This window comes from Triticum aestivum, chromosome 5D (genome assembly GCF_018294505.1).
Source record: "Triticum aestivum cultivar Chinese Spring chromosome 5D, IWGSC CS RefSeq v2.1, whole genome shotgun sequence".
In the NCBI taxonomy this organism is placed as follows: Eukaryota; Viridiplantae; Streptophyta; class Magnoliopsida; order Poales; family Poaceae; genus Triticum; species Triticum aestivum.
In genome coordinates, this window is record NC_057808.1 from 297422238 (window position 1) to 297487357 (window position 65120).

Below are 65120 nucleotides of genomic sequence, written 5' to 3' on the forward strand. Positions count from 1 at the left end.
CCGGTCATAGTGCTTGAACAGACGAACTGTATTCGGGGAGCTATGTTATATTACTCTTTAACGTAAGAAACATCTTCCAGGGAGAATAGTTCCATTAAGGGTTCCTCTCCCTGGGCCAGCATGCGTTATTTATGCATGCCTAAGCTATGATGCTAAAAAATCACATGAAGCTTTACATTTTGGGAGTTTATATTGCAACGAAGGCAGTTCATCGTTTGTCTGCCGACCGATTATTCTCTTAAGAACGCTAGCTTTCGGCTTCACCCGTCTGAGGTACATGTCCGGACAACCCGGTTGTAACAATCACAGAGGTGCTCCCTTTATGCCCTAGCCGAACAAGCGGGAACGTAGGGCATAAGCACAGGAGCCAGGCAATCCAGCTTGGCAAAAAATTAAGTCATAGAGGTGCATATAATGGCGAAGAAAGGACGTATATGAGCAAACGACACATATATATGGTGAGCTCTATGCTCAAAATAATAATAGGCTTCTATTGAGAGAAGCCCCAGTTATGGTGGGTTGTGTACATTTAAGGATGTATACCCCTCAAGTGTGCGGCTTACCCGAACACACGCTAGAAATTGTAGGAAAATGAGAAAAAGGAAAAAATGAAAGAGGAGAAAAAGGAACGAACAAAGGTATATGTCCGAACTTAGGCGTAGAATCTTCGGAGCCGAGCAGCGTTCCATGGGTTCGGCTCTAAGCGATTATCCGATGCATTGCGAAGGCGATAGGCTCCTCCAGTGAGAACTTCATCTATAATGAAGGGACCTTTCCATTTTGGTTTGAGTTTGTCCTTTTTCTTCTCTGGGAGGCGTAAAACAAGCTCACCGACGTTATAAGTCTTTGCCCTCACTTCTCTGCTTTGGTATCTTCGAGTTTGTTGTTGATAGAATGCGGAACGAGCTTTTGCGACATCGCGCTCCTCCTCCATGCCATTTAAGTAGTCCTGTCGATCGATCTCGGCCTCTCTCTCTTCATACATACGCACTCGAGGTGAGTCATGAATAATGTCGCAGGGCAAGACAGCCTCTGCACCGTACACCATTAAGAATGGTGTGTATCCGGTTGTACGGTTGGGCGTGGTCCGTAGCCCCCAGAGTACGGAGTCGAGCTCTTCGACCCAGTGTTTATCTGACTCTTTTAGGAATCGCACTAGTCTGGGTTTGATGCCACTCATTATCAGGCCATTGGCCCGTTCAACTTGACCGTTTGTTTGCGGGTGATATACGGAGGCGTAATCGAGCTTGATACCCAGATTGGCACACCAATTTTTCACCTCATCGGCTGTGAAGTTAGAGCCGTTGTTAGTAATAATGCTATGTGGGACACCATAATGGTGTACAACACCGGAGATAAAATCTATCACCGGTCCGGCTTCAGCCGTTTTTACTAGTTTGGCCTCTATCCATTTAGTGAATATATCCACCATAACCAGTAAATATTTCTTCTTATGGCTTCCCCCTTTAAGGGGTCCAACCATGTCTAGCCCCCAGACCGTGAAAGGCCAGGTAATGGGGATTGTTCTTAGGGCTGTGGGCGGCATATGGCTTTGATTGGCAAAGAGCCGGCATCCGACACAGCATTGTACAAGGGCATGTGCATCTGCTCGGGCCGTGGGCCAGAAGAAACTTGTACGGAAGGTCTTGCTTACGAGGGCCCGAGATGCGGCATGATGGCCGCTGAGGCTAGCATGTATTTCGGCCAAGAGCTGCTGCCCCTCCTCTTTGGAGATACATCTTTGAAGGACTCCAATAGTGCTCTTCTTGTAGAGCTCTCCTTCGTGAACTTTGTAGACTTTGGAGCGTCAAACTGTGCGATGGGCTTCGTTCTGGTCATCAGGGAGTTCCTGCCTATTAAGGTAGGCTAAGAAGGGTTTGGTCCATGGAGCAATAACCGCCATGATTACATGGGCAGAAGGCGTTGGTTCAGTGCCCGAGCCCCCGATGATATCGGAATCGTGTTCGGCCACCGGGGGTGTGATCGGCGCCGGACTGGTATTTCCGCTCTCGTCCTGCCATACCACGGATGGCTTGAAAAGCCTTTCCACAAAGGTGTTAGGCGGGACGGGGCCGCGTTTAGCGCCCATTCGAGCAAGGATGTCCGCTGTCTGATTACTGTCTCGGGCCACATGGTTAAATTCAAGCCTAGGCCGCCATCTTCGGATCTTTTGCATCGAATTCTCCATTGATTTGAGATATCGCGAGGCTCGAATCCCCGCGCACCTCAAGGCATTGTATGCCCATATAAACGGCCATCCGAAGTCCATGCAGTAGCGCTTCATATTCGGCCGCGTTATTGGAGTCCGTATACATGATTTGTAATACATAATGGACTGTGTCCCCTATAGGGGATGTTAGGATGACACCAGCCCCCAATCCAGCCAACATTTTAGAGTCGTTGAAGTACATCACCCAGTTGGAGTCTGTGATGTACTCTTTAGGGAGTTTGGCTTCTGTCCATTCAGCGACGAAGTCAGCCAACACCTGAGATTTAATAGCTCGGCGTGGCTTGTATGTTATGTCAAATGGTAAGAGTTCGATGGCCCATTTGGCGATGCGGCCGGTGGTGTCTCGATTGTTTATAATGTCGTTGAGTGGAACTTCGGAAGCCATCGTAATTGAGCACTCTTGAAAGTAGTGTCGCAGTTTCTGAGATGCCATGAAGACCGCATAGGCTATCTTTTGATAGTGTGGGTATCGGGATTTGCACGGCGTAAGGTCCGCCGATACATAGTATACTGGTTTTTGGAGTGGGAATTTGTGTCCCTCTTCCTCTCGTTCGACGACGAGCACCGTGCTCACCACCTGGTGAGTTGCAGATATGTAGAGCAACATAGGCTCGCCGACGTTTGGTGCGGCAAGGATTGGGTTGCTTGCTAACAAGGTTTTTATTTCTTCCAATCCGGTTGTTGCCGCGTCCGTCCACTCAAAGTGGTCGGTACGTCGGAGCAGGCGATAAAGTGGCAGTGCCTTTTCTCCTAGTCTGGAGATGAAGCAGCTCAATGCTGCCACACACCCCGCTAGTTTTTGGACTTGCTTTAAGTCTGTCGGCGTTGCCAATTGTGACAAGGCTCGGATTTTTGCTGGGTTTGCTTCAATTCCTCTATTGGACATGATGAACCTGAGTAGTTTTCCGGCTGGGACGCCGAAGACACATTTTTCCGGATTGAGTCGGATATCGTATGTCCGGAGGTTGTCAAATGTGAGTCGTAGATCGTCCACCAATGATTCGACATGTTTAGTCTTGATGACGACATCATCTACGTAGGCCTCCACCGTCTTGCCAATTTACTTTTCTAGGCATGTTTGAATCATGTGTTGGTAAGTGGCACCGGCGTTTTTTATCCCAAAAGGCGTAGTGTTGAAGCAGAAAGGCCCAGGGGGTAATGAATGTTGTCGCATCTTGGTCGGACTCCTTCATCTTGATTTGATGATATCCGGAGTATGCGTCGAGGAAACACAATGAGTCGTGTCATGCGGTTGCGTCAATGATTTGGTCGATGCGAGGTAGTGGGAAGGGGTCCTTACGGCAAGCCTTATTGAGGTCCTTGAAATCGACACAAAGGCACCAGGATTTGTCCTTCTTTGGTACCATGACCAGGTTTGCCAGCCAATCCGGGTGTTTGATTTCTCTAACGAACCCGGCTTCAAGTAGCTTGGCAAGCTCCTCCCCCACGGCTTGCCGTTTGGGTTCAAAGAATCATCGCAACGTTTGCTTGACTGGTTTGAACCCCTTTATTATGTTGAGGCTGTGTTCGGCCAGTCTACACGGGATTCCTGGCATGTCCGAAGGATGCCAAGCAAAGATGTCCCAATTTTCGCGCAAGAATGCTCACAAAGCAACGTCGACCGCCGGATCCAGCTGTGCTCCTATGGAGGCTGTCTTGTTAGGATCCGTCGAGTGCACTTGAATTTTAACTATTTCGTCTGCTGGTTTGAAAGAGGTGGACTTGGATCTCTTATCGAGGATTACATCGTCCTTGTCCATCGTTGTCCGCAGAGTGGTTAACTCCTCGGCCGCGAGGGCCTCGGATAGGCCTCGAGGGCCAGGGATGCGGTTTTATTTTCGGCACGGAGTGCTATATCCGGATCACTTGTGATGGTGATGATTCCGTTGGGCCCTGGCATTTTGAGCTTCATGTACCCATAGTGGGGTATTGCTTGGAAGTGTGTGAAAGCGTCTCGTCCCAACAAGGTGCGATATCCGCTGTTGAAAGGTGCCATGTGGAAGAGTAACTCTTCGGACATGTAGTCCTCTGGCGTGCCGAATACTACATCAAGTTTAATTTTTCCCGAGCATCGTGCTTCTCGTCTAGGGATGATGCCACGGAAAGTGGTGCCGCTTTGCTCAATGCGGCTTTTGTCCATCTGCATTTTTTGGAGCGTATCTTTGTAGATGAGGTTCAATCCGCCGCCGCCGTCCATGAGCACTTTGGTGAGCCGAAAGCCATCCACTATTGGGTTTAAGACCAAGGCGGCTAGTGCTCGGACTGATCTGGCCCTTGGCTTGTCATCGGCGGCGAAAGTTATCGCCATGTAGTTCGAAGGATTTATCGCGGCTACCTGGTTAACTTCGGCAAGGTTGTGTAATGCCCTTTTGCGCCGGTTGTTGGAAAAAAAGGTCTCGAAGATCGTAAAAACGTTGAGATCGGAGACCTCCACAGAGTGCCTCTCTGGGGTAATGTTGGTGAGGATGGCCTCGCCGCTTTTAGCTACCTGCCGGAGTACCCAACATGCCCGAAGGCTATGTGTTGATTCGGTATTCGGTGTCGTATGTATCTGACGGGGTTTGTCGAGCAGGTCGTCAAGGACAGTTCTACGTCCCATGAAGAGCTTGATTTTTTTTGTCCATGAGATGATGATCAGGTGCCCCGTAAGGGTGCAACCTTTTTGTTCGTCCGGTGGGCTGCTTGAAGGCAGGCGGGTCCCACCAAGCTGTCTGGGCCTTCTAGGCGCTTTCCATTGCGCAGTACTTCTGTATGATGTGTGCCAGATCTGCAAAGTGCAGTATGCGGCGGCGGTTGAGGGCGTTAAGGATTCCCTCGTCCATACAGTTGCGACAGAATACTGAAACCGCGTTGTCATCGCAGCAATCTTTGATCTTGTTTTTAACGAGGAATCTGGCCCAAAAGTGATGGACCATTTCCTCAGGTTGGTGCCATATATACATTAGGTCGCATAGGTCTGGAGGACCTGAATTACTTGGGGAATATTGCTTGTGGTGGGTGGGAGGGTGAAAATCCGAACCCTGATCCACTATTGTATTCGGAGTTTGAAGAATTTGCGAGGTCACTGACCCAGGATCCGGAGTGTCCTGGTGGCCTTTGGGCTCAACGCCCGGTTCTGTGTTCGGAGGACATGAGGTCTCTTCCCGAAGACGGGTATCCGGCCTGCACGACTCGGAAATCCAAACATAGCTCGTTCATAACTTAGGGGGAGAAGTATTCTCAGCTTATTCCTCCACGACCGCTACCAGATGGGTGATCGGCGGGGACCTGATTTCCCTCTTATCGGGTTTAAGCCCAATCCGATCGTAGTCTGTTGCAACTCCCAGGGCGGCGATGCGATCTAGCAGCTCGTTTAAGGATGAGACATCTGCCGGATCCATCCTTTCGGGGTGTTCAAAGCCGATGCGAAGACGATGTTTAGCGATCTCGAGGGCTGGCTTTGGCTTAATGGCCGTGCGGGCGCCTATGGTGAAACCGCCGAGCTGGAGGACCTGTCCCGGAGCTAGGGTCCCTCCAGAGGTAATGTTGTATTTAATGACGAGGTGAGCCATCGATCCCGCCGTCGACGACACAGTGAAACTCTCAATGAAAGCACCAATGTCGGTGTCAAACCCCCCCGATCTCGGGTAGGGGGTCCCGAACTGTGCGTCTGAAGATCGATGGTAACAGGAGACAAGGGGACACGATGTTTACCCAGGTTCGGGCCCTCTTAATGGAGGTAATACCCTACTTCCTACTTGATTGACTTTGATGAGTATAGGGGTTGCAAGAGTTGATCTACCTCGAGATCGTAATGGCTAAACCCTAGATGTCCAGCCTATATGATTTATGATAGCCTCTATGGACTAAACCTTTATATAGACACCGGAGGGGTCTAAGGTTATACAAAGTCGGTTTACAGAGGAAGGAAACTACACATCCGAACGTCAAGCTTGTCATCCACGCAAAGGAGAGTCCCATCCGGACACGGGGGAAGGCCTTCTATCTTGTATCTTCGCGGCCCATCAGTCCGGCCCATGCTACACAGCCCGGACGCCCAAGGACCCCATAATCCAGGACTCCCTCAAGGAGAGTTAATTCTGTTAACATGGTCATAATTTGAGGGTTGTGACAGACATAATATCAATATTTGGGATGATGCTTGGATTCCCAATTGCGTTAATAGAAGATTTATCATACCCATAGGCGGCAAATTCTATCTAGGGTTGAAAGTGCATCTAGAACCTAAATGTTTTTTTGGTGTTGATGGCGGTATGATTAGTGGGACCGATGTTGGTTGTCAAGTTTATCTCACGACATTGGTCTATTGGTGATATATCATGGAGATGCTTGACCCCCATTTTAAAAGGAAAAAGGCATCGGTTATCCGAAGACTAACTTATTGTTGTTGTATTTGAGTCATAAGAAAAATGCACTGTTAAGAGGGATTGAGATGATTTGGTAAGTTCGGGGATCATGCAAAAACATATACACTATCCATCCCCATGCCTAACTCAATGTGTTAAAACCATATCCAAAATAGATTGATGATGCCCCCTAGAGGTCTAGGGAAATCTCTTTGGATACCGTAGATCCCTGGCCCTTCGAGCCCACGGGCCCTCAGGGTCCCCCTCCCTTGAGTGGTTATCCCTCTGGATAGGTCAGCTCCCGAGGTCTCTGACCCCGGGTATCCCAGGTTGAGGAATTTCTCTTGGGTGGCCCCGGGTCCCTGAGGCTCTTTAGCCCGGGTCCTCTGGGTCCACTGGGAGGGCAATGATCAATTTGGGGTAGGTGTATAAATACACACTCTTCTTCCACCTCCAACCCTAATCATCCATTTGAGCTTCCTCCACCATTACCAAAACCTAAAAGCTCAATTGATCTTCATCCCTCCACTCATACTCCACCAAATTTTGAGAATTGAAACATAATCACCCGGTCTATGCTTCCACCAAACCAATTTGTGATCCACATATGTGTACATCACCAAAATTGTTACTCTGAGAGACTTGGGACTCCTAGGCGGTAGGAGCATATCCTAGAATATTCCTTGCATGTGGTGTGCTCCAGGATAGTTTGTAAAGGTTATGTGGCTGCCTTCAAGACCAACCTCGAGTGATTTGAGGCTCATTTGTTGGGGTGACTAAAAGGAGACTAGGGTAAGCCACTTAGTGGCGTTTGGGAGATTTGGCTCTCACACATCTCCAACAGAGATTAGCACTCCACCAAGAGCATGAACTGCGGGATACATCCACGTCTCCAATTTCTGTGGTCAATCCATTTCTACACCTTCACTTGTTTTGCTTGGTTGGGTAGGCCTTTGCTTATTAATGATGTAATTATTCTATCAACTTAAGAAAGTGGATTTTTTCTGTCAAAAAAGGGAAACGAAGTTATGCTAGCACATAGCCCCTAATACTCCTCGTCGTACATCATCTTCATCATGAGTCGAAGACGACAATCTTCATTTTCATCTTCCTCAAGTAGATCTAGAAAGTCTTCAAGTTCACTTACTTCTTCCATGGAGTGATAGGGGATGTATTCCCCATTCTTGTGGTTCTCATCGAAGCTCATCTTTGCCTTTTATTTATTTAGCATGATCCTTGTGTTAGCTCACATGGATGGCCTTGCACATGCCAAATAAGCCTTTGAGAGCACTCAAGATTTGTTTCCGCTCATCTTCCTAGTTATAAGCATGTGGGATGTCAACTTGATGAGATTGAAGCTTCTTCTTGGATGAAGTAGCGGTGTCCACAGTTGGTTCCATGGCGATCTGCAACAAGGTGTGCTTGATGGACGGTAAGCACTACCAATGGCGAGTGTGGTTGGTCCAATAAGGAAAGGTTGGGACTAATTACATTTGATTTGGTCTTCATTCTACACCTTATGGAAAAGATTGTGAAGACCATAGATGTCATGTGTGTCAAACTCCAACATAAAACTTTGGGTATTGTAAGTGCATTGGATTGTGTTTCTAACACAAAGGTGTTGCTTAGTAAATCGAGGGAAGATGGGTGGGAATGTTTTATAGAAGAGCTCAAATTCTTTTGTATTAGACATGAGATTCATGTCAAAGGTATGGATCAATAATATGCATCTTTTCCTATCTCCGTACGTTTATATACTAGACCATGATGCCGCGCGTTGTTGCGCCCGTCAATTTTGGCGATAGAACGGTAAGGTTCTAAAAATATATGAAATAGTTGAAATCTATAAAATGTATGGAGGTATATGGGGTGAAAGTTCAGTTTTCAAGATTTTTATTAGCAATTGAGATGGTGAATATTGGCAGGAATGGGAACCACAGCAAGCATTTCAATCGTGTCCCTATGATTTGTCTTTAGAAGAAAAAAGTTTTCATTACGGGAGCTTCAAAAATGAGCAGATAGAAGGGTTTAGAAGAATTGATACATTGATGTTACCAAAAGTCAATCCTAAAAAATTGTGTATTGGTACAGCAGCATAGAACTTATGGGTAGCTTGAATGCAAGACATAGCCAGATATTTATAAGCAAGCCAGAAGAAGCTGCGGTTGTACTAAAAGAGTGTACTTGAGTCTCTTCTCACATAGGTTCTGAAGCAATATCCACATGCATAGAAGGACTTCTCACTGAACAAGACAACGCCCGAAGCAATATCCACATGCATAGAAGGACTTCTTTTCAGCAGGCTTCGAGGGACATAGCCGTCGTAATTGCAAAATACAAGTACACAACGCCCTTTTTTTCTCAAAAGAGAACACAACGCCATTCTAGGCCGATTTTTCTCAAAAGAGAACACACCGCCATTCAGAGGCCAAAGATAGATCAACCGAGGCTACTGCAGGAAATCGACCTATCTCAAACTCCGACACTGAACACTGATTTTGCAGCAACATATCTTTTTGCAGTTCTCCTCCCGGCCAATCATCCATGTGATGGCCCTGTTAAACTGAACATAATTACAAACCCTCAAAAAGAGATCAAGGAACAAAATCGGATCCTCACAGATCGGACCTCGGAATCAAATCTTAGAAGGAGAACAGCGTGGCGGAGGAGCAGAGATTGAATACCTGTGGATTTTGGCTGGATGCCTGGTTGTGACGGGAGCGAGGCCATTACTGACTGAATACATCATAGCCCTGCCTCGCTTCGATTAACCAGCCATGCCTCGCTTCGCCCCACGTGGACCGATCTTGTTGAATGTTTTTCCTCTCCCGATCTGATCGATTGAATCGTATCGAAGGCCATCTGCTTGATGATGACCAGTCTCAAAGATGATCTTGAATCAAATGACCAAACCATGATGAACGCCACCTGTAGAAAATAGATTTCCTAAAATCTTAAAAGTGCACGCGCACTGTTTCGCGACACCGAGCGGCCGCGCTACGCGACAGCGGACAGCGACCTCACACGCTCGGTCCATCTCTCCACTAAAAGAAAAAAGGAAAATCTTATCCACTCCCGAGCAGCACGACCTTCTTCCTCCACTAACCACCGCCGCTGTGCACCCCGCCTCCTCCGGTCCTCCCTCGCGCGCCTCCTGACAACGCCAACTCGCCGTCGCGATTGCCCATCGCCACCCCAGCAGGCCTCGCGTCTTTCCCTCCAGGGCGCCACCATGAGCCGCCGCAGGAAGCAATCCCCAACCTCCGGCGCCGCTGCGACTCATCTTCTGCGATGGGCACACGCCGCTCCGCGGCTGCGCACAGCTGTGAATCCTCGCACTTAGCCGTGAGGGCTCCATCGCCTACTCAAGTGCCCATCACATGCAGGTAGTATTCCCCTTCCTTCTCTCCACTGATTTATCCCCCCCCCCTCCAAGCAACCTCTGATATCTCTCTCTCTCTCTCTCTCTCTCTCTCTCTCTCTCTCTCTCTCTCTCTCTCTCTCTCTTCGAGAGGATTCAGCCGTGAACTTGTTTGGATTTACAGGAATGAATATTGTTGGATCTAAATCTGGTTAATACTCTGTCATTTTCCTACTTCATAAATTTACTTTGGAAAGTTCATATATTTAGTAGTCTGGACACGGGAAATTTAATTGCAATGTTGATTCAACTTGGGTTTTCTATGGCAGCTGGAGTAGAAAATACAAATTTGTAGTGTAACAACTATAGTCTAATCTGCCGGATATTGATGGGAGCAATCAGATTTTTGATGTCTGTGCAGTTCATCTACATGTTATTGACAATTTTTATTCAGACATCTAATTCACCTCCACTTATGCTTGTCTAGTCTGCTACCTTACCCAAATAGTACTAGTACTGAAATATTAACAACATTTTCATTCTCACATATTGTTAACTCAACCTCTTCTAGGTATTTTTTCAGGAAATGCAGTCAAATTCATGTACAGATGCATCACTTTTGTGATCCTACTAGTCAATCTCCGGTATGATGCTTGGAACGTTGATGATTGGAGTGTTGATCTATACAGGAGTTTCGGCATCTTTCTCAAGGAGCTACGTCGACTAGGATGAGTGGTGGGTTTGTACGGCGGTTAGGATTATAGTGGTGGGTTTGAGTTGGATTTTCACGGTGAGCTGTTCAGATTTTGTCACTACTGGTATGGTTCATGATCCTTATTTGATCCATCTATTCTTGCCTAGACTGCAATTGTCTCGTTAAACATGATACTCTCTGTAGAGCTTCATTACATTATTGACCTCTTTTTCTCGTAAATGCAACCGTGTGGTTTCTTTGTTTTCTCATAAGTCGCATGCATATAAGTAACCAGTTGGCTAGTTTGTTGTAATAGTTGCACATGAACGCAAATGTAATTGGATGACACATATACATGTCTCAGTTGGCTAGCCAACTTATGAAGTTGCACAGTGAAGGCTAACCAGTTGCACAGTCGATGGTATTCTTCTGCAGCAGCCGCTGAGGTAACATAAAATTCCACCAGGGATACTTTTTACTCCACATACAGGCAACCAAGTGTATTAATTTTCATACATAGTTGCAGAAGGACTAATTAAGCATTGGCATGCTGAACTTTCTCAGTTGCTCAACGTTGCCATCTTCAAGTTTTTTAGAATTGTCCCAAGAGTATGTAATGATTTGGCATCCTCTGGCTTTCTAGTTGCAGAATAGTATCTAATTAGTTGGCAACCTCAGTAATTCTAGTTGCACAACAATATACAACTGGTTGACATCCTCATCTTCTCTAGTTGCACAAGAACTCAGATTAGTCCCATCTAAAAAAATTGAGGATTGCCCAACAGTATCTAACGACTTGGCACCCTCGGGTTTTCTAGTTGCAGAAGAGTATTTATTTAGTTGGCACCCTCAGCAATTCTAGTTGGACAACAGTATCCAAGTAGTTGACATCCTCAGCCTCTCTAGTTGCACAAGAATTCAGATTAATCCCATCTTAAAAATTTTGAGGGATTGCCCAACAGTATCTAATAACTTGGCACCCTCAGGTTTTCTAGTTGCAGAAGAGTATCTATTTAGTTGGCACCCTCTACAATTCTAGTTGGACAACATTATCCAAGTAGTTGACATCTTCAGCCTCTCTAGTTGCACAAGAATTCAGATTAATCCCATCTTAATGTTAGGATTAATCTTGATTATGTATTTGCATTGTATTTTCGTTTAGCATGTAGTCTAGTGTAGGTTGATGTTTGTCCCGTGAAGCTTCAGCTCAGCATGCAGAGGAGGCGAGATGTTGGGCTGCCGTGCGATACGGCGAGCACGGCGAGATGCCGATGGCAGCGTGAGGCTGCAGTGCTACGCGAGGCAGCATGGCCGTGTGATGCGGCAAGCGCGTGAGAGGCTGGAGCGTGACGGGCTGCATGAAGAGGTTGAACCGGGCGATCCGGCAAGTCATTATCAGCTGTATACATGCTAGTTTGGTTGGGTCTATGGCCGTTCATGAGGCTGCCTAAGTACTGGCTGTGCATGTAGTTCTGCATGTTGAGGGGGTTAGATGCATAGTCGTTAGGATCCTGCAGAGATGCCTGGAGTAGGATAAGGCCAGTTAGTGAGTGTGGTAGTGCATGCATGGATTAGTTTGTTAGTGGCCGAGCGTGGCGGCCTGTTAGTTCGTGCGTGACTTAGTGGCCCGGCCAGGTTGTGCGTGAGGGCCAACAGTCTATGTATATATATGTCACACTGAGCAATGAGAAAATAGAGGCCGTGAGGGCTCAAGAGAAAAGATGTAGCACTTGTGGTTGCCAAGAAAGAGTACCTCTCGGCAAAGTTAGTTGTTTTTCTTCCTTGTTATACATGCGTGTGTGTGTGCAGTTTCACCATGTGTGTGTGTGTTCTTGAGAGAAACCATAGAAGAGAAGAAGAGAGGAACCCAAAGAGAGTTGTGGGAGGCAGCTCGAGGTAGAAGAAAAGCGGCGCTGCCAGAGGCGGCGCCAACACTTAAAAAATCTGAGGATTGCCCAATAGTATCTAATGACTGGCACCCTCAGGCTTTCTAGTTGCAGAAGAGTATCTATTTAGTTGGCACCCTCTGCAATTCTAGTTGGACAACATTATCCAAGTAGTTGACATCCTCAACCTCTCTAGTTGCACAAAAATATCTCATTAGTTGGCATCATCAGCATTTCTAGTCGCACAAGAATATCTCATTAGTTATCATCACTAGTATTTCTAGTTGCAGAACAAACGGGATATCAAGTTGCCATCCTCAACTTTTTAATCTAGTTTTCCAGAGAACAAATATTTGTATGTAATGATAACTAATCACCTCTGCCTTTTTTTGCAAACCCCAAGATATTGTTCAAGGAAATGGGAGTAATGAAGCAGATAATGTTGAACGACAGTCACAAGCTGGCTACCTGATGGAGACTGCCTGGTACGCCTCTCTCCTCCCTCTTCTTTACCACTTCCGTTCTTGCGTTCATTGCTTTGCCATGATAGCTCTGTTTTGGATCCAGGCTAGGACCCTTTCTTTCGTTGAGAAGAAGAAGAAGGAGCCCTGTGGAGAAGGAAGTGTGGGCGAGGGGTGCGTGGAGGCTTCGGGAGTTAGTGGGCTATCATGTGATACCGATTGGCCTTTGTTTTCTGATTCTTCACGGATTTTAGGGGTCGGAACGAAGTTTTCTTTATGGGAACAGTGGGGACAAAAAGTTACCTTTTCCGTCCGGCCGCTCGCGAGCGCTAACAGGCCAACGGCCGCTAGCCAGACGCGTCCAATAGATTTTGGAGTGACATTAGCACCTTAAAACGGACCTACAACCGTAGCAAATTTTTGCTATAGAGTGATAATGCTAGTAGTATGGAGGGGAGCCGCTGAGGAGCAGAGGGGACGGCAGGTGGCCGCAACCAAGTGGAGAACCATGGCCACTGCGAAGCTTTTGCAGAAGGATGAAAGGGCAAAGAGCCGGGAGACGACGCATTTTATATGTAAACTACCAACCTGTAACTGAACTCCACTTTCAGCTGCCGTTTCCAAATTTCATTAATGGCACATAGGAACGGCGATGAACTCCAATCGCCGCCGATACCTCTTCCGACGCTAAACCTCCTGCAAACCACATCGCTACAGGGCTAAACGGGTGCATAGCAAGGAGTCGATCGAGACATATACAAGATACTCAAAGGCCAATAGGCCCAATTTAATAGCATACCGGAGCAGCGGCCAGCCCATGTAGCATTTTCTGTTGTGAAACGAAAGCCCAGGTGGGATTGGAAAGAGATTCAACGGCCAGAAATGCATAAAGCTCCAAATCCAATGGACGAAAACGCTGATGGCTGAGGAGGCTGGAACAGTGCGCGGTTATAATACAACTAAATATCACAATGTAGAGATTTAGTCACCTACTCACTTATAGACTTACTCATTACTTTCGAAATAATGGAACATATTCTTTTTTTACATATACATTGCAAGTTTGGGTGTGTGATAAAAGCTCGCAATAATCATGACAATACCACATTTATCCATCATTACAAAGTAGAGGTATTTAATGTTGCAGTGGATTAATCAGTCATAGAGTTGAATGACCGATTTAGTTCTCTAGTAACCGAACTTCTAATATTTGTTCATTCTTGGATCCGAGACATGGCACCTTAGAAAGTCAAAGATATGCAGGCTAGTGAAACAATTCTCCTGCTGATTTTTCCAGTCAAAAAGGAGATCAGTTGGAGTGTAAGCTACCACATTTCCATCTTGATACACTCAACCATCCAGAGATAAAAATATGTACACCACTTGCTGATTTGACAAAAATGATAGGTAAGGCTGGAAAATCTGCAGATTATCCAATGGTTGATAGGTTATTACGATTAGTGATAACTCTTCCGATGCCAACTGGAACAACGGAGCTGGCCTTCCCTATTATGGAACTTGTCAAGACACATCTTTGAACTAAAACGGGAGACAATTTTCTTCACCATTGCATGGCAGTCTACATTGAGAAGGAACTAGCAACCAAGTTTATGTCTGAAAATTTATCGAGACATTTGATCTTGAGATATGTAATTTTCATTTGTATTGCAGAACAATGAGCGTACTTTGATGATTTAGACCTTGCAATATCTACTATGCAATGTCTACTCCAATCTCTTGCTCAGTCCTTGCGGCTATAATCTGGAAATACAGCAAAAGGATGCACATGTGTTCGTATCATCATTCTCTGCAGCTAGAAGGAAGAATCGGGACGGATCTTTCATTCCTGGTCGATTTATGATAAGATGTCGATCTATGGCAAGATATGAGTGCATTGACAATCGTTTGCGATGATTATTCCGTGACAGAGACACAGTTGAACCACCAAGCAGCTGCCTAATTCGACAGGGCCTACACCATTAAGTAGTAGAGCTTTCTTTGACTGGTGACTTTTCCCATATCCAGTCCAAGGAGCGGATGACGTTAATTAGGTCTTCGACGGCAACAGTGCACTAATAAGCTACTGACATGAAGACATACCAAGTTCATCTGCTCTTGGAGCCTCGTCTGCTCGGTTTGGTCCCTGCACCTGAACCGTCCACTCGTCGATCAGATGCCCATCGACGGTTTTTAGAGACAACTCCAACGCACAACCTCAAACAGACGTCTGTTTTGTCCGCTTTTTGTCCGTTTAAAGGTTAGGGCCGCGTCCGCCCGGATTTGTGAATGCGTCGGCCGTGCCTCCAACGCGCGGTCCCATCTCGTCAGCTCTGCATGCAAATATGAAAACAACAAAAAGATGTAGCTAAATGGCAGCGGCCATAGTTCAAGCCAGCGGTCGGCACATAAGCCAGCCTTCAAAATGAATGGCCATAGTCCACGGCCCAGGTCTCACCTGCCGTCACGGGACGAACATCTCCTTATGCAGGTTCGCGAACCAATCCTTCCTCTCCGGTGACATGTTGTTCTTGTCGACGCTCATGATCGCGAGTGCCACCTCTTTTGCTTTGGTGTCGGCATTGGTGGCCTCGATCTCGAGCTTCTTGAGTTGTGCGGCCTCCTCGATGTCAAGCTTCCTCCTCTTCGCGGGCTCCTCCATGTCAAGCTTCTTCGTTTGGAGCTCTAGGTATATCTTCATTTGCTCCTCCTCTCCTCCCTCACTTTTTTTTGGCTCATCATGCTTTCCAAAGTTCCTTGCAAGGCTATGGAAGACGCACCATGCTTCTCGTTGGCCTTCGAGCTTGTCTTGCCCCTCGGCCTCTTGAGCAAGTCTCCCTCATCAGCCACGGCCACCTTCCCTCCTTTCTTCTTACGGGCGGCATATTGGTCTTTGAACTTGGGGCAATCTTTGATGAGCGACCAACAATGCGTGAGAGTAAACGGCTTGTTCTTGTGCCGAGCCTTGAAGGCTTCCAAAGATTGGAAGGCCTACACAATGAAAGATGTGGCCGCAATTGTAACATGGAAGGACACAAGATGCATGAAACATATAAATGGCATGCTAAGAAGAATGGACACAAGATGAAAAAACGAGAGGTTCATATCAAGTCACTAAGGCCTAGGCCATTCACGGGACGGGCTTCGACGCTCTCAAGCACGGTACAATATTGTTGCATTCTTGTTGAATGAACCCCCATCTCTTTTGAATTGAGTTGATGCCGCGCGTGCTCGCAAATTAGTAGGGGGCAAACTTCCTTCGCTCATGAAAGTTCTTGTGAACTCTTGTCCAAAAGACGGATCCTTTTTGCTCGGCACCTTTCATGGGATCTTGGCTTATCTCCATCCAACTCTCGCAAATCAAAATGTCCTCCTCTTTGGTTGTATGATCCCGTGTGAATGCTTTGCCTCTTCTTTCGTGTTTCGGCCCTTTGGGTGAGCTCATCGATAAACACCAATGGCTCTGTGGAAATGTCGACGTCTTCTTCTTCATCTTCATAATACAAGTCATCATCTTCATGCCACGAGTTGCCATGGTCGTCCTCTTCTTCATCATGGCCGGCGAATTGAGTGTCACCGTAGTGGCCGCAGCCGTCCTGGCTTTGGGTCGCGTCGGGATCGAAAGCTTGGCCTTGGCCGTCGATGTGGAAGGCCTCACCACGGCCCTCGAAGATGACATTCTCCATGAACGCTGCGTAGTCAGGGTCGTCGACTATCGGCGTTGGCAGTGGCATTTCATCGAACAGCCAGCAGGCACCGGCCATGTTAGCTGAAGGGATCGACCGGGGCTGCTTTCTTTGCGTCCCATCGGACGGCTGGCCAGCGTCGATGTAGCCCGGTGTGACGTTGAGGTCGATGATGCCCGCGCATGTGGTCGGAGCGACCAAGCTGCAGTCTGGCGACGTGGAGAACCGTGCCTGCCCATGGCCATGCAGCGACAGCACACGATCCCCTTGTTGGAAATATGCCCTAGAGGCAATAATAAATGGTTATTATTATATTTCTTTGTTCATGATAATTGTCTATTGTTCATGCTATAATTGTGTTATCCGGAAATCGTAATACATGTGTGAATACATAGACCACAACGTGTCCCTAGTAAGCCTCTAGTTGACTAGCTCGTTGATCAACAGATAGTCATGGTTTCCTGACTATGAACATTGGATGTCATTGATAACAGGATCACATCATTAGGAGAATGATGTGATGGAAAAGACCCAATCCTAAGCATAGCTCAAAGATCGTGTAGTTCGTTTGCTAGAGCTTTTCCAATGTCAAGTATCTTTTCCTTAGACCATGAGATCGTGCAACTCCCGGATACCGTAGGAGTGCTTTGGGTGTGCCAAACGTTACAACGTAACTGGGTGACTATAAAGGTACACTACGGGTATCTCCGAAAGTGTCTGTTGAGTTGGCACGGATCGAGACTGGGATTTGTCACTCCGTATGACGGAGAGGTATCTCTGGGCCCACTCGGTAATGCATCATCATAATGAGCTCAATGTGACTAAGGAGTTAGTCACGGGATCATGCATTGCGGTACGAGTAAAGAGACTTGCCGGTAACGAGATTGAACAAGGTATTGGGATACCGACGATCGAATCTCGGGCAAGTAACATACCGATTGACAAAGGGAATTGTATACGGGATTGATTGAATCCTCGACATCGTGGTTCATCCGATGAGATCATTGTGGAACATGTGGGAGCCAACATGGGTATCCAGATCCCGCTGTTGGTTATTGACCGAAGAGGCGTCTCGGTCATGTCTGCATGTCTCCCGAACCCGTAGGGTCTACACACTTAAGGTTCGGTGACGCTAGGGTTGTAGAGATATGAGTATGCGGAAACCCGAAAGTTGTTCGAAGTCCCCGATGAGATCCCGGACGTCACGAGGAGTTCCGGAATGGTCCGTAGGTGAAGAATTATATATGGGAAGTCCAGTTTCGGCCACCGGGAAAGTTTCGGGGGTTATCGGTATTGTACCGGGACCACCGGAAGGGTCCCAGGGGTCCACCGGGTGGGGCCACCTATCCCGGAGGGCCCCATGGGCTGAAGTGGGAAGGGAACCAGCCCTTAGTGGGCTGGGGTGCCCCCCCATGGGCCTCCCCCCTGCGCCTAGGGTTGGAAACCCTAGGGTGGGGGGCGCCCCACTTGACTTGGGGGGGGGGGAAGTTTCCCCCCCTTGGCCGCCCCCCCCATAGATGGGTTCTTGGCCGGCGCCCCCCCCCCCTCCCAGGGGGCCTATATAAAGGGGGGAAGGGAGGGCAGCAATACTACAGCCTTTGGCGCCTCCCTCCTCACCTGCAACACCTCTCCCTCTCGCAGAAGCTTGGCGAAGCCCTGCCGAGATCCCGCTAGATCCACCACCACGCCGTCGTGCTGCTGGATCTCCATCAACCTCTCCTTCCCCCTTGCTGGATCAAGAAGGAGGAGACGTCGCTGCTCCGTACGTGTGTTGAACGCGGAGGTGCCGTCCATCCGGCACTCGGTCATCGGTGATTTGGATCACGGCGAGTACGACTCCATCAACCCCGTTCATTGGAACGCTTCCGCTCGCGATCTACAAGGGTATGTAGATGCACTCCTTTCCCCTCGTTGCTAGTATACTCCATAGATAGATCTTGGTGATGCGTAGGAAATCTTAAAATTCTGCTACGATCACCAACAGTGGCATCATGAGCCAGGCCTATGCGTAGTTACTATGCAAGAGTAGAACACAAAGCAGTTGTGGGCGTAGATGTTGCAAATTCTTCTTGCCGCTACTAGTCTTATCTTGTTTCGGCGGTATTGGGGGATGAAGCGGCCCGGACCGACCTTACACGTACGCTTACGCGAGACAGGTTCCACCGACTGACATGCACTAGTTGCATAAGGTGGCTAGCGGGTGTCTGTCTCTCACACTTTAGTCGGAACGGATTCGATGAAAAGGGTCCTTATGAAGGGTAAATAGAAATTGGCATATCACGTTGTGGTTTTACGTAGGTAAGAAACGTTCTTGCTAGAAACCTATACAAGCCACGTAAAAACTTGCAACAACAATTAGAGGACGTCTAACTTGTTTTTGCAGCATGTGCTATGTGATGTGATATGGCCAGAAGATGTGATGAATGATATATGTGATGTATGAGATTGATCATATTCTTGTAATAGGAATCACGACTTGCATGTCGATGAGTATGACAACCGGCAGGAGCCATAGGAGTTGTCTTTATTTTTTGTATGACCTGCGTGTCATTGAATAACACCATGTGAATTACTTTACTTTGTTGCTAAACGCGTTAGCCATAGAAGTAGAAGTAATCGTTGGCGTGACAACTTCATGAAGACACAATGATGGAGATCATGGTGTCATGCCGGTGACGAAGATGATCATGGTGCCCCGAAGATGGAGATCAAAGGAGCAAAATGATATTGGCCATATCATGTCACTATTTGATTGCATGTGATGTTTATCATGTTTTGCATCTTATTTGCTTAGAACGACGGTAGTAAGTAAGATGATCCCTTATAATAATTTCAAGAAAGTGTTCCCCCTAACTGTGCACCGTTGCGAAGGTTCGTTGTTTCGAAGCACCACGTGATGATCGGGTGTGATAGATTCTAACGTTCGCATACAACGGGTGTTGACGAGCCTAGCATGTACAGACATGGCCTCGGAACACACGCAATACACTTAGGTTGACTTGACGAGCCTAGCATGTACAGACATGGCCTCGGAACACGGAGGACCGAAAGGTCGAGCATGAGTCGTATAGAAGATACGATCAACATGGAGATGCTCACCGATCTTGACTAGTCCGTCTCACGTGATGATCGGACAGGGCCTAGTTAACTCGGATCATGTTTCACTTAGATGACTAGAGGGATGTCTATCTGAGTGGGAGTTCATTGAATAATTTGATTAGATGAACTTAATTATCATGAACTTAGTCTAAAATCTTTACAACATGTCTTGTAGATCAAATGTCCCACGTTGTCCTCAACTTCAACGCGTTCCTAGAGAAAACCAAGCTGAAAGATGATGGCGGCAACTATACGGACTGGGTCCGGAACCTGAGGATCATCATCATAGCTGCCAAGAAAGATTATGTCCTAGAAGCACCGCTAGGTGAAGCACCAATCCCAGAGAACCAAGACGTTATGAACGCTTGGCAATCACGTGCTGATGATTACTCCCTCGTTCAGTGCGGCATGCTTTACAGCTTAGAACCGGGTCTCCAAAAGCATTTTGAGAAACATGGAGCATATGAGATGTTCGAAGAGCTGAAAATGGTTTTCCAAGCTCATGCCCGGGTCGAGAGATATGAAGTCTCCGACAAGTTCTTCAGCTGTAAAATGGAGGAAAATAGTTCTGTTAGTGAGCACATACTCAGAATGTCTGGGTTGCATAACCGCTTGTCTCAGCTGGGAGTTAATCTCCCGGATGACGCGGTCATTGATAGAATCCTTCAGTCGCTTCCACCGAGCTACAAGAGCTTCGTGATGAACTTCAATATGCAAGGGATGGAAAAGACCATTCCTGAGGTATATTCAATGCTGAAATCAGCGGAGGGGGAGATCAGAAAAGAACATCAAGTGTTGATGGTGAATAAAACCACTAAGTTCAAGAAGGGCAAGGGTAAGAACTTCAAGAAAGACGGCAAGGGAGTTGCTGCGCCCGGTAAGCCAATTGCCGGGAAGAAGTCAAAGAATGGACCCAAGCCTGAGACTGAGTGCTTTTATTGCAAGGGAAGTGGTCACTGGAAGCGGAACTGCCCCAAATACTTAGCGGACAAGAAGGCCGGCAACACCAAAGGTATATGTGATATACATGTAATTGATGTGTACCTTACCAGTACTCGTAGTAGCTCCTGGGTATTTGATACCGGTGCGGTTGCTCATATTTGTAACTCAAAACAGGAACTGCGGAATAAACGGAGACTGGCAAAGGACGAGGTGACGATGCGCGTCGGGAATGGTTCCAAGGTCGATGTGATCGCCGTCGGCACGCTACCTCTGCATCTACCTACGGGATTAGTTTTAAACCTCAATAATTGTTATTTAGTGCCAGCTTTGAGCATGAACATTGTATCTGGATCTCGTTTAATTCGAGATGGCTACTCATTTAAATCCGAGAATAATGGTTGTTCTATTTATTTGAGAGATATGTTTTATGGTCATGCCCCGCTGGTCAATGGTTTATTCTTGATGAATCTCGAACGTGATGTTACACATATTCATAGTGTGAATATCAAAAGATGTAAAGTTGATAACGATAGTCGCACATACTTGTGGCACTGCCGCCTTGGTCACATTAGTGTCAAGCACATGAAGAAGCTCCATGCAGATGGACTTTCGGAGTCTCTTGATTATGAATCATTTGACACATGCGAACCATGCCTCATGGGTAAGATGACCAAGACTCCGTTCTCCGGAACAATGGAGCGAGCAACCAACTTGTTGGAAATCATACATACCGATGTGTGCGGTCCAATGAGTGTTGAGGCTCGCGGAGGATATCGTTATGTTCTCACTCTCACTGATGACTTAAGTAGATATGGGTATGTCTACCTAATGAAACACAAGTCTGAAACCTTTGAAAAGTTCAAGGAATTTCAGAGTGAGGTTGAGAATCAACATGACAGGAAAATAAAATTCTTACGATCAGATCGTGGTGGAGAATATTTAAGTCACGAATTTGGTACACACTTAAGGAAATGTGAAATCGTTTCACAACTCACGCCGCCTGGAACACCTCAGCGAAATGGTGTGTCCGAACGTCGTAATCGCACTCTATTGGATATGGTGCGATCTATGATGTCTCTTACCGATCTACCACTCTCATTTTGGGGCTATGCTTTAGAGACTGCCGCATTCACTTTAAATAGGGCTCCGTTGAAATCCGTTGAGACGACACCGTATGAATTATGGTTTGGAAAGAAATCAAAGCTGTTGTTTCTAAAAGTTTGGGGATGCGATGCTTATGTCAAGAAACTTCAACCTGAAAAGCTCGAACCCAAGTCGGAAAAATGCGTCTTCATAGGATACCCCAAGGGTATACCTTCTACCTCAGATCCGAAGGCAAGATCTTTGTTGCCAAGAACAGGTCCTTTCTAGAGAAAGAGTTTCTCTCGAAAGAATTAAGTGGGAGGAAAGTGGAACTTGATGAGGTGATAGTCACCCCTTCCGAACCGGAAAGTAGCGCAGCGCGGGAAGATGTTCCTGTGGTGCCTACACCGACTGGGGAGGAAGTTAATGATGATGATCATGAAGCTTCGGATCAAGTTACTGCTGAACTTCGTAGGTCCGCAAGGACACGTTCCGCACGAGAGTGGTACGGCAACCCTGTCCTGGAAATCATGTTGTTAGACAACGGTGAACCTTCGAACTATGAAGAAGCGATGGCGGGCCCGGATTCCGACAAATGGCTAGAAGCCATGAAATCCGAGATAGGATCCATGTATGAAAACGAAGTATGGACTTTGACTGACTTGCCCGATGATCGGCGAGCCATAGAAAATAAATGGATCTTTAAGAAGAAGATAGACACGGATGGTAATGTGACCATCTATAAGGCTCGACTTGTCGCTAAGGGTTATCGACAAGTTCAAGGGGTTGACTACGATGAGACCTTCTCACCCGTAGCGAAGCTGAAGTCCGTCCGAATCATGTTAGCAATTGCCGCATACTATGATTATGAGATATGGCAGATGGACGTCAAAGCGGCATTCCTTAATGGCTTCCTTAAGGAAGAATTGTATATGATGCAGCCGGAAGGTTTTATCGATCCTAAGAATGCTGACAAAGTATGCAAGCTCCAGCGCTCAATCTATGGGCTGGTGCAAGCATCCCGGAGTTGGAACATTCGCTTTGATGAGATGATCAAAGCGTTTGGATTTACACAGACTTATGGAGAAGCCTGTGTTTACAAGAAAGTGAGTGGGAGCTCTGTAACATTTCTCTTATTATATGTGGATGACATACTATTGATGGGAAACGATATAGAATTCTTGAAAAGTATAAAGGCCTATTTGAATAAGTGTTTTTCAATGAAGGACCTTGGAGAAGCTGCTTATATATTAGGCATCAAGATCTATAGAGATAGATCAAGACGCCTCATTAGTCTTTCACAGAGTACGTACCTTGACAAGATATTGAAGAAGTTCAATATGGATCAGTCCAAGAAGGGGTACTTGCCTGTATTGCAAGGTGTGCAATTGAGCACGGCTCAATGCCCGACCACGACAGAAGATAGAGAAAAGATGAGTGTCATCCCCTATGCCTCGGCCATAGGGTCTATTATGTATGCCATGCTGTGTACCAGACCTGATGTAAACCTTGCCGTAAGTTTGGTAGGAAGGTACCAAAGTAATCCCGGCGTGGAACACTGGACAGCGGTCAAGAATATCCTGAAGTACCTGAAGAGGACTAAGGATATGTTTCTCGTTTATGGAGGTGACGAAGAGCTCGTCGTAAAGGGTTACGTCGACGCTAGCTTCGACACAGATCTGGATGACTCGAAGTCACAAACCGGATACGTGTATATTTTGAATGGAGGAGCAGTAAGCTGGTGCAGTTGCAAGCAAAGCGTCGTGGCGGGATCTACATGTGAAGCGGAGTACATGGCAGCCTCGGAGGCAGCACAGGAAGCAATCTGGATGAAGGAGTTCATTACCGACCTAGGGGTGATTCCCAATGCGTCGGGCTCGATGACTCTCTTCTGTGACAACACTGGAGCTATTGCCCTTGCGAAGGAGCCCAGATTTCACAGGAAGACCAGGCATATCAAGCGTCGCTTCAACTCCATTCGTGAAAGTGTTCAAAATGGAGACATAGATATTTGTAAAGTACATACGGACCTGAATGTAGCAGATCCGTTGACTAAACCTCTCCCTAGAGCAAAACATGATCAACACCAGGACGCAATGGGTGTTCGATTCATCACAATGTAACTAGATTATTGACTCTAGTGAAAGTGGGAGACTGTTGGAAATATGCCCTAGAGGCAATAATAAATGGTTATTATTATATTTCTTTGTTCATGATAATTGTCTATTGTTCATGCTATAATTGTGTTATCCGGAAATTGTAATACATGTGTGAATACATAGACCACAACGTGTCCCTAGTAAGCCTCTAGTTGACTAGCTCGTTGATCAACAGATAGTCATGGTTTCCTGACTATGGACACTGGATGTCATTGATAACGGGATCACATCATTAGGAGAATGATGTGATGGACAAGACCCAATCCTAAGCATAGCTCAAAGATCGTGTAGTTCGTTTGCTAGAGCTTTTCCAATGTCAAGTATCTTTTCCTTAGACCATGAGATCATGCAACTCCCGGATACCGTAGGAGTGCTTTGGGTGTGCCAAACGTCACAACGTAACTGGGTGACTATAAAGGTACAGTACGGGTATCTCCGAAAGTGTCTGTTGAGTTGGCACGGATCGAGACTGGGATTTGTCACTCCGTATGACGGAGAGGTATCTCTGGGCCCACTCGGTAATGCATCATCATAATGAGCTCAATGTGACTAAGGAGTTAGTCACGGGATCATGCATTGCGGTACGAGTAAAGAGACTTGCCGGTAACGAGATTGAACAAGGTATTGGGATACCGACGATCGAATCTCGGGCAAGTAACATACCGATTGACAAAGGGAATTGTATACGGGATTGATTGAATCCTCGACATCGTGGTTCATCCGATGAGATCATCGTGGAACATGTGGGAGCCAACATGGGTATCCAGATCCCGCTGTTGGTTATTGACCGGAGAGGCGTCTCGGTCATGTCTGCATGTCTCCCGAACCCGTAGGGTCTACACACTTAAGGTTCGGTGACGCTAGGGTTGTAGAGATATGAGTATGCGGAAACCCAAAAGTTGTTCGGAGTCCCGTATGAGATCCCGGACGTCACGAGGAGTTCCGGAATGGTCCGTAGGTGAAGAATTATATATGGGAAGTCCAGTTTCGGCCACCGGGAAAGTTTCGGGGGTTATCGGTATTGTATCGGGACCACCGGAAGGGTCCCGGGGGTCCATCGGGTGGGGCCACCTATCCCGGAGGGCCCCATGGGCTGAAGTGGGAAGGGAACCAGCCCTTAGTGGGCTGGGGCGCCCCTCCATGGGCCTCCCCCCTGCGCCTAGGGTTGGAAACCCTAGGGTGGGGGGGCGCCCCACTTGACTTGGGGGGGAAGTTTCCCCCCCTTGGCCGCCGCCCCCCCCCCCCATAGATGGGTTCTTGGCCGGCACCCCCCCCCCTCCCAGGGGGGCTATATAAAGGGGGGAGGGAGGGCAGCAATACTACAGCCTTTGGCGCCTCCCTCCTCCCCTGCAACACCTCTCCCTCTCGCAGAAGCTTGGCGAAGCCCTGCCGAGATCCCGCTACATCCACCACCACGCCGTCGTGCTGCTGGATCTCCATCAACCTCTCCTTCCCCCTTGCTGGATCAAGAAGGAGGAGACGTCGCTGCTCCGTACGTGTGTTGAACGCGGAGGTGCCGTCCGTCCGGCACTCGGTCATCGGTGATTTGGATCACGGCGAGTACGACTCCATCAACCCCGTTCATTGGAACGCTTCCGCTCGCGATCTACAAGGGTGTGTAGATGCACTCATTTCCCCTCGTTGCTAGTATACTCCATAGATGGATCTTGGTGATGCGTAGGAAATCTTAAAATTCTGCTACGATCACCAACACCCCTGGCGTCTCGGGTGTGACGGACGAGCTCGGGGACCGGTGCTGCGGAGGACGAACGGCCGACGGGTCTGTGTTGTCTGCGGTTATGGCAGTGACCGGGAGAATGGCCGGCGGGGGTCGGCACAACCCTAACAAGAGGAGGGCGTGCGCCTTGGCGAAGATGGACTCCTTGTCCTTGACATCGGCCTGGTGCTACGCGGCCGCCTCGACGGCGTAGTCGGCAGCGGCCTTCTTTTCCGTCATCTTTGTCCGCACGTTCCTCCTCTTGGCCGATTCAGCGTCGAGCTTGGCAAGCTCTGCCGGCGTGAGCTCCGACCGCGGCTTCCTGGTAGCCTTCTTCGCCGCGGGGCGTGCGGCCACGGCCGGGTCGCCGAGATTCGTCGAGCCGCCGACCATGGTGGAAGGAGGGGGGAAGGGCGCGGGAGGGTTTTAGGCCAAACGGAGGGAAAGAGGACGGGCGTGTCCCCGACGGGCGGGCCAGGGAAAGACAAGGGCACGCGTCTCGCCCGTCCACGCGTTATCTGTTTTGATGCAAGAGCGGCCAAAATTTAGGGCCGAAAATGGGTCAAAAAGGACCGAAAACATACGTTGATCGGTTTGCTACCACGCGTTGGGCCGCCTGTTCTGTCCGTTTTATCCTCAAACGGACGCAGCCGGACCATTTGGGGTCGCGCGTTGGAATTGCCCTAAGGATCGTGCGCAGAGTCCGGCCATCAATTTAAGTTACCATCGTGGCAAGTTTGTGAGGTGATTTTACCATCGTGGATGGTGAGGTGATTCGTGATTGTGTTGATGGTGGTCATGGGCTTGTCTTGCACATGCGGGACCCAGTATTGACCAAGATGGTCAGAGGCTGACTTGGACCAGGGCGAGCCGCCAGGCTGGAGAAGAGGTACGTATTACATACAGTACACGGGCGATGGAGACGGCAGCAACGGCGACGGCCCTTGTCGACCTCGATGCTGAATGCGTTTTTTATTTGCAATTGCAGCAGGTGGTTGAGGGGCCCTGATAAATGCTGTGCGAGAAAAACATGCCGGATCTGATGCTCCAGGACAGAGACGCCCATGAGGCCGGGCAGCAGCTCTGGGTAAAATCCATAACTATTTATACACGAGAATCTCTTCCATGTGAAAAAGAAACACTTTTTTTTTTGCGAATGAAACCAGAAACATTTCTCTGAACTTCTTTCCTGAAGGCAGGTAGCAAGTAGCATGATTAAAAAGTTTCAGGGCAATATTAGGGAAAAAAAGAGAGGCCAGAATTATAAACGACCCAAAGAAGACCAAGCAAGAGAATAAGACGCCAGCCCGCCCAACGACGCAGCGTCGTATACGGCAAAAAAACAGTACTGGGACGACGCGGGCCTTCTATTTTTGCGAGTTTTCACTTTCACAGCTCGCGGCTGACCCAGGTCCACGTTCTGCGCAGGGCACGGGACGGCAGTACCAAACAAGTGCAACTGTGCGTACTCGCAACAGGGCGGGCACAGTCTGAGGCCCGAACCATGCCGGAGAAAAGTAAAGACGCACTGCACTGCACTCGCTCGGAAAATTGGAAAGATCCTGGACGGACTTGGACTGCTTCCTTTTTGCATAGAAAGGAGCCAAGTCACTCCACTCATCCTCTCCTGAGAGTCTGAGACGGACCTCGCCACTGCCATTGCGCTCCACTTGGACTAGGAAGATCAGCTGGCTTGGTTGGACCTTGGAGCTGGAGGAGAGAGATGGGGGCGCGGAGGACGCCATGCGGCTGGAGACTGCTCTTCTTCCTTGGGCTGCTTGCCGAGGTCCATGGCTCTTCGTCTCCAGGGGTTAAGGCAGTAGCCGATGCCCTCCCTCCTACCTCTAGGCTCTTCCCCGCTGAAGGTACGTGTGCTCGGCAGCTGCAAATGCATTGCTCCATCTCTGCCATCGGGCGATTCCCCTCCCCTTTCCTCCGCGTTCGGCTCGCTGGGTTAGAAAGAGAGATGGCTGTGATAAGCAGAGCATGCCTTTTGCTTCCCAGGCTTAATTTTCCTGCTCTTTCTCCTCCTCCTTCCCTTTTTCCGTCTCTTTGCTTCTCCCATTTTGGTCTTCTTTGCTTGGGACTGTTAGATGAGTTCTGCAAAAAGAACGAATCACTGCCTCACTTTAGTTCAAGATGCATGCAAGAAAATCTCTAAAGAGCAGATCAAGAGAATCTTGGATATCTTCCCAAGGAATGCAAACCCTGTAGCAACAAGTACTGTACTGTACACTACTGCTTTGCTGTGTGCTTCCCCTTCCTCCGTGTACATGTGGACGTGGATGTAATGGAGAAGAAGGATGTGCTCAAGCCGTGTTCCTGATTCTTTTTTCCCTTTTGCAATTCTCGCAGTGCGCACTCTTCGACGGATCGCGGCGAATTTGGGGATATCGCATTGGAACTTCTCCACCAATCACTGTGGCTCCGGCGGCGGATTGGAGTGTGACTGCTCCTTCAACAACAGTACATTATGCCATGCCACTGAGATGTACTCCCTCCGTTCCTAAATACTTGTCTTTCTAGGCATTTCAACAAGTGACTACATACGGAGTAAAATGAGTGGATCTACACTTTAAAATATGTCTACATACATCCGTATGTGATAGTCATTTGAAATGCCTAGAAAGACAAGTATTTAGGAACGGAGGGAGTATGTATGCATGCATGACTCCTCGGCGCTTCTCACCTTCTTGTAAAACATTAGGGGATACCTGTAAAATTGATCTTACTAGACTAGAACTGAGCAGATATCATGTTGACACATTTCTGTGCTCTAACATACCTTTTGCGCTGTTCCGAACATCTTCGCAGATTCCTCAAGGGCCAGAACTTCACCGGCCGGCTCCCACCAGATTTTGCTGATCTCCCTAATCTCCTCCAGCTGTAAGTACTAAACAGCCAGTCAAACTAATCCAAGCCTTGTTAAAAAAATTCAGTCTAAGCCATTAACTTATTAAGGTGTTTCTCAAGAGAATAATAACACCATGATTCCATATTACAATGTTGCAGAGACCTAAGCAGGAGCTTGTTCCATGGCACGGTGCCTGACCGGTGGGCCCGGATGAAGTTGCAAGGACTGTGAGTGGCCTCGCCCTTCACCTTACCCATTGTTATCTTTGAGTGAGTAGTACAGCAAAATGTAGCATGTGGGGCTATTTTGGACTATCCAAGAAAAATATGCCACCAGAAATGTTCACATTTTGGGTGGAACTGGTGAAGGCACAGTCCCCATCTTATCTATGGAGCGTGACTGGAATGTCGGCATGCAAAGCATCTCAGATGGCAACAAATTAGGCTACTCCCAAGCACGGTTTTCAAAATGCCAGGCATCTTTTGTGCAGTGCTCTACCAACCTTTTTAGAAGTGCAGAATATAGTCTAGGATGAATCCACGAAGAATAAAATCAAGCAATAAGCAGCATTTTCATCGCCGCTGTCTTGTCGATGCGTTAATATTGCTAGTCTTCTAACCAGGCCATAGGGGAGATGAGATCCATGACAATGCCCTTAATTTCATTTACGAGGCATGGTTTAGTATAGCACGGAAATCATTCCCCAAAAGTATATTAAGAAATCATGTTTAGTCATAAACGACAAGTAAATAAGGGAACAGAGAAAAATCATCAATTATATGCATGCCTTGTGTTTGGAAAGAAGATTGATAAACTAGTCCATATTAACAAGATTATGTTTTACATCAACGGAAAAGCTAAACTGGACAAGCATGCAATAATGTGAAATAATTTTTTATAAATCAAATTTCTACTTGTTCCCTATGATTAGAATTTCAATTATTTCCGCGTGTTAAGCCACAAAATTTTGCATAATTATAAGAAATGGAAAGCCGTAAAACAGAATTATGCAGCATGTCATTCATCTGTTCATGCCAAAATCCTGCAGGTCACTAATGGGAAACAGATTGTCAGGGCCTTTTCCCATGGCTCTTACGAGAATCACAACCTTGACTAGCCTGTAAGCAAGAAATTTGGTGAAAACAAATTCGATTTCTACTTTTGAGTTCTCTTTTCTAACTACAATCTGAAAATTATAATCCAAAGGAGCATTGAAGCAAATGAGTTCCGTGGGCAAATCCCAGCTGAAATTGGGCATCTCAAGCAACTGGAGAAGCTGTGAGTATTTTGCTATGTACAACAGGCAAGAGTTGCTGGTATTTGGTGAACATAGTTCCTTACGACCTATATATCTTCGCTCAGGATAATATCAACCAACGAGTTCACTGGACCCCTGCCGGCTGCTCTTTCCTTGCTGACCAATTTGACCGACTTGTAAGGATACTAAGATCTTTGTTTTTCCCTGTTGCCTACCACAGACTCTTTTTGTAATGTTCAGCTATTGAATCTCCTAACAGAAGGATTTCTGGAAACAATTTATCTGGGAGAGTTCCTGATTTCTTGGCTAAACTGACAAAGCTTGGAAAACTGTAAGTTGGACAGATCATGACAGAACAGATTGGAAATCCACAGATACCCAAGTATGTTATTTATTAAAGGGGATTTCTCATGATGCAGGCAAATCGAAGGATCTTTGCTGGAAGGGCCTATTCCCCCGGGCTTATCCAAATTGACAAACCTTTCTGATCTGTACGATGACAAATGTTTGAGATTCTCGTAATTCCAGCTGCACCATGCAATTTATTTATTGGGTAGAAGTGTTAAACTAAAGCGGAAAATTCTGGTTGCATTTTTCTGTTAACCAGGAGAATTAGTGATCTGAGAGGCAGTGGATCAGTTTTCCCGGATCTAAGAGGAATGCAATCGATGAAAGCATTGTAAGTTTAAATCTGCTGAGTTTCCAGGCTTTTTGTACATAGGTTCTCATATACATATGAAATTTTTATATGTAGGGTCCTTAGGAATTGTTCAATCAGCGGGGGAATCCCTTCTTACATATGGAGCATGGAAAATCTCACGCATCTGTAAGTTCATCACGTTGGTTCCATGTATAGACTATAGATCAATGCAGCGTGTTGGGAGTACACATGAAATATGTCAGCACTAAATGTACTCGTTGTTGACATGTTTTTATCATCAATGTTCTCTATGCAGGGATCTGAGCTTTAATGAACTGACCGGAAAAGTAACAGATTCGTTCACTAATAGGGGAACCGTACATTACATGTAAGTTGGTATTTATAATAAATTGAACTGGGCATGCTATTTTATTTGGGCTACTTTCCTGAATGCACCTCAACAAAAACAATCTTGCAGATATCTAACTGGAAATTCACTCACTGGGAACATACCTGATTGGCTATTGCGAAGCAACAGCATTGTGTAAGTTCATGCGTACATGCACACTCTAAATATGCATCGCTCTTAGATGCTAATACTTGCAGATATCCATGAAATTCTATCACATATTTTCCTTTTCCTGAATCTTCTAAAAGCTGTCATAAAAGTTCAGAACATAAGAGTTAACATCTCTAAGATATAAAGTGCTATTAGGTGTTGATGCCCAATTCATTCATGACGGGAAAAAACCTATAAGATGTTTTTCTTGATCACAAGCAACCGCAGTTAGCATTCCCTTAGAAATTATTTAGACGTGCCTCTATCTGCTCCGTCGGCTAAACAGGCATGCCTCTATCTGCTCTGTCTGTTAAATAATTCTGTTGGCTGCATAACAAAATAGCTATGCCCATACATTCATCTTAAAGCTTAAGAGAATGTAATATGACTGCTAGTGCTATGATTGAATCTGTAACAGTCTGAACTCAAAAAATGTATTTCTTACTTGATATAATTAAATTTACCATTAAACTATCAAATGCAGGGACCTCTCTTTTAATAATTTCACGATTGGGAGCTCAGGTCGTCCTACTCAATGTCAAGGGAGCGCGTAAGAAATCTGTATCAGAATTTCTGAGTTTTTTTCCGTCACAACACTTGTGGAGATAATTAAATAGTTTCATGTGACTCTTCAATTTGCAGCAATCTAGTGGAGAGTTATTCACCTGAAATGAACAGTTTGTAAGATTATTTATCATGTTGCTTCAAAAGACTTAAAGAACTTTCGACCAACAGACCAATCCAGACATAATAACATCTTCTTTTACTCTGGGTGATTCTACCTTTTTGTGCAGAAATAATGTCCAGCCATGCTTGAAGAAGAACTTCCCATGTGCTTCGAATGGACAATGTGAGTTGATGCCCAGTATTTATTTTTCCTCAGTTGCTTTTGACCACCAACGAATGGGAAGAACAAACAGATGTTTGTTGACGCTTTTCATACCGGCGCTCATGATTGTGAAAAACAAGACTAGCTTTACCAATGAATCAGAAGAAGTTACAAGTTGCTATTACTAGATTGTAAAATTATCAGGATAAACTCTAAAGAAATACAAGCAACAAGATAACTCACAAGGATGTAATTAGATCCTGTGCAAAAGTTCATTGGTGTTAAGCACATAAGCCAAAACACTAAAAAAAATCTGTAACACAGAAGCCAAACAGAGATGACCATTGAAGCTGTATGTAATACTGTTCTACGCATTTTCACAGACAGATCATCCTTGCATATCAATTGTGGAGACAAAGAAGCAATTGTCAATGGCGTAAAATATGAAGGTGACACCACACCAAAAGGTGCTTCCATGTTGTATTTAAGCCCAGACTCAAACTGGGCATTCAGCAGCACTGGGAACTTCATGGACGACAACATCAATGATGACAACTACATTGCCTCAAACACATCAAAACTGACCATGCCCAACTCCAAGCTGTATGCAAAAGCGCGCCTTTCTCCTCTTTCGCTCACATATTATGGGCTTTGTATGCATAATGGGAGCTACACAGTTAAACTCCATTTTGCCGAAATTATATTCACCAATGACAGAACATACCGCAGCCTTGGCAAAAGAAAATTCAATGTGTTCATACAGGTATGAGCAGATAGGCAGATATTCGTTCTTTTACATTTTAATAATAGCTGTATCTTGTTAGCTCCTGTGATAGTAACAAGATATTGTATGATCTCAGGGAAGAATGGTGCTAGAGGATTTTGATATTGAGCAATCTGCTGGTGGGGCTGGAAAGCTAGTCATCAAGACTTTCACAGCATATGTCACAAATCATACACTGAAGATTCAATTCTATTGGGCAGGAAGAGGGACAACAGGCATTCCATATAGAGGATTTTACGGCCCTCTAATATCTGCAATATCAGTAACTCCAAGTATGTCATTTTTTACACATTATTTCTGAATTTTGCATAATGTGCTCCCTTAATCACTGTGGGCAAGGGTACAGCATTTAACAAGGAACAGCACATGACGGCATCCTCTGACTTCTTGCATTACAATTTTTCAAGGAGAAATACTCTATTCTTTAATGATCTGGTGATTTTGGTTTATGTGTGTTCATACTCAGACTTCCAGATTCCTTTGGCTGTTGAACCTCCCCAAACTGGCAGTAGCACGAAAATTTCAAGGACATCTAAAGCTTTGCTGATTGGAGGCCCAATTATTGCGATATTCACTGCTCTTGTTGTTGGTATCTGGATTAAGCGACGACAGAAGAACTTGGTGAATCAAGGTGCTATAAATATATTTGAGTCAACCTTCTTCTATTTATATACCCAATGACAAGAAGAACAGGCCTGGCACAGTGGTGAAGTTCTCCCCACCTGTGCCAAGAGGTCTTGGGTTCGACGCAGCCTCCCTGCATTGCACTGTGTAGGGGTAAGGCTTGCCTCGTATAATCCTTCCCCAGACCCCACCTGGTGTGGGAGCTTCTAGCACTGGGTCTGTCCTTTATACCTTCAATGAAAAACTAGTGCCTATCTTTCACTTTGCTTCACCATTCATACGCACCTCTCTACTTTCCACTTATCAGCAGAACAAGCAATAGCAAGATGACTACTACTCCCTCCATCCCAAAATAAGTGTCTCAACTTTGTACTAACTTTATCCGCCCCAAATAAGTGTCTTAACTTTAGTACAACTTTGTACTGAAGTTATTACAAAGTTGAGACACTTATTTTGGGACGGAGGGAGTATATAACAATATAAACCTAGTGGAAACCATAATCTTAAACTATACGTTCTGAACATTTCTGACCATATGGTAACTTTTATTAGATCCCCGGGCACTTGACCTCCAAATTGGCTCATTTACCTTGAGACAAATCAAATCAGCAACGAGAAACTTTGATCCAGCCAACAAGATTGGCGAAGGTGGTTTTGGTTCGGTTTACAAGGTCAGTGTTCGCTCTCTCCCATGCTTAAATTCTACAAACCCAAGTTAAACTACACGATTCTTATAACAAAACATTGTTTGTTCTAGCAGGGTTTGTTGTCCGATGGCACCATTATTGCTGTCAAACAGCTATCATCAAAGTCCAAGCAAGGGAATCGTGAATTTGTGAATGAGATTGGCATGATATCTGCACTCCAGCATCCAAACCTTGTCAGGCTGTATGGCTGTTGTACAGAAGGAAACCAGCTCTTGCTAGTTTACGAGTACATGGAAAATAATTGCCTTGCACGTGCTCTCTTTGGTAATCATACTTCCTATATTTCTTGGTGCTCCCCCTAACTAGTGTTGCATGTTAGAACTCATGAATAATTTGTATTGTGCGATCCAGTTGAAGAATATAGACTGGCATTGGATTGGCCAACGAGACGTAAGATTTGCCTGGGGATAGCAAGGGGTCTGGCATATCTGCATGAGGAGTCTGCAATAAGGATTGTGCACCGAGATATCAAGGCTAGCAATATACTGCTTGACAAAGATTTGGATGCTAAGATCTCAGATTTTGGTCTAGCAAAGCTTAATGAAGATGGCCACACCCACATAAGTACAAAAGTAGCTGGAACAATGTAAGTACTTTCAATTACATACTTTTTTCCAAAATGCAAAATTCTATCCACACATTCCCATTTGATATATATAACAAAAAGATAAGAAGATAAAGCAGAGTTAAAAGTAAAGTGATAGTGAAGTGATGAACAATACTCCCTCCGTCTTTATTTACATGGTGTCCTCATTTTTGTGATTTAACTTTGACCATAATTTGGCCAATTAATACATTAGGAAAAAAAATCGAATATGAATTCAATGATATAATTTTTATGGCACATAACCAACGTTTCGTTGGTCAAATTGATGGTCAAGGTTGAATCTCGGAATATGTGGGCATCATGTAAACAGGGACGGAGGGAGTATAACATTTACCTCCGGCAAACATACAGAACATCCATAGAAATAAAAGTTAACATCAGGTAAGCTGGTCAGAAACCTGCATAAATGTAGGACCTGTTGGCTGTCCTGCATGCATACATAAATGACAAAAAAGTGCAATCAACTCTGGATTAACATTTTCCATGCAATGGGATGCTTAAAAGGTAGTTCTTAATTTTTCATTCAAACAACTATTGATGGATATTACTTTTCGGCATATCTTTCTGAATAATTCCATTTAGCTGCACAGCTTACAGCTGATTGATTATTTTATCATTCTTGCAGTGGATACATGGCTCCTGAGTATGCAATGCGTGGTTATTTGACAGACAAAGCTGATGTTTACAGTTTTGGGGTTGTTGCTTTGGAAATCGTGAGTGGAAAAAGCAACACAAACTACAGGCCAAAGGAAGATTTTGTTTATCTTCTCGATTGGGTAACTTCTAAACCTTCGTCCCCCTTTCGCAATAATATGGACCATACTGAATAGACTCATATATGTTCACCTCATATCCAGAGCAACTAATAAGTGCCTCCGACAAATATTTGTGCAAACAAAAAACAGTTAGACACACTGTCAGCGTAATAGGGCATAAATCATAGTTTATTTAACATGTGTAATATAAACTTACTGCTTGAACGGTAACATGGCTCTCAGCCTTCTGTCCCTTACAACCAAACCTCTCCTGGACACATACAAAATCTACCCAAATTTCTGTTAGATATGGATGAATTTGATCTAACCTCTAATTTAAAACTCTGGTAAATAATTTGGTCACCATGTAGAGGCATGGATGCTAGTTGACAACATCAGATTATGGAAATTTTTATGCTTTCAGAATCAGTTCGCGTTAATATAGTAGAACTGAAAACACAAATTGTTAAAACTCATGATCTTTGCCTCTAGGGAAACAAATTAAGGATGTCATTTGAGAGAATAGTAGAAGGAAACTGTATAATTTTCATGTAGGGGGTGCGCTGTAGTGAAACAAAATGCTAAACTCTGACAGTTCATGCTTTATTCTCGCATACATACCTTGAACGCTGTAAGGAAGAGGCTAATTGCATCTCTTAAATTCCAGGCTTGTGTTTTACATGAGAGAGGAACTCTCCTGGAGCTGGTAGATCCAGACTTAGGATCCAATTACTCAACAGAAGAGGCACTCCTCATGCTGAATGTGGCTCTCTTATGCACCAACGCAGCACCGACACTTAGACCAAAGATGTCCAACGCGGTGAGCCTGCTCGAGGGCCATACCCCCCTGCAACCCTTCCTATCAGAACTCAGCCTTGCTGCAAACAGCCTGAGCTCAAGTGGTCTACGCAGAAACTTCTGGGAAAATCCAAGTGAGAGCCAGAGCATAACGGCACAAGCATCATGTAACAACACCAGTGACTTGTCATCTTTAGATGTTGATGGTAGCTTGAGACATTTTGCGACTTAAATGTTAGATGTATTTCAGATCTGTACACCTGTAAGAACCACTAGGGCTAGGCCACTATGTCTATTGTGGCAGTAAAATGTAGCTACTAACATAAAAACGCTTAATTCTACTAAGAATGCAAAGTACTCTCTGCTTCAGAACTGCTGAAAGGATAAGATTATTAAGATTCTGACAAAACACTATCTATAATCTAAACTCTGACGGTCTAATGTTGCTTTTGCTTCAAAAAGGGTAAACTACAAAATCACCATCTACTATTTCGTTTGATATCGCAAATTAAGTCTATTGTATATAACGATATGTTTATATATTACACCCTCTGTTCATTAATATAAGACGTTTTGGCAGTTTAATTTGAACTGCCAAAACGTCTTATATTAATGAACAGAGGTAGTAGTTTAAAGTACTCAAGAACTCCACTTGCCTCAAACATCATGCCAGATCAATAAGCAGTCAAGCATCAGAACAGTGATAACGTTATTTCATTATAAAGATGCCTGCTTTAACAGATATTCTGGTAAAATAACTTTTAAGACTGGAGCATCTGAGGAGACCTCAAGTGTATCCCCATGCTGGATTGGATATGTTACATGAGAACCATCAATATACACAGCACCCTCTTGATTGTACCAAACAACAAGCATATGTTGCTCTTGCTTAACTAATCCATGCAGCAGTGGTTTGTCGGCATCCGTTGGTGAAATGGGCTCCCTTATCATATACTGAAGCTCACGACTTGATATTGGCATCATAAATCCTCCTGCTGATAGCATGGCAGCAGTTGATCCAGTAGCTGTTGCAACCCTGAGACCACTTGATCTAGAATTAATCAAACGTGAGGTCTCCCCATTGCTTCTTTTTCTGAAATGGTAATGCCAGTTAGAATTGATCACAGAAAATCGTCAATATTTACAGAAAGGCTCAAAGTCAGTACCTTAATGAGAAGCGTGATACACTTGCCGGACAGGGGTGTGACACCAATATATCATTCAGAGCATAAGTCGGTAGCTGGGATCCATTTAGTTTCACTGATATTCTTGACAGCTCTGAATAGTGTCTACTGCCAGCAAGGGTTGCGTCAAGTATCTGAGAATATGTCATGTTCAAGAGAACAGTAACATTCAAGAAATTCGGTAAATGTTCCGACGCTATAACAGAAAGCGGGGTAGTGTGATTTCTGTAAGAAAATGAATTGAGATCCCCAAGCAAGAAGACTAGGCAACAGCGACATACCTGCTCGAAGTTCCGGGCAGTAGCTGCACAAAGATATCCGGTGCTTCTTCTTGCATCAAATTCCTCAGTTAACTCATCAACCTGCATGGAGTTATAAAACCATACACATACACATCAAGCACATGTATAACCATTAGTCTGCTTAGAAGCGTGCAAAGAAGAACATATGCAAATGTAGTCAACAAGCATTGCTAATGTGATTGGTTTCAATAGATGATTATTGTCAATCATGCAAAGAACTAACCTCATCAGAACAAGTAGGATCCGAATTAACACCTAAAATGGGAATCGAGCTATCCAAAAAATGGCTAGCCCGTAAAAGTGTGCCATCGCCACCGACGGTAATCACAAGATCCACATCACGTATTGGATTTGTCAAATGATTTCGCTGCACTGAGATCCAGTCAAGGGGCTTGCGCTGTAGTACACTCTTACAGAGATTGATTGTGTCCTTGTGGACTCTGCATCGATCGTCCAGATAACTTAAGATCTGCAACAAGACATTCAATTGACGATAAGAGGCACGAAACCCTTAATTCATGTCAGTCAAAATGGTTATGCAGCAAGAAAGTGGGAAATGAAACGTGTTAGATTCAGCTAGTTATGCAACTTTTCCCAGTAGTACTAACAGATGCTGATTTGACAAGCAAGATGGCAGATTTCTCAATAACGGACAGTAATTCAGGCTGAGATCCAACTGGAAGTCCACATTGTGGCCTAGCAAGGACTCCTGGTACCGACCAGTTCATACAACACTGCGCCTAGAGTCCTAGTCACTGGCCAGAGCTCATACTCCACACATGTATTTCAACAAACAGCTGGTGTGCTCCGTGCCAGCACATGGAAAGATCAAACCACATGTATTGTAACTAAAATGGAGATGGAAAATCATACAGCCGGACGCCAAAGACGCGCACAGGTAACAATGAATCAGCGCAAGCACGGTCCTTGAAAAACCATCAGTTCACCAGCGCAGTTCACGATTTCTGAACACCAAGGTGAACTCCACTCCACCACCATTTTATCCTAACGGGCCGCCGGAGCACGGGAACTTGGGAGTCCACCGGAAACCCCCACCGAAGCATCGACAACCGTGAGCGCCGGCGTAACCAGGGTTTCTCGAAACGGAGAGGGTGAGCGAGAGATGTGCGAACCTTGGGGTTGGCGGCGCGCGGCGGCGGAGGTGGTGGCGGGAAGGTAAGGGAGGAGGCGCCGGAGAGAGGGCGCGGAGGGTAAACATCGAAGGGCTTGAGGTAGAGGAGCACGCGGCGGCGCGCCATTGGAACTGGGAGAGGACACGGCCACCTCGCTGGTGGCTCGGCTCCCTCCGGAAGGTTTCCGTCCGGACGCTCGGCAACTCCAACCAGCCGACCCGAACGCACAAGTAATGTGCCAGAGAGCGTCCACGTCATTGTTTTTTATCCATCAAATGTACCGCCTCTGTAAGAGCGGTTTTTACGCTACACTAGTGTTAAAACCATGGTGTAGATTTAGGTTCTGTTCGGGACGTAGGGGACGAAACCGAAAGATTGGATAGAAACAAAGAAAATGGAAAGGAATACAAGTATAAAACAGAGGATAGAAAGGGGTTGTACCATGCTACAGAGTTGGCGTTCGGTCCTATTTGGCAATTTTAAATGCTACTCCCTCCGTCCCATAATATAAGAGCGTTTTTTACACTACACTAGTGTCAAAAACGCTCTTATATTATGGGACGGAGGGAGTAGTGTCAAAAACGCTCTTATATTATGGGACGGAGGGAGTATATCTTACCAACTATCTGTGTAGGTGGGTCCTAGCATGCACATATCAACTCAACGTGGGTCCCAATTTGCATGGTTCAGCAGCTTTTTGCTTCTACTGCCTCGGGCCTGCGCGAAAACATGGGCTCTGGGTGGATGTATATAGCGAACTAAATCTACTCCAGCCGAGTACAAGGTTATACTAAAACTACGACAATCAATTTGAACCGGAGGTAGCTTTTTTACATGGTATCTAAAAGGGGGACGAATAGGCAACTGTCAATTTATAAAAAAAAATCTTAACAAATAGGTTGCCTAAATATGCAACTAGGTGAGCAACCTATATGATGCTAGCAATAACAACAACACAAGCAAGCAAGATAAACAACACAAGCTTGCACAAACTAAAGGTACGAGATAACCACAAGTGGAGCCGGTGGAGACAAGGATGTGTTACCGAAGTTCCTTCCCTTTGAGGGGAAGTATGTCTTCGTTGAAGCGGTGTGGAGGCACAATACTCCCCAAGAAGCCGCTAGGGCCACCGTATTCTCCTCACGCCCTCACACAAATGCGAGATGTCGTGATTCCACTAGTGATGCCCTTGAAGGCGGCAACCGGACCTTTACAAACAAAGTTGGGGCTCTCTCCACAACTGAATTAAAGGCTCCCAACACCACCACGAAGTTTCACCGCAATGGAATGTGGCTCCGAGGTGACCTCAACCGTCTAGCGTGATCAAACACCTAAGAGTAACAAGATCCGCAAGGGATTAGTGGGGGGAATCAAATTTCTCTTGGTGGAAGTGTTGATCTAGGCCTTCTCAAGCAATCCCTAAAGAATCAACAAGTTTGATTGGCTAGGAAGAGAGATCGAGCAAGAATGAGCTTGTGAGAAACAATGGAGCTTGGGGGAGGAAGAGGTAAGTCAACTTGGGGAAGATGACTCCCTTTTATAGTAGGGAATGAAATCCAACCGTTACGCACTCACAGCCCGTGCACAAGTGGTAGTACCGCTCAGGCGAGCGGTACTTCCGCTGGCACAGAAATCCCAGGCGCAAGTTCAACTGAGCAGGTCAGGGAGGCGGTACTGCCGCCAGAGTGGTACTTCCGCTCCCACCAGCGGCACTACCGCTAACTATTGAATTGCAACCGGAACCAGCGGTAGTAGAGAAAGGCAGGGCGGTAGTGCCGCCGTGGGCGGTACTACCGCTAACAGCTACCGCTCTACTTCCGCTCGAGAGACAGAACTATCAAGAGAGCAAATTATAAGCGGTACTCGGTGCGGTAGAGAAATAGCGGTAGTTTCGCCGGACCGGTACTACCACTCCGCACGACCGGTACTTCTGCTTAGTTGAAGCACGCCTAGTAAACATGCGACGGTCAGAGCCGCAGTTGAAGGAAATATGCCCTAGAGGCAATAATAAAGTTGTTATTTTATATTTCCTTATTCATGATAAAGGTTTATTATTCATGCTAGAATTGTATTGATTGGAAACTTATACATTTGTGGATACATAAACAAATATTGTGTCCCTAGTAAGCCTCTACTAGACTAGCTCGTTGATCAAAGATGGTTAAGGTTTCCTAACCATAGACATGTGTTGTCACTTGATAAAGGGATCACATCATTAGGAGAATGATGTGATGGACAAGACTCATCCGTTAGCTTAGCATATGATCGTTTAGTTTATTGCTAATGCTTTCTTAATGTCAAATACATATTCCTTAGACTATGAGAACATGCAACTCCTGGATACCGGAGGAATACCTTATGTGCTATCAAACGTCACAACGTAACTGGGTGATCATAAAGATGCTCTATAGGTATCTTTGAAGGTGCTTGTTGAGTTGGCATGGATCGAGATTAGGATTTGTCACACCGAGTATCGGAGAGGTATCTCTGGGCCCTCTTGGTAATACACATCACAAGAAGCTTGCAGGGAAAGTGACTAAGGAGTTATATTATTTACGAGATGATGTATTACGGAACGAGTAAAGAGACTTGTCGGTAACAAGATTGAACTAGGTATGAAGATACCGACGATCGAATCTCGGGCAAGTAACATACCGATAGACAAAGGGAATTACGTATGTTGTCATAAGGTTCCGCTATTGGTTATTGACCGGAGAGGTGTCTTGGTCATGTCTACATAGTTCTCGAACCCGTAGGGTCCGCACGCTTAACGTTCGTTGACGATATAGTGTTATATGAGTTATGTGATTTGGTGACCGAATGTTGTTCGGAGTCCCGGATGAGATCACAGACATGACGAAGAGCTCCGGAATGGTCCGTAGGTAAAAATTGATATATAGGACAATACTATTTGGACACCGGAAGAGTTTCGGAAGGTACCGGATAGTCATCGGATCACCGGAAGGGGTTACGGGAACCCCCGGGAGGTTATTGGGCCATATGGGCCAAAGGGGGGGACACACTAGCCCACAAGGGGCTGGCGCGACCCTCCTAAGGCCGCGGCACTTGGAGAGAGAAGGAGAGGGCAGAGTCGGCCTCCCCCTTCCTTCCATCTCCTCCTGTTTCCTTCCCCTTGTGCAAACAAGGTAAGGGGGGCACAGGGCAGGAGCCCAAGGGGGCCAGCGGCCACCCTTGGGGTGCTTCCTGGCTGCCTCCCCTCCCCCACCTATATATATGAGGAAGGGGGCACCACACAAAGGCCACGACAATCTCTTAGCCGTGTGCAGCGGCGTCCCTCTCCATAGTTTCGTCCCTCGGTCATATTCTTGCTGCATCAAGAAGGCGAGAACGTCAACGAGCTGAACGTGTGCTGAACGCAGAGATGTCGTACGTTTGGTACTTGATCGGTTGGATCGCGAAGAAGTTCGACTACATCAACCACATTACTAAACGCTTCTACTTACGGTCTACGAGGGTACGTAGCACACTCTCCCCTCTCGTTGCTATGCATCTCCATAGATAGATCTTGCGTGTGCATAGAAATTTTTTGTTTTCCATGCAACGTTCCCCAACAGTGGCATTCGAGCCAGGTCTATGCGTAGATGATATGCTCGAGTAGAACACAAAGAGTTGTGTGCAATGATGGTCATAGTGCTTACCACCAACGTCTTATTTTGATTCGGCGGTATTGTGGGATCAAGTGGCCCGGACCAACCTTACATGTCCTCGCACATGAGACCGGTTCTACCGACTGACATGCAACTTGTTTTGCATAAAGGTGGCTGGCGGGTGTCTGTTTCTCCTACTTTAGTTGAATCGAATTTGACTACGGCCGATCCTTGAAGAAGGTTAAAACAACAAACTTGATAATCACCATTGTGGTTTTTGCGTAGTTAAGAACGGTTCTTGCTAGAAGCCCATAGTAGCCACGTAAAACTTGCAAAAACAAAGTAGAGGACGTCTAACTTGTTTTTGCAGGGCATGTTGTGATGTCATATGGTCAAGATATGATGTGATATATGTTGATGTATGAGATGATCATGTTTTGTAATATCGACAATCGGCAGGAGCCTTAGGGTTGTCTCTTGATTATTGTATGAAATGCAAACGCCATGTAATTGCTTTACTTTATCCCTATGCGTTAGCAACAGTTGTAGAAGCAATAGTTGGCGAGACGACCCCGACACAACGATGGAGATCAAAGTGTCGAGCCGGTGACGATGGAGATCATGTTGATGCTTTGGAGATGGAGATCAAAAGCACAACGATGGAGATCAAAGTGTCGAGCCGGTGACGATGGAGATCATGTTGATGCTTTGGAGATGGAGATCAAAAGCACAAGATGTTGATGGCCATATCATGTCACATATTTTGATTGCATGTGATGTTTATCCTTTATGCATCTTATTTTGCTTAGAACAACGGTAGCATTATATGATAATCCCTTCACTAAATTTTAAGATAAAAGTGTTCTCCCCGAGTATGCACCGTTGCCAAAGTTTGTCATTTCGAAGCACCTCGTGATGATAAGCTGTGATAGACTCTACGTTCACATACAACGGGTGTAAGATAGTTTTGCACATGCAGAATACTTGGGTTAAACTTGATGAGCCTAGCATGTACAAACATGGTCTCAGAACACTAGAGACCGAAAGATCGAACGTGAGTGATACGTCCATTTTGCATCATGTTTCCTTACTGTTATTTATGATGTTTTTATCCATAATAATGCTTTTTGGAGTAATTCTAATGCCTTTTCTCTCATAATATGCAAGGTATACACAAAGAGGGAGAATTCTGGCAGCTAGAAACCTAGACCTGGAAAATCTACGTCAGGCCACCTATTCTGCACAACTCCAAATAAGCTGAAACTCCACGGAGATTTTTTATCAAATATATGATGAATATTGGAGCAAATAACTACCAGAGGGGGCCCACTAGGTGGGCACAACCCACCTGGGCGCGCCAGGGAGCCCAGGCGCGCCCTGGTGGGTTGTGCTCACCTATGCCCACCTCCGGTGCCCATCTTCTGGTATATAGGTCATATTGACCTAGAAAAAAATAAGGAGAGGACTTTCGGGATGGAGCACCGCCATCTCGAGGCGGCACTTGGGAAGGAGCACTTTTGCCCTCCGGCGGAGCGATTCCGCCGGGGGAACTTCCTCCCGGAGGAGGAAATCATCGTCATCATCATCACCAACAACTCTCCCATCTTGGGGAGGGCAATCTCCATCAACATCTTCAACAACACCATCTCATCTCAAACCCTAGTTCATCTCTTGTGTTCAATCTTGTTACCGGAACTATAGATTGGTGCTTGTGGGTGATTAGTAGTGTTGATTACATCTTGTTGTTGATTACTATATGGTTTATTTGGTGGAAGATTATATGTTCAGATCCATTATGCTATTTAATACCCCTCTGATCTTGAGCATGATTATAATTTGTGAGTAGTTACTTTTGTTCTTGAGGTCACGGGAGAAATCATGTTGCAAGTAATCATGTGAACTTGATATGTGTTCGATATTTTGATAGTATGTATGTTATGATTCCCTTAGTGGTGTCATGTGAACATCGACTACATGACACTTCACCATATTTGGGCCTAAGGGAATGCATTGTGGAGTAGCAATTAGATGATGGGTTGCGAGAGTGACAGAAGCTTAAACCCCAGTTTATGCGCTATTCCGTAAGGGACCGATTGGATCCAAAAGTTTAATGCTATGGTTAGAGTTTATTCTTAATACTTTTCTCATAGTTGCGGATGCTTGCGGGAGAGTTAATCATAAGTAGGAGGTTTGTTCAAGTAAGAACAACACCTAAGCACCGGTCCACCCACATATCAAATTATCAAAGTCCCGAACACGAATTAAACCAACATGATGAAAGTGACTAGATGAAAATCCCGTGTACCCTCAAGAACGCTTTGCTTATCATAAGAGACCGTTTTGGCCTGTCCTTTGCCTCAAAATGATTGGGCTATCTTGCTGAACTTTTGTTACTACTATCGTTACTTGCCCGTTACAAATTATCTTGCTATCAAACTACTCAGTTACTTACAATTTCAGCACTTACTTGTCATTTCCTTCTGCTCCTCATTGGGTTCGACACTCTTACTAATTGAAAATAGCTACAATTGATCCCCTATACTTGTGGGTCATCAAGGCTATTTTCTGGCACCGTTGCCGGGGAGTGAAGTGCCTTTGGTAAGTGAAATTTGGTAAGACATTTATATAGTGTGCTGAAATTTATTGTCACTTGGTACTATGGAAAACAATCCTTTGAGGGGTTTGTTCGGGGTATCTTCACCTCGACCAGAACCACAATTAGCTACCCCTCAACCTACTGCACCTACTGAAAATATTGAATATGAAATTCCTTCGGGTATGATAGAACAACTGCTAGCTAATCCTTATGCAGGAGATGGAACCGAACATCCTGATATGCAGTTGATATATGTAGAACAAATTTGTGGATTGTTCAAGCTTGCAGGTTTACCCGGGGATGAAGTTATGAAGAAGGTTTTCCCTTTATCTTTGAAGGGACAAGCATTGGCATGGTATAGGCTATGCGATGACATTGGATCTTGAAATTGGAATCGTTTGAAATTGGAGTTCCACCAAAAAAATTATCCTATGCATCTAGTTCATCGTGATCGGAATTATATATATAATTTTTGGCCTCGTGAAGGAGAAAGTATCGCTCTAGCTTGGGGGAGGCTTAATTCAATGTTATATTCATGTTCCAATCATGATCTCTCAAAAGAAATCATTATCCAGAACTTTTATGCTCGGCTTTCTCGTAATGATCAAACCATGCTCGATACTTCTTGTGTTGGTTCTTTTATGAAGAAGACTATTGAATCCCGGTGGGATCTTTTGGAAAGAATTAAATGCAACTCTGAAGATTGGGAACTCGACGAAGGTAAAGAGTTAGGTATTAAGCTTACGTATGATTATGTTAAATCTTTTATGAACACCGATGCTTTTCAAAAGTTTAGCACTAAATATGGACTTGACTCCTTCCTCATGTGAATCATTTGCTACTCATGTTGATCTCCCTAAAGAGAAGTGGTTTAAATATCACCCACCTATTAAAGAAGAAATCAAAGAACCGATACCAGTTAAAGAAGAAACTATACTTTACAATGCTGATCCAGTTGTTCCTTCTGCTTATATTGAGAAACCACCTTTCCCTGTTAGGATAAAAGAACATGCTAAAGTTTCAACTGTGGTCAACAAGAGTTACATTAGAACACTTAAACCTGATGAAAAAATTAAAGTGGAACCTAGTATTGCTATGGTTAAAGATCTCTTGGAAGAAGATGTTGATGGGCATGTTATTTACTTCTGTGAATAAGCTGCTAGAATTGCCAAACCTGATAAAAAGGATAAACATAGACCTGTTGTTGGCATGCCTGTTGTCTCAGTTAAAATAGAAGATCACTGTTATCATGGTTTATGTGACATATGCGCTAGTGTGAGTGCTATTCCTTACACCTTATATCAAGAAATTATGAATGACATAGCACCCGCAGAGATAGAAGACATAGATGTTACTATTAAACTTGCTAATAGAGACACTATATCACCAATTGGGATTGTTAGAGATGTTGAAGTCTTGTGTGGGAAAATAAAATACCCTATTGATTTTCTTGTTCTTGGTTACCCACAAGATGACTTTTGTCCCATTATCTTCGGTAGACCTTTCTTGAAGACCGTTAATGCTAAAATAGATTGTGAGAAACAAACTATCGGTGTTAGTTATAGTGATGAGTCTCATGAGTTTAATTTTTCCAATTTTAGTAGAAAGCTTCATGAAAAAGATTGCCTAGTAAAGATGAAATAATCGGTCTTGCTTCTATTGCTGTGCCTCCTACTGATCCTCTAGAACAATATTTGCTAGACCATGAAAATGATTTACATATGCATGAAAGAAATGAAATAGATAATATTTTCTTTGAACAACGTCCTCTGCTTAATCACAATTTTCCTATTGAAACTCTAGGAGGTCCTCCTCCACCTAAAGGTGATGCTGTGTTTGAATTAAAACAATTGCCAAACACTTTGAAATATGCTTATCTTGATGAAAAGAAGATATACCCTGTTATTATTAGTGCTAACCTTTCAGAACATGAAGAAGAAAGATTATTGAAAGTTCTAAGGAAGGACCGAGCTGTTATTGGATATACTCTTGATGATTTAAGGGCATTAGTCCCACTCTATGTCAACACAAAATTAATATGGAACCTGATGCTAAACCCATTGTTGATCACCAACGCCGGTTAAATCCGAAGATGAAAGAAGTGGTAAGAACGGAAATATTAAAACTTCTGGAAGCAGGTATAATCTATCCTATAGCTGATAGTAGATGGGTAAGTCATGTTCATTGTGTCCCTAAGAAAGGAGGTATAACTGTTGTTCCTAATGATAAGAATGAACTTATTCCCAAAGAATTGTTACAGGCTATAGAATGGTAATTGATTTTAGAAAATTAAACAAAGCAACTAGAAAATATCATTACCCTCTGCCTTTTATTGATAAAATGATTGAAAGATTATCTAAGCACACACATTTTTGCTTCCTTGATGGATATTCTGGTTTTTCACAAATACCTGTTTCTCAACCTGATCAAGAAAAGATAACTTTTACTTGTCCCTTTGGAACCTATGCTTATAGACATATACCTTTCGGTTTATGTAATGCACCTGCTACCTTTCAAAGATGTATGACTGTTATATTCTCTAACTTTTGTGAAAAGATTGTTGAGGTTTTCATGGACGACTTCTCTGTTTATGGGAAGTCTTTTGATGATTGTTTAAGCAATCTTGATCGAGTTTTGCAGAGATGTGAACAAACAAATCTTGTCTTGAATTGGGAGAAGTGCCACTTTATGGTTAATGAAGGCATTGTCTTGGGTCCTAAAATTTCTGAAAGAGGTATTGAAGTGGACAAAGCTAAGGTTGATGCAATTGAGAAAATGCCATGCCCTAAAGATATAAAAGGTATTCGTAGTTTCTTAGGTCATGCTGGTTTCTATAGGAGATTTATCAAAGACTTTTCTAAAATTTCCAGGCCTCTCACGAGTCTTTTGCAAACGGATATTCCTTTTGTTTTTGATGATGATATTGTTTAGAAGCCTTTGAAACACTCAAGAAAGCCTTAATTTCTGCACCTATTGTTCAACCACCTGATTGGAACTTGCCTTTTGAAATTATGTGTGATGCTAGTGATTATGTTGTTGGTGCTGTTCTAGGACAAAGAGTTGATAAGAAATTGAATGTTATTCATTATGCTAGTGAAACTCTAGACAGTGCTCAATGAAACTATGCTACTACTAAAAAAGAATTCTTAGCAGTGGTGTTTGCTTGTGATAAATTTAGACCTTATATTGTTGATTCCAAAGTAATTGTTCACACCGATCATGCTGCTATTATATATCTTATTGTAATATCCCAAATTTTCAATTTGGAATGTTATACATAGATCATTCATGCATATCATATTTTGATGCATTTCGTTTCGCGATCCTCGAACTCCTAAGCAACTCAAGGACCCTCGGAGAGAGTTGGGGATTTCCCTGTCTTCATATTTGAGTTTTATCAAATATTGAAACAAGGATTTTTGGTTTTAATTTTTTTCTCTCCGAAAATATTTCATATTAAAATATATGAGAGGAGATAATATGACTTCTCCAAAATAAATGAAATATTGGAGGAAAAATATTAAGATTAAATATTTGATTTTATTCGGAGTTTATTGTTATTTTATTTGAATTAGAAAAATTGCACGTTTTTCAAAGTTGCAATTTAGGGCCAAGAAAATTTTCATCTTGTTCTAAATATTTTATTTAGAGGGTGAAAATTTGTTTTGGCATTTTTAGATTTTTATTTTATTTTCTAGGATTTATTTAAGTTCCGGCGAAATTATTTAAAAAAAAAATCTCCAGCGCCCGACTGGGCCGAAGCCCAGCCGAGCCGGCCCAACCGCCCCGTGCCTCGTCTCCCTCCATGAGGCCGGGAGGCCGCCGCCGCCCGATGCCGAGTCCGGCCAAGACTCCTCTTCCCGCGCCGCCTTGCCCCTCCCCCAAGCAAGCCCCCCTCGTTTTATACCGCCGCCCCCGCACCCCCACACCACCACCTGAGCCGCCCCACCAACCCCGCCGCCTAGCCACCCCCGCGCCGCCGCCCTTTGCCGCTGCCGCCGCCTAGCACCGCTGCCGCGCTTCGCCACACCGCCCGCCGCCCCGCAGCCCCACCCGGACCTCGCGGAGACCGCCGGACCTCGCCGGAGCCCCGCCAAGGTAGTCGCCTCGCCGCCGCCGGTTTTGAGAGAAAAACCGATCCATTTTTTAGAAGACCCTAGGTTTTTTTAATAGACCGGTTTTTATTTTATTTTCCAATTTAGTTTATTTAGCGACGTTCGTCCGTACGTTCGTTTTAACGAATGGTGTTCACTCGTTAGCCGCAGACAGCGAACGTTCGTTCGTTAGCCTGTTCGTCAGTTTTCTTTTTCTCGGATTTTCCGTGATTATTTTCGATCGCGATTTCTGATCTGATTTTCGTTTCAGTTTATCTTTTCGCTCGTTTATCAGAATCTGGCGATTCAAGCGCCTAGATCTTCATCTCGAAACCCTCTTTCTGTTTAACCAACTTGAACAAGATTTTGGTACTGTAAAATTTGAGTTTAGTCCAGATTATTAAACGGATCTTGTTTCTTTCGTTGTTTGAGTTTCGTTGCTCCGTTTGATTTGATTCTTTTCGCAAACTGGAGTTCTTAAGTTGGTCTTTCTGGTTAGATCCTCTTATTTGAGTTTTACCCGTGCTTCTTTGCTTGATTGCTTATGTATGCTATTGTTTGTTTGCGATAGAATTCCCGGAGTGCGAAGCGTGCTACTACGAGTCTCTAGGTTTTGCGGATTGTCAGCAAGGCAAGTAACACATTGATCATACTCCTTTCATACCCAGTTTTTATGCATTAGTTCCAATCCTCAAACATTGCATGACTAGGATGTGATTAACATGTGGGTTGGGAAGTAGTTGATGAGGTAGAACCTATCGCCCTGTTATATTCAAACCCTTGGGAGTTACTTCTACGTATTGCTTATATTGCTATGCTATGCTCGTAGACGTGGTTTGGGTGAGTGAATCCATGACAGATGTGAGATTGTTAATTAATGGTTCAACTTAAGGTGGCAACTTTAATACACATCTAGGTAGATTGCTTGTCGGGCACCTGGAGAATCCAGTGTTGTCCTAGGATATCCCGGAGTACCCGTGTGATCATCCTAAGGTCCGCCACCCAGGCTCAAAGGGAACTGAGTTAGTTTCTTGCTAGAAACTTCCGTGTGCAGCCACAAGCTATTATGGGCTCTAGCATAGTTGAGTAAGTTGCATGAGCTCTTGAAGAGGTGGATCAGCAGGTAGAGGGATGTAGGTTTGGTATGGTCTGCCCGGAGTAAAGAGTTAATGTTTCTGAAAGACTGTGTCTCGGTCATCCGTTTCTCAAACACCATGTAGTGCGAGAAATCCAACGGAGGAGATCGAGTCTTGTGGGGAAAAGTGCGCAAACCTCTGCAGAGTGTACAATCTAATCATGGTTAGCCGTGTCCCCGGTTATGGACAATCTTGAGTATCTAGTACTTGAATTATCCTAAGTACTCATCACTTTTAATTAATATTGTTGGGTTGATAATTACTTTAATTGGGATTGAGTTGGAGGAACCTTCTCAATGATGTTTCAACTACCATGATAGTTAAAATAAAACTTATTCCTTTGTTGTAGGGAAAAATTGGCTTTTCGCAAAACTATAACCATAGAGCTTTCCACCAGCCAAATATGCATGTAGTGATAGCATTATTCTGTTCTTGCTCTACTGTGTTATATTGCCAGCATATTCCGTGTGCTGACCCGTTTTCGGGCTGCAACGTATTATGTTGCAGACTTTTCAGACGAGGAGTAAGGTTCGTTAGGTCGTTGCCGTGCAGCTCAGCTATGCCGTTGGATTTGATGGACTCACTTTATCTTCCAAGCCTTCCGCTGTTATCGTATTAGATGGCCTTAAGCCATATTTATTGTAATAAGTTCTCTTTTGAGACATTCAATGTAATAAGTGTGTGATTGCTACTCTGTTATAAATCTTTCGAGTACTGTGTGTGTCAGCATTACCGATCCAGGGATGACACTGAAGCACAGAGACTTGACCGTTTGAGGTCGGGTCGCTACAAGATGGTATCAGAGCACACGCTGAGTGTAGGACACGACCACTAAGATAAGCCATAGGACACTCTTCTCTACTCATTTCTGACTCCTCTCCATTTTCTACTCTTTAGGATGGCGGATTTGAAGAACAAGTTTGCACAACCGGATGAAGACACACCCTTTGGACGCCACTTGAAGGAAGTCACTAGGTACTTGAACATCGGAATACCAAGCTTCACTGGGACTTACAACGCCACCTTACCAGAAGAGGAGCGCTGGATGATTCTAGTTCAAGTTCCAGGAAGGACGTTCTCGCCAACCACTAAGCCCATAGAATTTTCTTTTGAAACACCCACCTGGAGTCTAGGCAAGAGCATGGCAGCCCACATTACCATGGGACGCATTGGAGAAGTCTACAATAAGGATCTCAAGGACACTATTTATCAGATATGTGGGCGCCGAGATGAGCAATGGGAGATGATTAGCACCAAGAAGGACAGATCCATTGCAGCTTTCATCCAGGAGTTAAACCAGCACATTCGACGCCAGGAGAATCAGATGTGCGCAGACATGATAGATTTGAAGAAGGCGAAGACAAGGATCATCGAGCTGGAGGAAGAACTTAAGTCTACACGCGATGGATATGAGGAGGAAATTGCAACACTATTGGAGAAGAATGACGACCTGATAAAGAAGATCGGAGTATTCATGGGAGATCCCGCGCCAGGAGGAGAGGACGATGATTCCACTTGCCCGGAGAACTACATCATCATCGACGACACCGACTCGTACCCCAGTGAAGATGACTTTGAAGACGAAGCTGGAGCAGACATTATGGAGTCTTCTACCGATCAAAATTTCTAGATGACCACCAAATAATTAGTAGTATTCCCCCATGTATATAGTAGTAGTTGAGCACTTTTCAACGATAGTTCTAGACCGTTTGTATGCCCTTGCTTGATTGATTGAGTGAAATGTTCGTGTTTGTCTCATTGCATATGGGTAGTGCTTTCTCACTAGACCCCTTTTCTATTCTAATCTCTCCCCTCTAAACCCACCAGATGCCTCCGAGACGTGACACCGGATTTGCCTTCCCGCCGGAGCTCACTCAGTTGATCCAGCAGTAGAATGCCTTGATGCAATTGTTAGTCCAGAACCAAGGCAACAACAACAACAACCCGCCTCCAGTTGACAACTTAGCTCGCTTTCTGAGGTTGCAGCCGCCGGTGTTTTCCAGTAGCACCGAGCCTATAGTTGCTCATGATTGGCTACACCATATTGGAAGGGAGTTGACCACCGCAGGTTTCATAGATGCTGAGAAGGTGCGCTTTGCCGCACATCAATTGGATGGACCAGCAGCCTCATGGTGGGAGAATTATACGACCACTTTCCCCATAGCCAACGTCACTTGGGATCAGTTTTAGCAAGCTTTTCGCACATCCCATGTCTCAACTGGAGCTATGAACATGAAGAAGCGTGAGTTTCGCAACTTACGCCAGGGGAACCATACTGTGGCTCAGTACGTGGATGAGTTTAGCAAGTTATCTCGCTATGCCCCTGATGATGTGGCCACAGATGCCGCAAAGCAGGAGAAGTTTATGGAAGGGTTGAATGATGAGATGAGCATGCAGTTGATGGTGGCAACATTCAACAACTACCAGGAGTTGGTAGATAAGGCTCTTATGATTGAAGGGAAGCAGCAGCATATTGAGAGCCGTAAGAGGAAGTATGGGCAAGGGAGGTATAACTCAGGAGCTCAGTAGAAACCTCGCCTAACCCCGAACTCGGGAGGACTTGTTCATAACCATGGAGGCCACACCCACAATGGAGTAAGTACCCATAATCATATTGGCCCAAGGAATGGGAATGGGAATGGAGCAAGCAACAATCAGAACCGCTCCAATCCAGCCACACTCGCCAAGAGAGATCTAAGTCACATTACTTGCTTTAAGTGCGGGAAGACTGGACACTATGCCATGGAGTGCCCTGAAGCGAAGAATGGAAACGGCAATGGGAGCGCTGGGAAGAAGCCCAATCCATTCAACAAAGGACAAGTGAACCACGTTAACGTGGAGGAGGTCGAAGCGCAGCCAGACGCGGTTATTGGTAAGTTTTTGGTTAAGTCTTTTACCGCCCTTGTTCTTTTTGATACTGGTGCATCGCATTCATATATATCAAGGGGATTCGTGGATAAGTTTAAACTACCAACCCAAACCCTTAGGACCCCTCTGTTAGTGAGTTCACCTGGAGCAGAGTATATGGCTAGTCGATGGTGCGACCAGATACCCCTAACCATTGGTAGCCATGTTTTCCCGTCAGACCTAATAATTTTGGAGTCACAAGGATTGGATGTGATATTAGGCATGGGCTGGATGTCAAAGCATGGAGGAAGCATTGACTGTGCTAGTAAGTCGATTTATCTCACCACCCCGGAGGGAAAAAGGATTAAGTATGTATCTAGGCATGCGCCTAGGAGGAGCCAAGTAAATACCCTCACGGGAATTGTTCAGGAGGAAGTGCTTGCAGTGAAGGATTACCCAGATGTTTTTCCAAAGGAGTTACCAGGCATGCCACCGGATCGTGACATCGAATTTTTGATAGAGCTATTGCCAGGTACAGGGCCAATATCAAAGAGACCCTATCGGATGCCTGCAAATGATCTGGAGGAGATTAAGAAACAGATCAAGGAGTTATTGGAGAAAGGTTGCATTCGACGGAGTTCATCACCATGGGGAGCCCCAGTGCTTTTGGTTGAGAAGAAGGATAAGTCTCTAAGAATGGTTGTTGATTATCGTGCGTTAAATGAGGTGACGATCAAGAACAAATACCCACTGTCGATGATCACTGATTTGTTTGACCAACTGCAAGGAGCTAAGGTGTTTTCAAAGATCGATCTGCGATCAGGATATCACCAGCTGAAGATTCGAGAGAAGGATATACCAAAGACAGCATTCACCACACGGTACGGGTTGTATGAATGTACGGTCATGTCATTTGGACTGACTAACGCCCCTGCCTACTTCATGAGCATGATGAACAAAGTGTTCATGGAATATTTGGATAAGTTTGTTGTGGTGTTCATTGATGATATAATGGTATACTCGAAGAATGAGGAGGAGCACGAAGAGCATTTGCGTTTAGTTCTCGAGAAACTCAGGGAACACCAGTTGTATGCCAAGTTCAGCAAATGTGAGTTTTGGTTGAAGGAAGTCGGATTCCTTGGACATGTTATATCAGGAGAAGGTATAGCGGTAGACCCCACCAAGGGTCAGTCAGTCACTGAATGGTTGGCACCCACTTCAGTTAGCGAGATCCGCAGTTTTCTTGGACTCGCAGGATACTATCGGAGATTCATTGAGAGTTTTTCCAAGATTGCAAAGCCAATGACGAAGTTATTGAAGAAGGATACCAAATTTAAATGGACGGAAGAATGTGAGGCAAGCTTTCAGGAGTTAAAGAAACGTTTGACTACAGCCCCAGTGCTGATTCTGCCGGATATACGCAAGGATTTCCAAGTGTATTGCGATGCCTCTCGCCTAGGACTTGGAAGTGTGCTTATGCAGGATGGAAGAGTTGTTTCATATGCCTCACGACAACTAAAACCGCACGAATTGAATTATGCGACGCATGATTTGGAGTTAGCAGCAGTAGTGCATGCGCTCAAGACTTGGAGACATTACCTTATTGGAAATCGTTGTGATGTGTACACGGATCATAAGAGTTTGAAGTACATTTTCACACAGAAGGAGCTGAACCTTAGGCAGAGGAGATGGTTGGAGCTTATAAAGGATTATGACATGAAGCTTCACTATCATCCAGGCAAGGCCAATGTCGTAGCAGACGCCTTGAGTCGGAAGAGTTATGCTAACACCCTAGTGAGCACGGGATTGCCAAAGGAGTTAGCAGAGGATCTCAGGGAACTTCGATTGGAGATTGTTCCTAGAGGTTTTGTTGCAACAATGGAAGTTCAGTCTACATTGTTAGGAAAGATTCGGGAAGCTCAGAAGGATGACAAGGAGATTGCCGAGATAAAAGAAAGAATGAGCAAAGGAAAGGCCAAAGGTTTTCGTGAGGATGAGCACGACACCTTATGGTTTGAGGACCGTGTTTATGTGACCAATAACACAGAGATCAGGAAGTTAATACTTCAGGAAGCTCATGACTCACCATACTCGATACACCCCGGAAACACCAAGATGTATTTGGATTTGAAGGAACATTTCTGGTGGACTGGTATGAAGAAGGATATTGCCGAGTATGTAGCCGTATGTGATGTATGTCAGAGAGTGAAGGCAGAGCATCAAAAGCCAGCAGGTTTGTTACAGCCTATGCCGATACCCGAATGGAAGTGGGATAAACTTGGCATGGATTTCATCACTGGATTACCCAGGACCAAATCAGGATATGACTCTATATGGGTAGTAGTTGATCGCTTGACCAAAGTGGATCACTTTATCCCAGTAAAAACCACTTATACAAGTGCAAAGTTGGCCAATATATACATGACCAGGATCGTATGTCTGCATGGAGTTCCGAGGACCATCATATCAGATAGAGGAACGCAGTTTACCTCAAAGTTTTGGCATCAGCTGCACCAGACTTTGGGAACAAGGTTGGAGTTTAGTACAACATTCCACCCGCAGACAGATGGACAGACCGAAAGAGTCAACCAGATTCTGGAGGACATGTTGAGAGCCTGTGCGCTAGACTATGGATCTAGTTGGGATGACAATTTGCCCTACGCGGAGTTCTCATACAACATAGCTATCAAGCCAGTTTGAAGATGGCGCCATTCGAAGCCCTATATGGACGAAGGTGCAGAACACCGTTGATGTGGGATGAAGTTGGAGACCGACAGTTGTTTGGACCAGATTTGATCAAGGAGTCTGAAGAAAAGGTTAAGTTGATCCGAGATAGACTGAAGGTAGCTCAGTCCAGGCAGAAGAGTTACGCAGATTCGAAATGCAAGGGGGTAACCTATGAAATTGGAGATAGAGCATATCTGCGAGTATCACCTTTGCGAGGAGTGAAACGTTTTGGAGTCAAGGGAAAGTTAGCCCCAAGATTTGTAGGACCGTATCGTGTTTTGGAACGTATGGGAGAAGTTGCCTACAAGTTGGAGTTACCTGAAGGACTGTCAGGAGTTCATGATGTGTTTCATGTTTCACAGTTGAAGAAGTGTCATGCTGAGATGGCCGATATACCGTTAAGAGATACAATACCCTTGGAGGCGATTCAGTTGGACAGTGATCTGACCTATGAGGAGAAGCCAGTCAGGATTCTTGAATTTGCCAGCCGAGTCACCTGCAACATGGTTATCAAGTTTTGCAAAGTTCAGTGGAGCCACCATACCGAGGATGAAGCCACCTGGGAACGAGAGGATGATCTTCGCAAAGACCACCCGCACCTATTTTCTAGCCAACCAGAATCTCGAGGGCGAGATTCATCTTAAGGGGGGTAGGTTTGTAACATCCCAAATTTTCAATTTGGAATGTTATACATAGATCATTCATGCATATCATATTTTGATGCATTTCGTTTCGCGATCCTCGAAATCCTAAGCAACTCAAGGACCCTCGGAGAGAGTTGGGGATTTCCATGTCTTCATATTTGAGTTTTATCAAATATTGAAACGAGGATTTTTGGTTTTAATTATTTTTCTCTCCGAAAATATTTCATATTAAAATATATGAGAGGAGATAATATGACTTCTCCAAAATAAATGAAATATTGGAGGAAAAATATTAAAATCAAATATTTGATTTTATTCGAAGTTTATTGCTATTTTATTTGAATTAGAAAAAATGCATGTTTTTCAAAGTTGCATTTTAGGGCCAAGAAAATGTTCATCTTGTTCTACATATTTTATTTAGACGGTGAAAATTTGTTTTGGCATTTTTAGATTTTTATTTTATTTTCTAGGATTTGTTTAAGTTCCGGCGAAATTATTTAAAAAAAAAATCTCCAGCGCCGGACTGGGCCGAAGCCCAGCCGAGCCGGCCCAACCACCCCGCGCCTCGTCTCCCTCCAGGAGACCGGGAGGCCGCCGCCACCCGGAGCCGAGTCCGGCCGGGACTCCTCTTCCCGCGCCGCCTTGCCCCCTCCCCCAAGCAAGCCCCCCTCCTTTTATACCGCCGCCCCCGCACCCCCACACCACCACCCGAGCCACCCCGCCACCCCCGCGCCGCCGCCCTTTGCCGCTGCCGCGCCTCGCCGCACCGCCCGCCGCCCCACAGCCCCACCCGGACCCCACGGAGACCGCCGGACCTCGCCGGAGCCCCACAAAGGTAGTCGCCTCGCCGCAGCTGGTTTTGAGAGAAAAACCGATCCGGTTTTTTTAGAAAACCCTAGGTTTTTTTTTGAATAGACCGGTTTTTATTTTATTTTCCGGTTTTGTTTATTTAGCGGACGTTCGTCCGTACGTTCGTTTTAACGAACGGTGTTCACTCGTTAGCCGCAGACAGCGAACGTTCGTTCGTTAGCCTGTTCGTCAGTTTTCTTTTTCTCGGATTTTCCGCGATTATTTTCGATCGTGATTTCTGATCCGATTTTCGTTTCAGTTTATCTTTTCGCTCGTTTATCGGAATCAGGCGATTCAAGCGCCTAGATCTTCGCCTCGAAACCCTCTTTCTGTTTAACCAACTTGAACAAGATTTTGGTACTATAAAATTTGACTTTAGTCCAGATTAGTAAACGGATCTTGTTTCTTTCGTTGTTTGAGTTTCGTTGCTCCGTTTGATTTGATTCTTTTCGCAAACCGGAGTTCTTAAGTTGAACTTTCTGGTTAGATCCTCTTATTTTAGTTTTACCCGTGCTTCTTTGCTTGATTGCTTATGTATGCTATTGTTTGTTTGCGATAGAATTCCCAGAGTGCGAAGCGTGCTACTACGAGTCTCTAGGTTTTGCGGATCGTCATCAAGGCAAGTAACACATTGATCATACTCCTTTCATACCCAGTTTTTATGCATTAGTTCCAATCCTCAAACATTGCATGACTAGGATGTGATTAACATGTGGGTTGGGAAGTAGTTAATGAGGTAGAACCTATCGCCCTGTTATATTCAAACCCTTGGGAGTTACTTCTACGTATTGCTTATATTGCTATGCTATGCTCGTAGACGTGGTTTGGGTGAGTGAATCCATGACAGATGTGAGATTGTTAATTAATGGTTCAACTTAAGGTGGCAACTTTAATACACATCTGGGTGGATTGCTTGTCGGGCACCTGGAGAATCCAGTGTTGTCCTAGGATATCCCGGAGTACCCGTGTGATCATCCTAAGGTCCGCCACCCAGGCTCAAAGGGAACTGAGATATTTTCATGCTAGAAACTTCCGTGTGCAGCCACAAGCTATTATGGGCTCTAGCATAGTTGAGTAAGTTGCATGAGCTCTTGAAGAGGTGGATCAGCAGGTAGAGGGATGTAGGTTTGGTATGGTCTGCCCGGAGTAAAGAGTTAATGTTTCTGAAAGACTGTGTCTCGGTCATCCGTTTCTCAAACATCATGTAGTGCGAGAAATCCAACGGAGGAGATCGAGTCTTGTGGGGAAAAGTGTGCAAACCTCTGCAGAGTGTACAATCTAATCATGGTTAGCCGTGTCCCCGGTTATGGACAATCTTGAGTATCTAGTACTTGGAATTATCCTAAGTATCTCATCACTTTTAATTAATATTGTTGGGTTGATAATTACTTTAATTGGGATTGATTGGAGGAACCTTCTCAATGATGTTTCAACTACCATGATAGTTAAAATAAAACTTATTCCTTTGTTGTAGGGGAAATTGGCTTTTCGCAAAACTATAACCATAGAGCTTTCCACCAGCCAAATATGCATGTAGTGATAGCATTATTCTGTTCTTGCTCTACTGTGTTATATTGCCAGCATATTCCGTGTGCTGACCCGTTTTTGGGCTGCAACGTATTATGTTGCAGACTTTTCAGACGAGGAGTAAGGTTCGTTAGGTCGTTGCCGTGCAGCTCAGTTATGTCGTATGATTTGATGGACTCACTTTATCTTCCAAGCCTTCCGTTGTTATCGTATTAGATGGCCTTAAGCCATATTTATTGTAATAAGTTCTCTTTTGAGACATTCGATGTAATAAGTGTGTGATTGCTACTCTGTTATAAATCCTTCGAGTACTGTGTGTGTCAGCATTACCGATCCAGGGATGACACTGAAGCAGGGAGACTTGACCGTTTGTGTTCAGGTCGCTACACTTATGGAAAAGAAAGATGCTAAACCTAGACTTATTCGATGGGTTCTCTTGTTACAAGAATTTGATTTACATATCATTGATAGAAAAGGAGCTTAGAACCCCGTAGCTGATAATTTATCTAGGCTTGAAAATGTGCCTGATGACCCACTACGTATTGATGATTGTTTTCCTGATGAGCAGTTAGCTGCAATAAATGTTGCTCATAATACTCCTTGGTATGACGACTATGCTAATTACATTGTTGCTAAATATTTACCACCTAGCTTTACTTACCAACAAAAGAAAAAAAATTCTTCTATGATTTAAACATTACTTTTGGGATGATCCACATCTTTATAAAGAAGGAGTAGATGGTATTATTAGACGTTGTGTACATGAGCTTGAACAGGGACAAATCCTACGGAAATGTCACTCCGAAGCTTATGGAGGGCATCATGGTGGAGATAGAACTGCTCGCAATGTATTGCAATTTGGATTTTATTGGCCAACTCTCTTCAAGGATGCCCGTAAGTTCGTCTTATCTTGTGATGAATGTCAAAGAATAGGTAATATCGGTAAGCATCAAGAAATGCCTATGAATTATTCACTTGTTGTTGAACCATTTGATGTTTGGGGATTTGATTACATGGGACCTTTTCCTTCCTCTAATGGGTATACTCATATTTTGGTTGCTGCTGATTATGTTACTAAATGGGTAGAAGCTATTCCAACCAGTAGTGCTGATCACAAAACCTCTATTAAAATGCTTAAGGAAGTTATTTTCCCAAGGTTTGGAGTCCCTAGATATTTAATGACTGATGGTGGTTCACACTTTATTCGTGGTGCTTTCCGTAAAATGCTTGCCAAGTATGATGTTAACCATAGAATTGCATCACCTTATCATCCTCAGTCTAGTGGTCAAGTTGAACTTAGCAATAGGGAAATAAAATTAATTTTGCAAAAGACTGTCAATAGGTCCTGGAAGAATTGGTCTAAGAAATTAGATGATGCACTTTGGGCTTATAGAACAGCATATAAAAATCCTATGGGTATGTCTCCTTATAAAATGGTTTATGGAAAAGCTTGTCATTTGCCTCTTGAGTTAGAACATAAATCATATTGGGCAATCAAAGAACTCAATTATGATTTCAAACTTGCCGGTGAAAAGAGGTTATTTGATATTAGCTCATTTGATGAATGGAGAACTCAAGCTTATGAAAATGCAAAATTATTCAAAGAAAAAGTTAAAAGATGGCATGACAAAAGAATCCAAAAGCGTGAGTTTAAAGTCGGAGAATATGTTCTTTTATACAACTCTCATTTCAGATTCTTTGCAGGAAAACTCCTCTCAAAATGGGAAGGCCCCTATGTTATCGAGGAGGTTTATCGGTCTGGAGCCATCAAAATAAATAATGCCGAAGGTACTAACCCAAAGGTTGTCAATGGACAACGAATAAAACATTATATCTCAGGTACGCCCATTAATGTTGAAAGTAATATTATCCAAACTTTGACACCGGAAGAACACATAAAAGAGTCCTTCCGGAACACTCCAGAATCATGTAAATAAGGAGGTACGTGATACGGTAAGTAAACGTACTCCGAAAAATCCGCAATTTTTTTGGTCAGTTTTGGAATATTTAGAAAAATAGGAAAATAAGAAACTTCCAGGAAGCGTACCCTGGTGGGCACAAGACACCAGGGCGCGCCCAGGTGGGTTGTGCCCACCTGGGACACCTTCCGGACTCCGTTTTTCTACAATTTGCTTGTCCCCCAAGATAAAAAATCTATATATACTCTCCGAACCTGTTGATCACTGTATTGCGGAGAAATCCTTTGTTCTCTTTCCTTGATGTTTTCTGTCAGATCCCATCTACCATGGCTGCTTCAAGCTCCTCTAAGGACAAGTTCTTCAAGAACGTCATCAACCCATATCTGCGGGAGGTGGTGCAGCACCCTCAGGTCATCCAGATGCATGAGGGGGTGCTTCACCTTCGCGATGTGCCATGTCCCAAGGGGATGGGAACCGTGGAGGCTAGACTTGAAGCTATGGAAGAAGATGTCTTCCGGTGCAAGGGGATGGTTGAGCGTGGACTCAATGCCAATCACCTCATGATCACGGATCTCTCCCGTGATCTCAAGGTGGATGGCAAGCCCATGAAGGACATCGTCTTCACCCTCAACGAGCAAATCAACTTCCTCCATAGCTAGATCTACGACCTCCAAAACCAAGTCTTTGAATATGAGGCAAGGTTTAAAGGTATGAGTTTGGCTGCTAGTTGCAGGACCCGTGAGACTCACTCCTCCTCTTATGATGGTGGACCACTGCCATGGAAACCCAAGGACAAGAACTCTTCATCACCACCACCTCTTTCTTCTTCATCGCCAAAAGAGAATTGAGTATCGGGTATGGGCACTCCCCTTGGCTTCCGCCAAGCTTGGGAGAGGTGCCCCGGTATCGTATCATCCCACTATCTTTTTGACTTTACTTATTTTAGTTCGATCTTTTGCTTTAGATGAATAAAAGTTTAGTTCGATCCTTTCTTCTTTCAGAGTTTGCTTAGTGATCTATCCTTGTAATCGTGTGCAAGATATATAATAAAGTTTAGTTTGAGTTTTTGCTTTCTTTACTTTCATGTTGCAAATAAAAGAAGGTAAAGGGTCAGGTATGAAGCTTAAGTATAGGGGATTAATTGTAGCTCTTTTCGATAAGTAAGAGTGTCAAACCCAACAAGGAGCAGAAGGAAATGACAAGTAGTTTTCAGTAAGGTAATGTCTGCAAGTGCTGAAATTGTAAGTAACTGAGTAGTTTGATAGCGAGATAATTTGTAACGGGCAAGTAACAATAGTAGTAACAAAAGTGCAGCAAGATAACCCAATCCTTTTGAGGCAAAGGATAGGCCAAAACGGTCTCTTATGATAAGCAAAGCGTTCTTGAGGGTACACCGGATTTTCATCTAGTCACTTTCATCATGTTGGTTTAATTCGTGTTCGGTACTTTGATAATTTGATATGTGGGTGGACCGGTGCTTAGGTGTTGTTCTTACTTGAACAAACCTCCTACTTATGATTAACCCTCCCGCAAGCATCCGCAACTACGAGAAAAGTAATAGGAATAAATTATAACCATAGCATTAAACTTTTGGATCCAATTGGTGAGAAGCTCGTATGCCGTCTTGCCGAGTAGCTTGTGAAGATATAGATGATTTGTTGCATGACAAGCTGTCTCAACCGCTTCCGCCCAAAAGTGTTTGGGCGTCATGTACTCATCAAGCATCGTTCTCGCCATCTCAATAAGAGTCTGGTTCTTCCTCTCAACAACTCCATTTTGTTGAGGCGTGTACATAGCCGAGAACTCATGTGAAATCCCTTCTTCGTCAAGAAAGGTGTCCACATTTGCGTTCTTGAACTCTGTTCCATTGCCGCTGCGAACCTTCTTGATCTTCACTTCAAATTGATTTTGGGCCTTCCTAGCGAAGTTCTTGAAGATCTTTTGGACCTGCGATTTATCATCAAGAAAGAACACCCACGTAAATCTTGAAAAGTCATCGACAATGACTAAACCGAACGAGTTACCACCGAGACTTTTGTGGGCGCTGGGACCAAAAAGATCCATATATGAAGCAACTCGAGCGGTCTTCTCATGGTCATGATTTTCTTCATGGGGTGGCTTCCTCCAACCTGTTTTCCTGCTTGATAAGGACTGCACAATCTATCCTTGTCAAATATAACGTCTTTCACCCCAAGGATATGATCACCTTTAATAAGTTTATCAAGATTTCGCATGCCCACATGACCTAACCTTCTATGCCACAACCAACCTTTAGAAGATTTAGCAATTAAGCAAGTTCTAGGTTGAGCCTTTTTAGTGAAGTCAACAATGTATAGATCACCTCTACGTATACCGGTAAAGACCATATTATGATTATCTCTTCAAAACACTTGGCAATCTACTTCAGTAAATTGAACATTGAAACCGAAGTCAGCTAGTCTAGATACGGAAAGTAAATTATAGCCAAGAGATTCAACGAGCATAACATTTTGGATGGAGCTGTCATGTGAGATGGCCACCTTACCAAGGCCAACCACCTTACCCTTTGAGTTATCACCAAAAGTGACATACTTTCAAGGGTCATCATTTTCAGCAAGCTCACAAAACATATCCTTGTCTCCGGTCATGTGATCGGTACATCCACTATGAAGAACCCATTCCTTTCCTCCAGCCATGTAGCCACGAAGGTTAGCCATAAGACCAAAGTGTCTCATAGACTCATCGAGATCAAAGTCACTATCATCATCCTCATCATAGTATCCATGTTCAACATCGTCTTGTGATTGATCATTACCTAGAGAGAGTGATTCATTAGTTTTATGATCATGACAATGTTCATCCTTATGAATTCTAATGACTTCCGAGATGATGTTACTAATGATTCCAACATCTCCTTTGGCACACATAAGGTCACAAAGCTCAAATAAACAATCACCAAACTTAGGATCATTAGGATTCATCTTATTTAAAGCAATAGACTTTTGAAGAATCACATCTAGACTTTTCAAGGAATAGTTTGGAAACTGTTCCTCAAGAAATATCCATATGATGTAAGCACATTCAAGAGTAGGCAAGCATACAATCAACTTTCTAGGCAATCCTCTAATGATAAGATTGATAGTTCTAAGATTGCAGATCATGTCAAGAGACTCATCAGGGGTAGGATGCAAGGGGTCAACAAGAGGTGCACACGGGCTAGTATTGTACTTGTTCAAGTGATATTCATTGAAAATCTCAAGCATCTCATTTTTCCAAGCATTAAAGAACTCTCCATCAAGCATAGGCACTCTACATCTAAAAGTCCCCATCATAGACTCATCAATCTTCCTCCAATGGTGATTAAACCAAAGCAATGGAGACCAGTGCTCTGATACCAATTGAAAGGATCGAGAAGAGGTGTCTAGAGGGGGGTGAATAGACCCACAACAAGCAAAAGTGGCAGTTTTTAAGTTCTTCAAGTTGAGGTGGAGTTTTAGCACAAGGTTAAACATTAACGATACATTTCAAGCAAGCATGGCAAGAGTATATGAGCAGCGAAAAGTAAAGCATGCAAGTTGCAAGAAAGTAAAGGGATGGGATTGGAGTGTGCAAACACAATTGGAGACACGGAGATTTTTGGCGTGGTTTCCAATAGGTGGTGCTATCGTACATCCACGTTGATGGAGACTTCAACCCATGAAGGGTAACGGTTGCGTGAGTCTATGGAGGGCTCCACCCATGAAGGGTCCACGAAGAAACAACCTTGTCTATCCCACCATGACCATCACTCACGAAGGACTTGCCTCACTTGGGTAGATCTTCACGAAGTAGGCGATCTCATTGCCCTTACAAACTCCTTGGTTCAATTCCACAATCTTGACGGAGGCTCCGAAGTGACACCTAACCAATCTAGGAGACACCACTCTCCAAAAGGTAATAGATGGTGTGTTGATGATGAACTCCTTGCTCTTGTGCTTCAAATGATAGTCTCCTCAACACTCAACTCTCTATCACAGATTTGGCTATGGTGGAAAGATGATATGAGTGGAAAGCAACTTGGGGAAGGCTACAGATCAAGATTCTCGTGGTTGGATTGGAATGTCTTGGTCTCAAAACATGAGTAGGTGGTTCTCTCTCAGAAAATGAATGCTGGAAGTGTAGGCACGTTCTGATAGCTCTCTCACTGATGGAGAGGAGGGTGGAAGGGTATATATAGCCTCCATACAAAATCTAACCATTACACACAAAAGAGCCAACTCGGTCAGACCGAATATGTGAACTCGGTGAGACCGATTCAGCTCAAAATGTGAACGCTAGGATTTTTGGTGGGACCGACATGATCAACTCGATGGGACCGATGTGCTAGGGTTAGGGCAAAACCTAAACTCAGTTTAATCGATTACACAAACTCGGTGAGACCGATTTTTCGGTAATAAGCAAACAGAGAGTTGGTCGAGCAAACTCGGTGGGACCGACTGCGTATCTCGGTGAGACCGAAA

General features: G+C 44.7%; 2 protein-coding genes and 1 long non-coding RNA gene across 6 annotated transcripts; 2 read left to right on the forward strand and 1 right to left on the reverse strand.

Moving 5' to 3' along the window:
- The first annotated feature begins 9615 nt into the window (after window positions 1-9615).
- Window positions 9616-13683, forward strand: LOC123121304 (uncharacterized). 3 transcript variants are annotated; one of them, XR_006459658.1, is made up of 3 exons: window positions 9616-9962; window positions 10509-13002; window positions 13085-13683. It is a non-coding gene; the product is annotated as an uncharacterized lncRNA (long non-coding RNA). The 3 variants fall into 3 exon arrangements; XR_006459656.1 differs by having other exon boundaries at window positions 9621-9962; window positions 10521-13002; XR_006459657.1 differs by having other exon boundaries at window positions 9623-9962; window positions 10627-13002; window positions 13085-13681.
- A 13528-nt stretch (window positions 13684-27211) lies between these two features.
- LOC123121305 (probable LRR receptor-like serine/threonine-protein kinase At1g07650) lies at window positions 27212-36485 on the forward strand. Of its 2 annotated transcripts, XM_044541233.1 has the most exons (24): window positions 27213-27526; window positions 28017-28152; window positions 28476-28547; window positions 28674-28742; window positions 29564-29635; window positions 29722-29793; window positions 29878-29949; window positions 30033-30104; window positions 30193-30264; window positions 30381-30452; window positions 30528-30599; window positions 30730-30801; window positions 30892-30957; window positions 31457-31522; window positions 31615-31653; window positions 31767-31822; window positions 32185-32564; window positions 32662-32857; window positions 33052-33216; window positions 33762-33880; window positions 33970-34180; window positions 34268-34502; window positions 35149-35299; window positions 35946-36485. In XM_044541233.1, the coding sequence occupies exons 1-24, from the start codon at window positions 27385-27387 to the stop codon at window positions 36306-36308; spliced, it is 3042 nt and encodes a 1013-aa protein (XP_044397168.1). In that variant the 5' UTR covers window positions 27213-27384; the 3' UTR covers window positions 36309-36485. The 2 variants fall into 2 exon arrangements, with proteins under 2 accessions (XP_044397169.1, XP_044397168.1); XM_044541234.1 differs by lacking the exon at window positions 31615-31653 and having other exon boundaries at window positions 27212-27526.
- Window positions 36486-36771: 286 nt separating this feature from the next.
- On the reverse strand, window positions 36772-39137 carry LOC123121306 (probable NADH kinase). The gene is made up of 5 exons (XM_044541236.1): window positions 38696-39137; window positions 37786-38031; window positions 37542-37622; window positions 37243-37394; window positions 36772-37169 (listed from the first exon to the last, which is right to left on the reverse strand). Exons 1-5 carry the CDS (start codon window positions 38951-38953, stop codon window positions 36794-36796), a joined length of 1113 nt encoding a protein of 370 aa, XP_044397171.1. The 5' UTR covers window positions 38954-39137; the 3' UTR covers window positions 36772-36793.
- Between the last annotated feature and the right edge of the window lie 25983 nt (window positions 39138-65120).

Bases quoted from the DNA above. Each gene is read 5' to 3' on its own strand.
- LOC123121305 (XM_044541233.1), top strand. From the start codon at position 27,385: ATGGGGGCGCGGAGGACGCCATGCGGCTGGAGACTGCTCTTCTTCCTT. The intron at 31,523-31,614 runs GTAAGAAATCTG...TTCAATTTGCAG, and splicing joins ACTCAATGTCAAGGGAGCGC to CAATCTAGTGGAGAGTTATT. The intron at 32,858-33,051 runs GTATGTCATTTT...GTTCATACTCAG, and splicing joins TGCAATATCAGTAACTCCAA to ACTTCCAGATTCCTTTGGCT.
- LOC123121306 (XM_044541236.1), bottom strand. From the start codon at position 38,953: ATGACGTGGACGCTCTCTGGCACATTACTTGTGCGTTCGGGTCGGCTG. The intron at 38,032-38,695 runs GTTCGCACATCT...GTCTTGTTGCAG, and splicing joins CGCGCGCCGCCAACCCCAAG to ATCTTAAGTTATCTGGACGA. The intron at 37,623-37,785 runs GTTAGTTCTTTG...AACTCCATGCAG, and splicing joins ATCCTACTTGTTCTGATGAG to GTTGATGAGTTAACTGAGGA.